Source organism: Anastrepha ludens, chromosome 2, assembly GCF_028408465.1.
Source record: "Anastrepha ludens isolate Willacy chromosome 2, idAnaLude1.1, whole genome shotgun sequence".
Taxonomy (NCBI): domain Eukaryota; kingdom Metazoa; phylum Arthropoda; class Insecta; order Diptera; family Tephritidae; genus Anastrepha; species Anastrepha ludens.
In genome coordinates, this window is record NC_071498.1 from 64,901,671 (window position 1) to 64,962,618 (window position 60,948).

The 60,948-nt window shown below is 36.8% G+C and overlaps 3 protein-coding genes and 1 non-coding gene across 11 annotated transcripts; 2 read left to right on the forward strand and 2 right to left on the reverse strand.

Moving 5' to 3' along the window:
* The first annotated feature begins 9,043 nt into the window (after positions 1–9,043).
* LOC128871652 (extended synaptotagmin-2) lies at positions 9,044–59,853 on the forward strand. Of its 8 annotated transcripts, XM_054113567.1 has the most exons (13): positions 9,044–9,288; positions 9,401–9,510; positions 13,459–13,579; positions 33,382–33,853; positions 39,716–39,757; positions 39,841–40,392; positions 40,472–40,642; positions 45,118–45,215; positions 56,753–56,801; positions 56,888–57,064; positions 57,140–57,568; positions 57,646–58,134; positions 58,203–59,853. In XM_054113567.1, exons 3-13 carry the CDS (start codon positions 13,575–13,577, stop codon positions 58,287–58,289), a joined length of 2,571 nt encoding a protein of 856 aa, XP_053969542.1. In that variant the 5' UTR covers positions 9,044–9,288; positions 9,401–9,510; positions 13,459–13,574; the 3' UTR covers positions 58,290–59,853. The 8 variants fall into 8 exon arrangements, with proteins under 8 accessions (XP_053969542.1, XP_053969541.1, XP_053969544.1 ...); XM_054113566.1 differs by lacking the exon at positions 9,401–9,510; XM_054113569.1 differs by lacking the exon at positions 9,401–9,510 and having other exon boundaries at positions 9,044–9,182.
* On the reverse strand, positions 37,520–38,558 carry LOC128871653 (uncharacterized). Its single transcript, XM_054113572.1, has 2 exons — positions 38,436–38,558; positions 37,520–38,353 (listed from the first exon to the last, which is right to left on the reverse strand). The coding sequence occupies exons 1-2, from the start codon at positions 38,481–38,483 to the stop codon at positions 37,637–37,639; spliced, it is 765 nt and encodes a 254-aa protein (XP_053969547.1). The 5' UTR covers positions 38,484–38,558; the 3' UTR covers positions 37,520–37,636.
* LOC128860997 (uncharacterized) lies at positions 50,563–53,104 on the reverse strand. Its single transcript, XM_054098838.1, has 3 exons — positions 52,836–53,104; positions 52,497–52,683; positions 50,563–50,712 (listed from the first exon to the last, which is right to left on the reverse strand). The coding sequence occupies exons 1-3, from the start codon at positions 53,102–53,104 to the stop codon at positions 50,563–50,565; spliced, it is 606 nt and encodes a 201-aa protein (XP_053954813.1).
* On the forward strand, positions 53,888–53,994 carry LOC128856132 (U6 spliceosomal RNA). Its single transcript, XR_008453799.1, has one exon. It is a non-coding gene; the product is annotated as a U6 spliceosomal RNA (small nuclear RNA).
* Positions 59,854–60,948: the final 1,095 nt, after the last annotated feature.

The window sequence follows — 60,948 nt, forward strand, 5'->3', positions numbered from 1 at the left end:
CAATGAAAAATTGGGGCCTAAGTTTTTTTCTGAAAGGTGGCAAATTCGATTCAAATATAGGTCTGAGCGAAATGATAGTTTAAGAAATATGAAGTATAATTTCACGGGAAATATTTTTGTTGAACATTTTAACCCTCTATCTCCCCCCTGAAAATAGAATCTTGGCCCTACTTCAAAGAATCACTTAAAAACACATTTGAAAATTGTTAGAGGATTAAAATATTTTAGAAAATTATTCTTCGGATAATTTTACTAGAGGTCTTCAGAGCAAAAGCTTTAGCGCACCGGAAAAAAATTTTAAGCAATTACTGCCTGCCTACTGAAACCGAAAGCCTTAACTACCGGGCACACTTTGTTAGTTTTCTATCATTTTCTTGGCAGAAAAAGTTTGCCATGGCCTGCCTGAGTTCGGCCTTTATACGAAACAGCTAAGTAGTTGATATTTTTGGAAATAGAAATAGATTTATTGGGTACGTGTAACGCAAAAATAGTAACTGACAACAAAAATAGTAAAAATGTAACTGCAAAACATAGCTCAAATTAATTTGGGAATTGAAAGTTTCCGTATTTAAAAAAAATATATAGTACATACGTATAATATGTATATATGTATATTATGAATATGCATAATAATAGACTATAAATTAATCCTTCGACGCTTCAAATACAATAAAAGGATGTGAAACTTTCGCCTACCAATAAACATATAAATATTTATACACAATTTTAACCCTTCAATTTCCCTTTACTTGCGACAAAAAAAGTAGGCAAGCAAATACAATCTGTCTGTCTTTTTGCACCCAGGCCCCATTCACGGCATACAAACCAACTTCTGGCTGGTGAGCAGTACCGCTGGGCGCCATTGTGAAGGATGTGCTTTTTATATATTTATTCTTATGTTTGTATGTATGTATTGGTGCGATTTTTTCGCATTGTTGCCATGTACAGCTGCCTAACACGCCCGCAGCATTCATTCGCTCGTACTCAACACTGCTTGGCGAAGGATACATGACAAAAGTGTAGGCTTTCGAACGCTTGCTTCTGAAGTGGCAAACAAAAAAATTGAAGAATTAAAGGCGTAAAAAATAAAATCCGAGAAAATGGAAAGAGTAAAGGCTCGAAATTTCGACGGGTGCTCAAGTTTGCTGAAATGCAAATTAAAGTACACAAACATTTCAGAGTATGGGCATAAGGCGTAAAGTGCATGTAATAAATTTCAAAATCAAATTACGTATTCAAATTGAATCATTAATCGCTTAACCCTTAAGTGGTGCTTATTACTCTTTTCTTTTCTTTATTTAATAAAGCTCAAAATGCTGTTATTATTTTGCTGACGTATACGGATGATATTGACATTATCGGTCTTAACAACCGCGCTCTTAGTTCTGACTTTTCCAAACTGGATAAAGAAGCAAAGCGAATGGGTTTGGTAGTGAACGAGGACAAAACGAAGTACCTCCTGTCATCAAACAAAAATTCGGTGCACTCGCGTATCGGCACCCACGTCACTGAAGACAGTTATAATTTCGAGGTTGTAAAAGACTTCGTCTATTTAGGAATCAGCATTAACACCGATAACAATGTCTGCCTTGAAATCCAACGTAGAATCTCTCTCGCCAACAAATACTACTTTGTATTACGTAGGCAATTGAGTAGTAAATTCCTCTCCCGGCGAACAACCCCAACATTTTAAAAGGCTCTCATCAAGCCCGTCCCAATACCCGATGAGACATCCCTTGGAATATTTGAGAGAAAGATTCTGCGGAAGATTTTTGGCCCTTTGCTTGTTGCCGACGACGGCTACCGTAGGCGATGGAATGATGAGCTGTATGAGTTTTACGACGACATAGACACAGTGCACCGAATAAAGGTCCAGCGGCTCGCTGACGAAGTCATGTCGTCCGTATGGGGAAAAACGCTCCGGCGCTAAAAGTATTCGATGCGGTGGTAGCAGAGGAAGAGGAAGGCCTCCTCTGCGTTGGAAAGATCAGATGGAGAAGGACTTGGCTTCACTTGGAGTGTTCAACTGGCACCGGTTAGCACGAGAAAGAAACGATTGGGCGTTTTGTTAAACTCGGCCAAAATTGCTTAAGCGGTTGTTGTGATAAAGTCCTCGAATACCCCAAGAGCTGCCGCATCAGTCTGCTACACAAGCCATGCTTCAGCGCCATAGAGTAGCACAAGTAAGATGAGCGCCTTGTAGAATGTTAGTTTTCTCGGGCAAGAGAGGTCTTTGCTTACTAACACCATAGTAACACCTATTAGCAATTTGTCGGTTTATCTCTAGGCTGGCATCCCCTGTTGTTGTGGCAGCGATGCCAAGATATATAAATTCTTTGACAATTTCAAACGCCGTTCATAAGCTATGTAGTGGACAGCATATACTTCGTCTTGCCTTCGTTAACCGCCAGACCCTCTTTAGTCGACTCTCTTTCGATAGTAGAAAATGCTGCGGTAGCACCTCACTTTAAGTGTCCTATGATATCAATGTCATCAGCAGATCCAAGGAGCTGGACATTTTTGGTGAAAATAGTGTCATTTCGATGAACACCGGCCCTCCGCAGTACCCCTTCTGTGAGGATGTTGAAGAAGTCGCACGATAGGGGATCGCCTTGTCTAAAACCTCGCTCGGTATTGAGAGGTCTTTTCCTACCTTGACAGAGCTGGACGTGTTGCTCAATGGCATTTTGCAAACTCGAATCAGTTTTGCGGGAATACCGAACTCCGATATTGTGGCGTTTACGAATCCTTTATCGATCTATCGAATGCATCCTTATAATCAACAAATGTACTAAAACCATAAATCTAGGAAGAGTGAAATAAATAGATGTTGTAGCAGCCCAAACATCGAGCGGTGAATCCCAGCGGATGGACTACTAAGGCAAATCCGTCGAAGGAGGATTCTGATGTGTCTATGGGCTACTGCTTATTGGTAATTCAGGCCGTATTGATTGATGAGAGAGGATCCCACCCGGGGTCAACTATATTAGCCTTTAGCCCGCTTAGTGTCACCAGTTAGCGTGCATGGATTCCTTAAAATTTGATGCTCCAAATTATGCTAAGGTCGGCGCACTGACCTTCTGATTAAATTTACTGCCAAAGAAGCACCAACAATGCCTCCAAAGTATGAAATAAATAAATTGTATTTCAGATTAATGAAGCATATTCCAATTTCGATCGGACTCAAGCATTAAAAAATATTTTTCTAATATAGGAATTGAAACAAAACGGCCAGCCTTAATGCATACACGCCTATACGGATTTTTAAAATTGTTTAGAACTTCAAACTTCATTTCACATTTGACCCATAAACAAGGATTTTAATAATCTACTGTGAATGTGCTTCACTTTCATATAAATTGAGATTTTGCTTTCATTTTTGTACGGAGCATTGGGTCCTAGTACAACTAAGTACTTCTACCTGCACAAATGTATGTATCGGTTTATGATGACATTTGCACCAGCCACGCACAAACAAATCTATGTACACACCTGTTTATAGTTAGTATATGCAACTCATGTATTGGAGCGTCAGCATGTCGCCCTACTTCTGATTACTAGCCACTTTGTCCCAAATGATGCAAACTGGAAATTGACCGCAGGACAAGATCCTATAAAAGATAGTGCGAACATAAAAACTACAGTAGCCGCTCGATTATTGGAAACAATTCGGACAAGCTCTCGAAATAATAAATCATTACTCCGATGATTTTTTGGATGTATGTGAAAATAAATGCACTCCAAGAGTAAAGGATGGTTGACTGTCCCATTTATAATATCGAAAGCAAAGTAGAGTGAAAGTGCACTTCTTCTACTTTGTAACTATATTAAATTTAGTAATGCACACCTTGCACTATATGCAGTATAAGTGAAGTTTAAAGATCTGAGTGCAAAAAGAGGAAATTTCTTTTCAATGTATTTAAGTCTATTGATGTGGTACTGATGATATGGCCTCCAAATAAATACGGCAAACTCCAACTTAAATCGTACGAGCGAAGTAAATACTGACTTTAAAGTGTATGGGTCCGTGAAATCGCAAGCAAAACGCCGAATCAAGGTAATTGGAGAATGCGTTTTGACGATGACAAAATTCAAATGACTTAGAAATTAAGAAGATTACTCCCAAATCAGTAATTTCATTAAGAGTATTTAGACGCGGGCTCTTTATAAACTATGGTGTTGAGATTAAATCGCTTAGACTTATAAAATGGCACATGAAAAGATTTCCTAATATTTATTGGAAGAGATTCCTACCACAGTCACGACTTTGTTGAGGTCTGATTATGAATAGTTTAAATCAGGCAGGTTTAATAGAGTTTTAAAAATTTATATTTCGTCTGCATATAAAAGAAACTCAGGCAAACTTAAAACAAAGTACAAAGAACAAAGGGCCCAGAATGCTGTCTTGAGGGGTACCGGAAGAAGCAATAAAAGAATAAAAAGACTGACATTCACGATTGAAAAGGTACGACTTTATCCATTTAAGGAAAATAGAGTAAAAATAAAAACTTATTAGTTTGGAGGTTAAAGTTGAGTGACGGACTTTATCAAAAAAGAAAAAAGTCTTAATTTATAATTTTTTTTTTATAATATACACAAAGAACTTTGGAACCGTTGCGATGTAAAATCGGTCGCTGAATCTGTGTTATATCGTTTCCGAGATATCGCTAAATAACATAACTGTTTTAGATTAAGGAAAACTAATAGATAGATTCCAAAAATCTGTGGGTCGATCAAAAAAAGTGTTATGTCAAATTAAAGTTAACGAAATTTGTAATTTTCATTTCGGCTTTGTTTTTCACTAAAACTGAACGCTTTACAAAGTTTAATCCTCCGGGTTAAAAAACTAGTTCTTGCTGAAACCATAACTGTTTGCCGAAGAAAGGATGATCTCTCATTATGGCAGAAAAAACTCGTTCAGCATGACTCGTTAAGAGACATGGTCCACAGAAATTGCCCTCGACGATTTCCAAAAAAATATTGCCCAATTTTTCCACTGCTTGTCAACGCAAACCAAACCATCACTTTGAGACTATGAAGTAGCTGTTGATGTTTTAATAGTGGGTTCTGTCCTTTAGATGGCCAATAATGGCAATTTCGTTTATTTAGACTTTCATTTAAACTTGCATGTAAATCTACCTTACGAAATCGCTCCAATATTGTCTCGCAGAGATAAACGTTAGACTTAAGCGCTTGCAGGGCTTGACTTTTGTTGGGGTGAAGTCTAAGATCCTTCTTCAAACTTTCATGCACAATAGTTTCATACAAACTTGAAGCGATAAGTTCTATATTTTAATTTGTTTTCGATGTCCGGCTGGGCCGCAGCCTTGGGCTATTAAATACCGAACTTGGAACCTGCGACATCGTGACTAAATAATACGCTTAAATAACGAAGCTAAGTCTGTCCGCTCAGCGGTTAGGGAGAAACTCTAAACTTAAAATCTAGTTCTGCCACTGGATACACTGACACTTCATTGGCGTGCTCGTTTTCATTTAAATGAAGGTTCATATAAGCGAGTGTCTACTTTATTTGTAATACCTCTATTACAACCACTTGTATACACAATTTGAATTCTCAGTTTGCTTGACTAATAGCTGACAAATAACCATCCTCCTTCTCCGTTGTGGTAAATTCAACCAAGAAGAAACCAGAGAAACCTACAATTTAAATACCGCACAAGCCGAGTAAACACAAAAGCATGAAAATTACAAAAGTGGCAAAACCAAATTAAAAGAAACAAACAATGGCAAACAAATGCAATATTAGAACAATGCTAAAGTAGCAGCAAAGCATACTCGGAAAACTATTTGTAAATAATTTTATCTGCACTGAGCGTCGAATTGGCATTGGCCTATCTCCCGCCGCTGCGTAGCACTGCATCATCTTCCAAACGAGGGAGGCGGCAGCGAATTGGCGCCAAGAAGCCACATTTACATACACACATGCATGCATAAAACAGCAGCATGTATGCCTAAGTATTTTCTAAAAATAGCTAAAACAAAAGAGCTTAAACCAGCTGCATGTTTCATGGCAGCAGATACGAATATGCAAAGCAAAACAAGGAAAATGCAAAAACTGCATAGCCTTCATAAATGAATACAAAAATATATCGGAGAAACACTCAAATCTCACTCACAAAAAGTGGCTCTCAAACATAGCCAATCAAGCCACATGCATTAGCAAACAACCCTGGAGAAATATCTGAGTCAGCGCGCTTGTAGTTAATATGGAACTTCTACTGGTTCGCATTGCTTTTATTTTATTTATGAAACTTCCGAGTTTTGCGCACCGACATAACAAAAAGCGTCAATTATATGAGAAAGGGCACGCAATTTCAATGCCCCAATCTACAAGGTAGCGCAAAATTAATCATCATGCTTTTAAATAACTTTTTTACTAATAAAACAAAATTATTTTCAGTCATGAAAATCTGCATGTTGACCTTTGCGCGCTCCACTGCTTGTCTGTTCGTATACTACAGCTGTCCAATTCATAAGTGTCTAATATTATCGACGTACGATGCCAATTTCAAAAATTATAAATCTTCCGATAGGTTGATTAATTTTGCGCCACCTTGTGTAATGTAACGTAAATACGAAAACAGTAACACAAGTTTTATGGAAGCAGCGTTGCCCATTTTTTCGTTTTGAAACAACTTCCAACAACGAATTCTAAAAAAAAAATGTATTTTCTAGCAAAAAGCTGTAAATTCCAAAAGACGAGATGTTAATTTTAATTCACCCTCTGTTAGGCACACGGATCTGGCCGACTGGCTTTTTAATTTTTAAAATTAAATAAATAAACGACAAGCGAACTGACGTATCGAATGACGGGGCTGCAATGCTATATCAGAGTTACTGTAAGATAGCTTATGTTTAAATATTAAGATTTTTTATTATAATATAATTACAAAACAAATTATTTAAAACATTGTGTGAAAAACCTCGCATATTCATTGAATTCAAACCGTAGAACAAAAAAAAAAACAGAAATTTCAGTCAACTAGCAATTCTCAAGTGAAACTATCAAAATAAAGTTTACCGAAAGAGTTGACCTTAATCTCCCAGCATGCCGAGCAGATGCATAGGATATTCTCTTCCGCTCTCCCCGCTTCAATTCAAATGTGGCTTCATTACAATTCCAATGATACGCAAAGTGTCATGGGGAAATAAAGTTGTTATTCATTACTCTCTATTTTAATGATAAGCATTGTTAAAATGATGACTAAATTGGGCAGATGAGATCTAGTAAGTTTCGTTTTGCTTTTTCAATATTGTAAACTAGATAGTGTTACTATTGATTTTTGTCAATTTTTTCTACTGACGGTATTGGGTGTGAAGTACCTAAGTGTTAAATGTAGAAAATACACAAGACCGCTATCGAAAACAATTCTCAAAACCTAGAGTGACTTTATACTTACTTGAAGCTGGCATTTTATTCTAACAAAATTCAGTGATCTACAAAACTACATCCTCAAAATTTTTCTAAAAACTCTAAGTAAAAAGTTCGAGATTTTGATGAGAATTTACCAAATTTTAAACAAAGCTCGAAAATTTTGCTTTATTTGGGTCTTATTGTACTATGAACTATTTTTTTTTTTTTAAATAATTGAAATAACAAAATAAATAATCAAAACTTACTAATATGAGAGACTTTCTTTTGACACTGACGGTATAATCGAATCGTACATCGACCGCTAGATGTTTAGCCTAACTCCTCCTCCTATTTATGTTGTGCGTGTTGAGGTTATTGCTCCACAAATGGAGAGACCTACAGGTTTATGCCACCTCCGAACTGCAAATGGTCTTTTTATGAGATCTTTTTCATGGCCGAAAAACACTCGGAGGTCTGGCATTACCTGCTAAGAGACGGCTACTCATTTTGCGAGTTTGGCCGAGTCTTTCTCATGCTAACCGGTGCCAGTTGCAAACACCAAGTGAAGTCAAGATCATCTCCACCTGGTATTTCCAACGCAGAGGATGACTTCCTCTTATTCTGTTATAACCAGCTGGTATCGCATCGAAACCGCTGGATGTTTATTCGCTGGGCTATGTTTATTCGTCATAAAGCTCATACAGCTAATTATTCCATCGCCTACGATACTCGTCGCCGCCAACGGGTCGACTGCTATTGGAAAAAAACCTCTTCTATCATTTTGTGTTTCATGTCTGGTGTTACGAACACGAACTCTACCGAATGGTAGTCCCGCTTAAAATCATTCGGCTACAACTGCCGCCTAGATTTAGAGTGACAATTTTGACGATGTACGAGTAATTGAAATTAACTATTTATTACGTGCGAATAAACTATCGACTAATCGAATATTTCTTTGCTGGATTGCATGGGACTGATAGTAATCGATAATTCGAAAATAAAAGTGGCAAATCACTTGAAACATCAGCTACGTCTAAAAAGCTAGAAATCATTTTGAATATTTTCGTTAATTTTGGTCACTGATATGTTTGATATGTACAGATTCTATTGTCCACAGTTTTACTGCTTGGTACATATTTTTTCTTTTCATATTAGCGCATGTATTATAAATTTCAACAACTGATATAAAGTATCAGTAAATTTCTCATCATTAAAATTCTTTAGCCACATAATAATCTATATTTTGTCAAACTCAAGAAACTACATCGTCTCTCAATTGTAACTCGAAGCAGCAACTTGTCAACGAACAATACCACGGCCCTTAGATTTAACAGGGGTAATTTTGGTACATTTGTCTTTGAAGCCGTCACACTCTAAAGACAAAATCGATTCATAAACCATATTCTGTGCTAGTTCTGAACTAAAAACTTGTTTCACTAGCTCAAGTTTTTCCTGCAGGGAATGAGCTTTTCGCCAAGCTTTCACTCAAAAAAGCCACTTGCTGTGATGCTAACTCCAAAACGAGTCATTTTGAGCTTTTCTCACGTTCTACCACAACTTGGTACCCATGTGCCTGTGTGCCTGCTTGTATGCTCAGAGTAAAGCTTAGCGCCAACTTATGGTACTTCCTATAGAATTCTTTCAGTTTTCTTCAGTTTGAATTCGGCCGATGAATTGTATGTTTTGTCTTTTGTTCGCTCGCTCGCTCGGTTGTTAAAACTTTGATCCTTTGTTCGTTCATTGTTTGCGTCGCGTCAAGTTAAAATCCAAGCTAAATACAACCGCACACACGAGTATATACGTCAATGTATAATTTTTATATAATATAAAGCCAAAATCGTGTTTGCTATTGGCGTTTGTTTAGTGGCCTATTCACTTTTCGTGGTGCATTGTGCGTCTTTTTGAACGGGCAGGTAACCAGCAGAAGAAACGAAATCAAGAACAAATAAAATTCTAGTAGCCGGTTTTGTTTTAATTTTTGTTCTGTTCGTTTTTGTTTTTGATGGTTTTGTGCGCCGCTTTTAGAATTTTAATGAAGACGAAAATGCTTTTGTTTGGAAAGCAAAAACAATAAAATCATTACTCATCTGCATGTGCCATTATAATAATAAACATAAAAAAGTGTTTTATTAAAGGTAGAAAAAAGAGTTGAAAGAGTCCAACGAAATGTGAAATTACTTTTGGCAGAAATCGCGTTGATGAAACTCGTAGGCGGCAAAGTTTGGCAATTCGAAAGGCGATTAAAGCTAAATGGTTGAAATGGCAAATATTTTTTTGATAATTTTATAAGATTCGGAAAAATGTGAAAGTATTTTAAAAATTTCACTTTTTTCATGTGGATTCATTCTTCCAAAGTAGCACAAGTTAAGTAGAGTAAAAATATTAAAGAATATAAAAATTTTCTATCAAATTTGGACGACAGGTGGTTCTATAATTTGAGCCTTAAAGTTGAAAGGCATCTCCGATCTAAAAAGTGGAGATATGAAAGGACATCTAAAGATCTTAGAAGACAGTCGACATACTCCTATTCTCTATAGGGTGGATACATTATCTCCCAAGCCCATTCACTTCAGGCCCTTCCAAGTTCTCATTAAAAACGTACGGCCTGGAAAAAGAATTCTATCACCTTCAAGCCCGGATCCCAGATATGGTACACTGATGGATGGAAATTAGAAGATGGTAGAACAGGGGCAAAAATAAATGGGCCTAAATTCAAAAAATCGATTCCAACAATCTTCCTGGCAGAAAAGTACATGCCATTGAGATATGTGTGAGGGAATGTCTTCGCAGAAAAATAAGAGGAACGCACATTTACATACTTTCAGATAGTCAGGCGGCTTTGAAAGCCCTTCTATCAACCACAATTACCTCAAAAATGGTGCATGACTGGCCGAACCTTCTTAACATGCTAGGGAACTTTAACACATTATTATTGGGTTGTGTTCTTGGACACGAAGGACATGAGAGAAATCAAATAGCGGGCCAACTAGCAAAAAAAGGAGCAAACATGCCTCTAATTGTTCCTGAAACCTTTCTGTGAACTTACAAAGTGCCATATCAATGAACTGTTCAGGAGGTGGGAAATAAAGAAGTTCGTTCAACACTGGCGAAACTCTACCGGTTAGCAACAAGCGAAACAATTCCTAACGCCGGACAGAGGAATACCTGATAAGCTACTTTCACTCAGCAGATTATACTTAAGACTTCTACTGGCTACTTTCCAGACCACTGTAACCTGAGCTACCACTTAAACAGAATTGGTCTCTCTGAGACCATTCTGTGAAAAGGACACTGAAAATTCCGAACACATCTTGTAAATGTCCTGCACTAGGCAGAAAATGGCTACAGCAGCTTGATGGTTCTGCTGTATCTCCATATAAACAAAACTTTTTAAGAAGCCTTAAAATATAAGGCACCTCAGGCTTGGCACAATAGATCTATTTTGGTCGCCGTGCGCAGTAGCCTAATAGTAATAATAAACATAAGTGTGGATAGACAAGAGTTGAAATCACATAGAATCAAGTCCTTAATGCTACTTAAACTAGCCCACGAGCTCGAGCACAAGCGCTCATTGCCCCTTTGCTTCCAAATTTGATTGCTTCTCCCAAACCAGAGTCCAGCTGGTTTGTGGCTCTTCTTCGTCAAAGGAACTTCTACGTACAAAAATTATTTCCGTTGATGGATGACTTCGTATAAGTATGTCTGTGGCCTGTAAGTAGACTTTGTCTATGGATATTCAGCATGAGTAGTAGATCAACTCAAGTCCTTGTATTTAACTACAAAGGCGGTTCAACAAGTACCCATGTTTGATGACAGAGGGCGTCCCTGAGGGAGGTAGGTATTAGCATCAAGTGCTACTAGCTATCAAACGACGGCAAAATAAATTTCAGATTGATTGGTAGGTTATTTGGGATTTGACAGCTATTCGAGTATGACCAGTTTCGTGATTTTCGCTAAGATGGAAAAAGAGCAGCATCGTTCGGTAATTCGCTTTTTGTTTTTGGATGGGAAAAAATGCGAGGAGATAAAAGCAAAGTTGGATGCTGTCTATGGGGACGCTTCGCTATCTATGACCACAGTTACATATTGGTTCAATGAATTTAAACGTGCGCGAACATCCGTTTTTGATGAGGAGCCACCAGGCCGCCCGGCCGACATGGAAACCATTCAAAAAGTCCGCGACATTATTCTCGGTCTTTGGAGCAATTTAAGCGAGATCCGAAGGAATTTTTGCGTCGAGTTGTCATCGTTGACGAAGCCTGGATTCATCATTACACACCAGAAACTAAGCAACAAACAAAGCAATAGATTTCTCCCGGTGAATCTTCTCCAAAGAAGGCGAAGACAGTCCCATCAGCCGGAAAGGTCATGGCGACGATTTTTGGGATGCGGGCAATACTACAGCGAGTTATTGGGCCGCTTTCACAAAAAATTGATGGAGACCCGGCCGCATTTGACGAAAAAGAAGATGCTGTTTCACCACAAAAGCACACCAGCATGGCCATTCAGAGTTGTCGGCCCCCAACTACATTAATTGCATTATGAATTGCTGCCGCACTTTTCTTGTTCCCCAACATAAAGAAATGGCTCGGAGGACAACAATTTCATTCCAACGAGGAAGTCATCACCGAAACACAAGCGTATTTTGGAGAGTTCGAAAAATCATATTTCTTGGAGGGGTTAAAAAATTGGCCGGAGCATTGGAAGAGGTGTATCTTTCTAAAAGGGGACTATGTTGAAAAATAAAAAATGTTCAAGCAATGGTGTCTTCATTTCTTACACGGGTACTTATTGAACCCCCCTTGTATAAAGTGCTGTTGAATTTCTCACACTCAATTGGCCTCATTCCCTGCTGTCCGGACTCTTCATGACTCACTGCATTATTTATGTAAAAATTGTAAAAATTTTATTCAAAAACACACCTTCAAATATTAAAACTCAGTGATTGACAGGAAAAGGAAATTCCTGCCACAATGGCGCCAACGTCACTGCTAATAAAATATGTGGAACCAGTATTGGAATACTTCATTTATTTATAACCCAGAAATAACGCAACTTTGAAATCAATTGGAAAAATCTAAAAAAAAAACGAAACAAGTGCTACTTTGGGTTGAGTGGAAAAAAGTTCTTTCTGGTTAAACCAAAACCAGCCCTCTCTCTCTCCCCATTCAATCACAAATATAAAATATGTAAAATTACTGACATGCTTTTTTTAAATTGATTTAGATTCATGCTACATTTTTCGCCCGTATACGCACACATACATACACACGAATTTAACTTTTCGAATAAATCACGAAAATATTTATTTATTCAATATTTTGCGCATACAAGCAGACAAACATATTACCCATAGAAAAAGTGTACTTCTCTCAAGAATTCAAGTGAAAATTCAATTAATCTTCAAGCGTTTTCGTATGAAATTTCAAGGAGAAATAGAAGAATACGCAACAACGAATTACCATTTGTCCAGAAAGCGTCAGTTTAATTTCATTATGGCCCAATTAAACGCCTATCACTCGCACACATACAATCAGCTTACCTCTCACACATACACTTGTATTAGGGGCACGCAAAGTAAACAAACGTGCGAGTATACCCAAAAAACATGTTGATGCATTAGTGTGAGTGTACGCGTGCGTGTGTCCGTGTTTGTGTGTTGTGTTTAAGCAAAGAGCAACAACAACCACTTGTTGGTCAAATGCTGCCGCAACAATGCTTACCTCCGACACTCGCTTGCCTGCTCGGATAGATGGCCGATGGGTGAGCGGTGTTTGGGTGGATGCAGCAGTGGTGGTTGTAAGTCAGTGTGAGCGTAGAGACAACTTCATTCACGTGTGTCTCAATTTAGGTCTCATTACTCGTATATATTTTAACTGCGTTTTCTTTTGCCACATTGCCTGCCGCTTCTGCGTTCTAGGGACCATCGACACACCAATTTAAGTGTTGCAATTAATTGACTTTAGTTGCGTGCCACTTGTTCATGCCAAATACCTACGCAACGCGCGCGCGCCACAACAATAAAGAAGAAATATTCGATATAATTTGTTATATGTTTTTTGTGTTTAAATCTCTTACAACAGAAACACTCATTTGCAAATTGATACACACACATAGCCACATAGGCCACATTACCGTTAATCGCAATAATTTCTAGCATATAAAAGAACAACAACGAAGCAACGACAACGCAGCGAAAATGAGGTGAGCAGACAAATTGAGTAAATTTCAACAACAACAACCGCAATAAAAACGAAAGCAACGGTCAATACAAAACAAAAACAAAGAAAATACTTGGCCACGACGTGCAGTGACCCGAGTAAAACGAAACAAAATTCTATGTGCGCCAGAATTTTCCAACAAATACCTACTCGCCACCGCCAGCCATTTCCTGCTTTTAAGTAGAAACAAAATTTAACATTTCGAACTCTTTTAGCTAAAACGAAAAAAAAATCTAAAAATCGACAACGCACCAAAAATTGAAGTACGCGCACTTTTGGCAACGACTGTGACTGCGATCGTTGGCGATGCGTTGTCGTCGGCACGCGAAAATTTCGTTAATGTCTTGTTGCCGCGGCTGCTCCGACGATGTGTATGTTCTTTGTTTGACGCCTGTGTCACGCCCACTTTTCTGGCACTTTGGCGAATATTGTTTTAGTTGTTGTTGTTGTTTATCACTAACACAATTGGCAATTGCACTAACACGTTGCGCAGATTTTTTGTTATAAGTTTTTGTTAATGGTTAAGAATTTACTCACAATTAATCTGGTATTTAAGGATATGGTATTTGGGGTCTGGATAAGTAGATATACCTTAAAAAACAAAACTGTAAAAATTATTCAAACGCAATCTTTTATTTATTTTTATTATATTTATATATATTTTATTATTTATTATTATTTATTTTTATTTTTTTTTTTTTTTTTCTAAAAAAATTGGGCTGATGAAAATATTTTTATAAATTTTTTTCCATTCTAATACGTTTTACATAATTCTTATTTTGATTAAAATTTAAAAACAATTTTTTTTTATTTTCATTTCTTTAAAAGAATGGGCAAAATATAGTCAATAGCCAAAAGGTAAACTCGAATAGCCTGTGTAATATACAGTGGCGAGCATAACTGCGCGCATGATGATTTTTTGTTTTTTGTAATATTTAGAATAACAGACAGAATTTTTTTAATTTTATTGTTTTATTTATTTATTTAATATTAATTATTTTTTCTTTAGTTATTTTTCATTATATAACCAAAACCAATAAAATAAATTACAACTTTACACACATTGGGAAAAATGCTAAAAAGTTTCATCTAAATTTCGAACTTTTTAAACTAATTTTTTCTAAAAATTTCGAGTAAGCAGTTTTATGACGCATCTAATCTTAGTATACTAAAGTTTTAAGTAGTTAAAGAATTAAAAAAAAAAATTTTTGGGACGGCTTATTCGTTTTTTTTTTTTCATTTCACAAGTGCAATTTATAAAAATTGGAGTTGATTATTTTTAATTTAGTGTTTGCAAACAATCTTGCACATTTTCTCCCACAAGAAATTCATATTCATATGAAATATAGTACAAAAAGCCATCAGAAGAAAAATTATTAAAATTGCAAACGATTCTCTCGAGACGTAAAACTCAAACTTGATGTACTAGAACTCCATGGGCCACTTTACGCGTACATGGAAATTTTTTAAAAATTGAGAATAAAAGGTTAAAAATTAAAGTTAAAATTTTTGGCATTTTTGTAAATTTTGTAAAAAACGAGCAACATTTTAAAGGAAACCAATAAAAATTTCTAACACGAAAAACATTTTAAATATTAACACATTCACGGTCAATAGGAACAAGTAAATTTCGCAAATTGACACTAAATGTGTTTGTAATTTTTAGAATATTTGAAGTACATGGTAATAGTAATGGTTTTACGGGTTAGGCTAAGCACCTTTATGCACTGTGACCACATTGATCTATTGTGCGCCTCTAAGTGCTTAATTTTAGTTGTTTAGTATACCGAGGAATCGAACCAGCCCCTTAGAAGAGAGCAAGTGTACGTCTTCCTCCTCTAGTAGGTACGCGCCCAGGATTCTGTGTCTCCTGTGGCCTAATGACTCACAGTTGGTGATTAAGTGTTCCACAGACTCCTCTTCATCACAGCAGAACCTGCATGATCTTGTACTACATAATCCTACTGTGTTAAAGTGTCTATTATAGGCAACGCGACCTGTAACTGCTCCACAGAGTCATCTGAGACCCTTTTAATCTAGGGTTAGAACAGATTTCGCTCTGTTGGCATTGGTTCGAAAACTTTTGGAAGTAATTAAGGCCGCTTGTGCCGTTCCAGTGCTCCCTGCTTTTAGTTTGGATCCATTTTTTGGTTTCCTGTTTTATATTATTTTTGTTAAAGCCGAAAAATGGGGTTGGCGCAATAAATAGCCCTTCCTCCCCTTTTTTGGCATAAAAGTCTGCCTTCTCGTTTCCTTCGTGTCCCTCATGTGCTAATACCCAAATCAGTGAGATCTGATTATGAGTGGCCAGTTCGTTGAGTGCATTGTTACGCTCTATTAGGACTTTGGACTTGAATGTGAAGCTATGCAAGGCTTTAAGAACCGATTGGCTGTCCGAAAATTCTAATTTTTACTTTCTCGTACCCTCTTTTCGATATGATTTCCACTATTTCCATTATGGCGAAGAGCTCCGCATGGAAAATTGTGGTATCTGTACTTAGTGTTAGGGATTTGTGTGATCTATGCCCCACTATTCCTGCTCCTACTCCTTGGAGCGTTTTGGAACCATCTGTATACCATTTTTGTGAGTCATAATTTATCCATGTTGGGTTAGTGTTCCACTCTTCCCTAGACGGAAAGATAACCTTGTATCTCTTTATAGAATTGAGTACGGGTTCCGTGTGGTAATTCACCTGGGTTATGCATACTGCATATTGAACCCTGTTCAAGATGTTGAGGTGCCCAGTAAGATCTCCTGGTTTAAGTTTTTCTTTCATATGAGAAGAGAGTGCTTGCATAGTAGCATCCTCTTGTATTGCTAAATGTAGCGGTGGTAAATTTAAAAGCGCTTCTATGACAGCAGTTGGAGTAGTTCTCCTGGTCTCTGATATGCTTAGGCACGCCAGCCTTTGTAGTTTACACAGTTTTGGGGCATCTTGCATTAAGTCCTTTATGGTCCTTTCGATTTGAAGTATATTCTTACTCTATCTGCATAAATAATTTTAATTTTGATTATTTCAGCACCTTTAATAAGGTTACGGCTATAGCCGCCATGGCGCCAGCGGACTCTAGAGACCAAGTAATTCGACGATGGCGGCTATAACAACAAAAATTTAAAAACGTTAACGACAGGTTTAATGACTCAAATAAGCAATTTTTTACGAGCAACGAAGTATTTTTGGGAGTTTTACCCAAAATTTTAGTTCATAATCAAACAAAAATAAATAGATGACACAAAAAATGTATTATAATTTTATAAGTATTAAAATTACACTAATTACATTTCCTTAAGCGAAATATGTCTTTGTTACCTCAATTTGAATTATTATTATTATTTTAGTTTGCTTAAGCGCCGATTATGTGGCGCATAGTGCCAAAGTTAATGATTTCCACTTATTTCTATCGTTATCGTTTTGCCTCAATTGAGTCCAAATAAAATCATTTCGGGTTATTTCGTCATGCAGGCGGTGTCGCCAGAATCCTCTTGGTCTACCCCAGCGTCTATACCCTTGTGGATTTCATAGCCGTCGTTGGTATTTCTTGGGCTGGTTTTCTGAGGGTGTGCCCAATCCATGCCCACTTCCTCCTACGGATTTCGACGACAGTTGTTGCACTGCCCCAATTTCTTCGCTATCTAGAAGGTTCTTGTCCACAGGCCATCATACATAAATTGTAATTTGCTGAAACTTTAATAAATTTCTTTCCCTCATTTTGGCTCCGCAATACAGAACCCAATTAATTAAAAATATTAAAAAATACTTGAGTTTAAGTAGATATACTCGCTTAAAAGAACTCTTCTTTTTCTTAAAAACAAAATTAAATAAATAAAAAAGTACATAATAAATAAAAAACAAAATATAATAATAAAAAAAAATAAAGCACATAAAAGAATATTTTTCGCTCTTTTGACTTTTTTTTATCATTTTGCAAGCATTCACTTTTTAAGGGCGTTGCTTAGCTGAGCTCTTTTCGCGCTCTTTAAATACAGATACATACAACATTAAGACATTTGTTTGGTGTGTAAATACGAGTAGAATTAAATTTTGCTTATCACTAATTTTTTGGTCTTCTAAAATATGAAAACAAGCACACGCACCACCTCGCCTGCTACTCTTCCTCGCATAAAAATTGTATAAATAGAAATACGAGGGTCACTACTTACCAGGGTTGGGCATAGTGCACTAACTATTAAGTGCATTAAGCTGATTTAATGACTTGAAGATTTAGTGATAATGAAACTATTATTTTAACTACCACTAAAAAATTAGTGGTAGTGCAAAATGCCCAACCCTGCTATTTACATTGTGAGCCAAATAAGGGTAGGTGAAATGTTTGAAGTACCAGTCTGGCACTCCCCAAGTAGCACTGAAGCACCTAATGATGAAAGAAAGTAATTTTTAATAGAAAATGGTTTAATTAGTTTTTTCCAAAATATTCTCCTATCAAAACAATTTTGCAAATTGAGACATGGAGCGCCTAAAAAACATAATTTTTCGACACATCAACCAATACCTTCTATTGACGCCTACATTTTTTTCCACACAATTTTTTTTTTATATGCGGGAGCAAGAAGAAATCATTGAGTGTCAAACGAAAACTACATATACGACAGATGACCTAATAGATCGATTGATTTTGTCAATTGGGTGCTCCAAATTTCGTAATATCATTGCAAAATACTGCTCCCGCCAAGTTCCATAATAGTAATGATTATGGAATTTAGCACTGCAATCAGAAAGATCTATTGTACCCCCTCATGGATTCAGAGTATTTCTCTGAGCCTAACTTCCTCAATAAATTTTTAGTATTTTTCCTATTTTATTGAGTTTTATTTCCTCCTCTGGTTTCATTTTCCTTCCTGTAGAACCTGCGAGCTTCATTGAATTATATTCCCTAGTTATATATATATATATATATTGGCGCGTACACCCTTTTTGGGTGTTTGGCCGAACTCCTCCTTCTATTTGTGGTGTGCGTCTTGATGTTGTTCCACAAATGGAGGGACCAACAGTTTCAAGCCGACTCCGAACGGCAGATATTTTTATGAAAAGCTTTTTCATGGCAGAAATACACTCAGAGGTTTGCCATTGCCTGCCGAGGGGCGACCGCTATTAGAAAAATGTTTTTCTTAATTTTAGTGTTTCACCGAGATTCGAACCCACGTTCTCTCTGTGAATTCCGAATGGTAGTCACACACCAACCCATTCGGCTACGGCGGTCCTAGTTAGTAAGATTCAATTCAATCTACAATGGCCTCCAGAACTCCTGTGATAATTCTAAAACTATTCTTATCGATTATTAATGCAGTAAACAGGGTAAATTGCCCTAATAAAATCTTCTTTGTCCTCCTTCTGCTTCTTGAATAAGAGAAGAGAAGTTATCCTATCCTAGGCTACAAACTGGACCTGGGCCTATTAATGGGGAGATCGCTCTTTCTTGGCTAATTTATCTACTATTAAAAGCGTACCCAATTATTCTGACCTAAGATAGTCAGGTTCTCAAGCCATTCCAGCACCAGTTTTAATGTAACCTGGACGAGTTGAGCGCTAGCTTACGTACGTACTCGAGTATAACGTCAATTTGAAAATCAAACGGTATATTTGAGCAGTCTTCTTTAAAATTAATGAGAGCCTTTTTCACAAAAATTAGTTAATAAAAAAAAAAAATTTGCTAAATTTTAATTGTTTTTATCATTAAAAATTTTCGTAGCTGATGAAGTTACAAATTTAATTAACTTGGAAATGGTGAATATCCACTTTCATCAAAGATATACTACTATTCAGTTCAAAATTGTACTACATAATTTCTTTAGCGCACTTTTATATGTGTGAAAACATTTCCGGAATTTCGGTCTCTCACCGTTTATTATAGAATATAAAGTCATCAAGAGATGCCCAAGAAATTCCTTCTAGTTGCTTGAAGCAGTTAGAAATTGTAACCACGCAACAACGTGTAACAGCCTGCAGCGGTATGTGCACTGACAAAATAGAAATTTGAAATTGGCTTAAAGTTGTTCAGTCCCCCAAGAGCAGCGTAGAAATTATCGAACGATACCGATTTTGGAACTACCGAAAGTACTACAAGAAAAAACGATTTATTGTATGTCTCTAAATTCGATAATATAAAAATTGTATTTTGGAACAAATGAACAAAGCTAATTTTGTTTGTATAAAACCCTCAGAAGATGCGATTCTAAGAAGCCAATAGAATATCCACGGAGAAGAAGTAAATTGGTTGAAGGCCCTCGCCTCATTTGAAATGCTGTTTTTTGGGTGTTTCTTGAAAAGCGTGTAAAACGGAAATAATTTTTTTTATGTTTTGAGTATTTTATCTTTTGATCCATTGTTAAAAAATAAAAAAATTTTTTTCGCCATACGAGTTTCGTTCAAAAAGTTGTCAGCCTTCAAAAAATGGACTTCATATGGACAATGGACACATATATAGCCGGTTCTACTGAACCGATTTTGATGAAATAAAATTTACATGACGTAGAATTAGTGTCGTTATCGTGTGAACTACGATCATTCGGAAAAAAAAGTTTAAGTATTTCTTTTCGAGTCTTTAAAGTCCAAAAAGGGGTCAAAAACGGGTTTTCATCTTTGAACGTCCGCCATTTTGTAAATTTTTTTTTAAGATCATAGTTTACACGATAACGACATTCGTACTGAACAAGAATCTTTTTGTCTTTTTGGTTTAAGACACCTGTGAGACCCGAAAGTCATGTCGCCAGCGACATACCTCTGTTTTGGAAGACCAGTTTTTGAAGTTAGCCAACTTTTTGAACGAACCTCGTATGGCAAAAAAAAAATTTATATTTCAACAATGGATCAAAAAATAAAATGCTGGAAACAAAAAAAAATTAATTTCCATTTCACACGCTTTTAAAGAAACAAACAAAAACCCCCATTTCTAATGAGGCGAGGGCCTGAATATATGAATAAGGGTTTTAAAAGCAAACCATAAACATTGTTCTATAAAACTGAGAATGAGGATTGCTTGCTCTCACGGCGAAGGCCACAGAATTTAGGAAATATGGTACACTATATTTATACCATCTTTCCAGACCCGTCACATTCGAAAAACTTACTTATATGTATAATTAATTGAATATTTTCGAAAACTTGATCATAATAAAAAAATATATTTTATATTATTGCTAAGAGCGCAAATAATTTTGTTTGAATAGCAAATGTTGAAATAAAGTATTTTTATTTTGTTATTATTATTTTTTATTGCTGAAGTATTTAAAAAAATTCATAATAAATTGATTTGTTTCATTTGAGTCGCGTACATGTTGTGTAAGGTTTTTACTTTTTGCTGTCTTCGAAAGTGTTGTAAGTGCTTTCCAAGTCATGAAAAGTATACAGTTTTTTAATCAGATTAAAACAATTATTACATTATAAATTTAAATAAATTTAATGTTGCAAAAATTCAAAACCAATTTATTGTTCTATATCAATAAATACTATATTATAAAATAAAATACACTTGCACCACAGTCAGGTGGTTTTGGCTCGTTTCACTGAATCGCTGTACGCATTTTGAATATATAACTCGAAAAATGTATAGAATCCTTCTGTGAAATTTCAGAAGTGACTATGCATGGTCTTAGCCATTAACGAAAAAATGAGTTTTTTCTAAATACCAAAAAAAAAAATTATCGAAAAATTTTCTTTTCAAGTAGTAGAATGTAATAAATAAATAGCAAAAAGTTCTAAAAAATATAAGAAATAATCAAAAGTATTGAACTTTCCATTGGATAGGTTCGCTAGTACCTAATCACACTTCAGGCCGCCACAGCTCACAATACAAATAGTGACCCTCGTACATCATACATTTTTCATGTACGCAATTATTTGCGCCAGTGAAACATTTTTTTTTTACATTTCCATCCGCATCTTCTCGAAAACCATGTTTTGTTTGTTCTGCTGCTTTACTTTCCTATTCGCAGTGAGTTGTATGCTGCCAAATGAGCAACAGGTGCGTAGATTCCACAGCAACACTTCAGCGCCAGTTGGCTTACATTGCACAGCTCGATGAAAGCAATAACTTGTTGCTTCACCTTTAAAGGGAATTTATGTCGATTTCAATAGGTGTATGAGTGTGTGTGTGTGTGTAAAAGAATGTGCAAATAGAAGTGTGAATATAAATGTATATAAGTAAATATATGTAGGCACATACATACATATTTATATTGCCTGCTGCGTTTGTGTTTGCATTGCAGATTAGTCATTCAAAATTTAAATACAAAAATTATCACGTTTAGCTTGCGTTTTGTGTTTGTTTATGCCTTTTATAAAGGAAATTGTTTTTTGTTTACTCATTTTAAATTTATAGCTTTGCTATTATGACACATTAAGATATTTTTCACGCAAAAAAACTTGATATTTATATCGTTTATGGCTTACAAATATACATACATACATATGTATATATAATTTAAATCTATACAAGGAGCAAATATTTTCAACGGAAAGCATTTTAATCTTTCAAATAGAATTAATTTCTTTGTAAATTTCTTGTTTTCCTAAATCTTTTAATAGCAAATCTTCTCAACTATCTCACTACTCGTAAAGTTGGATTAAGAAACCACTTAAAACTAAAAAAAAAATATGGCAAGGATGGTACATAGTTTACCATCAGCTATGGTGAAACACGAAACTTTTTTATTTATTGATTTACTCATTTACTTTCTTATTTATTCAATTAATAGCCTAAAAAATAAAGCATTTCTTACAGACTTTGAAAAACAGATTAATGCTAAAAATTTCAGTCAAAAATAAATTAAACTTATAATTTACTTGTTACATTGTAATGAATGAAAGAAAAGGGTACAATTTCTTATAATTTACAGAGAAAGATTATTCGATAATACTAAGAATTCAGTTCTACAATTCATTTAGCACCAATTTGAAGTGGTTTTTTGTCGAAGAAAAATCTAGGCCAAAATGATTTGAATGCAAATTAAATTCTCCCAATGTTCTAGAAATTAAACTAATGGAGGCCTAATTAGTTCTTACCATCCCTAACCAGAAAATAGTATGATTTCGTAAACTTGCTGAGAAATATTAAAATTAATTTTCTCAAGTACCAATGTGGAGTCGATCTCCCCACCCATCTTTGCTTGTGACTTGTGACTTGTTGAAGTATGAAAGAAGACGATTTTGAAGAAGATTTTGGAAGAGGATTTTGGAGTTGAACCACACGATGTTGCCCTGATAGAAGCTATACTCGTCAAAAAAAGGTAACGGCTAAATAAGGCAGCACTACTCTAAGTAGACAGAGGCCTACAGAAGGACACCTCAAGGTAGGGTCCTCTCCCCTCTTCTTTGGATTTTTGCTTACGTGGCCGCCGCCTCAGCGCTTAGACTTAAAAGTATGGCGCTATAGAAAGACCGGTGTTTGGCCACGCCTCTATTCTGCACACTCTAAATAGACACAAACAAGAACTAGAGTATTCTATTTCTAGACTCATCTTCAACAGATTCTTCAAAACGAGCATACCGTCAAGAAGAGAGTGGCAGACACGAAGACCATGGAGAAGGGGGAATTAAATTTCTACCCAGATGATTCCAAGCTAGAAGACAAGGTTGGCTATGGTGTATTTTCGAAGGAATTACGACTTGAACTATCAGTTCGACAACCAGACTATTGCAGCGTCTATCAGGCAGAGGTTCTAGCTATAAAAGAAGTGACTACACCTTTAAACTCATTTAAATTCACATGTCGTGACAAAAACTACAAAACATACTCGTATATTCTTGGATAGCTCAGCGGCCATTAAATCAATGACAGGAATACCGGGCAGCCCTAAATGATATTAGTGCCATATTCAAGGTCTGCCCTATTTTGCTTCCGGGACTTTGAGATATTGAGGGAAATTGCAAAGCCGATGAGCTAGTCAGGAAAGGTACTACTCCTCAACTGCTCAGTGATAGAAATACCATTGGGGTACCTATGGCCATGAGCAAATTAATAATCGAAAATAGGAGCATCCAAGAGGCCAATAGGGCATGGAGAGATGAAGGCACATGCGTAACAGCTAGGCTACTTTGACCGCAAATTAATAAAAAAAGACAAAATAACTGCTTAGCCTTTCAAGAGAGGATACCTAAAACCCGTGGAGTTGGAATGTAGAGTTTGTAGAATTCTTCTAGTTTTGGTACAAGGTTTGACTCTTGGATTTATATGTTTTTTTAGTCATTGAGTTATATTTTTATGAAAAAAAATATGAAAACAAATATAGTCAAAACTCGTCAAAATGTTAATGTGTCTAACATTTGTCCTTGGCTCTATTTACATATAGAAAAAGAAGACAATCCGCCCCTCATCTAAGTCAATGCGGCAGTATCAATGGCAAATTCTTCAAAGGTTACCTGTTATTCCGAAAATGTTTCCCTAATCATTTTAATTGATTGCAACTTTTGATGTCAGACAGACTCACATTTTCTTACAAATTTTCATATTAATTAAATTAAGTACAAAAGGTCGCTAATAAAAAATAATCGAATAAATTCATTACAGCCACTCTAAAATCGCTAGATAGCATCACGTTCCAATCAAGGTTGGTCCGGGAATGTTTTAAAATGCTCGATATTCTAGCACCAGGAAACTTTGTTACTCAGGGAGTACCGGGGCCCGAAGGGAATAAAATTGCGAGCACTTTAATGAAAATGGATGCCAACACTCCTTTCATAGGTCCTGCACCTTTCTGCAGGGCAAATAACAGCTTCAAAAGTGCCTTTCCACATGAGCGTATTAAAAGTAAATATTCGTAAGAATTTGAGCTAATTCCGTGACACTTATAATCATCATTTGTGGTTTTGTTGTGCTTAGGACTCACACGCAGGTACTCGTACGGTTGCATGCCTGTACACTTCTACTTGCCTATGTGCCATATTTCCCATCATGCACATTAGGGATGTTGTTAATTACAAAAAATATTTATAATTAAAGGTTTTCCAATAACAGGTGTTTTTTAGAACAGCCCGCTATTTCGGTAGATGTCACTTTCGAAGCTGTCATGTTTTTATATTTGACAAGTAAAGGGTTTTCAAATAACAGGTGTTATTGGTGAACGTGTTACGCTATCAAGAAATGATAAACGATTTTTTATGGTCGGAATTGGATGGTATCGATCTGGACAACGTTTATTTTCAACAAGACACAAGCAACGAAACCATTGATCTTTTACGGGAATAACACCTCTTATTGGAAAGCCCTTTAGAAGTTTAGATATTCTCAATCTAAATTGTTTGGATATAACTCCTGAACTGTAACGTCCTGCAAGGTGGCGCAAAATCAGTCAACAGTTTTGTTTTTGAATACCTTTTTTATTAATTAAAAATAATTGTGAATGATGGAAAACTTTATTTTGGCCTTTAGGCGCTCCATTTTTTGTCTGCTCGCATAGTGTATGGACGCTGAAAACAAATGATATTCATCAGTTGTTGTGCTTCGAAAGGCGTGATCAAATGAAAAATATTATATGAAGTACGGTTTAAACAATAGACGTCACCTACCGCATTCGCTATGAGATAAAAGAAATTCTTCAAAGACAAACTGTACTACGTTTTATCAAAGTCCAGTCCAACGGATTAGATGCACGGATGTCTCACGCATGCCGAAGAGCGAAATGCTAAGAAAGCTTTTATTTTAACACCCATTTTAGGCAGAAAAAGAAGGCCCCCACGAATCAGATCTGAACAAAATGAACTTACACATGAAGCCATGGATAGAACAAAGTAAACAAAAATTGTTGATGAAGCTATGATCCACCACGGACTAAGAAGCTAAGAAGAAGAACCAACCTAAAAGTGACGCTACTTTTGTTATTTTCTAAACAATGGATAAAAAGGAAGTGCGGATTTTAATTGTACACTGTTCCTGATGAAATATCAGCTCTCTAATCTAGTGGGTTCTCTCACAGGACACAATGCGCGAGGAATGCATGCTGGGAGACTTGGAATCACCTCGAGTCCTTTTTGCGCTGGATGTATGGAGAATGAGATGGAATCACCTCAGCACCTTCTCTTTAGCTACCCTGCTCTGGCGGGGCTAAGATCCAGGTATCTTGGCTCTTACTTCTTTGCCACGCCTGCTGATATAGCAAAGTAAGGTGAATTTATTTGTCAAACATCGCGGGATTAAAATTTCGCTCTAGTTTTTTTCATGAGTTGGCAGCACTGTTAATAACATCTGGGCCAATTTCATGTGAATGCCATTATCAGTAATATATTTACGCTTGTGTTTACCAAACGACCAAGAGTGCATTTTTCGATTTTTACAATGTCTGATTTGATTGAGCAGAGAAGTGCCATCAAATTTTGTTTGCGGAATGAAATTTCGGCTGCGGAAACGTTTAGCATGTTGCAGAAGGCATTTGGTGATTCGACCATGTCGCAGAAAAATGTTTATAAGTGGTACAAAGACTTCAAAGAGGGTCGAGAACGTGTTGATGACTTGGAGCGCTCCGAACGACCATCGACGTCAACAGATGACCAACACGTCAATAAAGTGAAGGAGTTAGTGCTCAAAAATCGTCGGGTGACTGTTAAAGACCTTACTGATATGATCGGAATATCAGAAGGATCTGTGAAAACCATTTTGAAAAACCATTTGGGCCTACGAAAAGTCAAATCTCGTTTGGTACCGAAAACTCTCAATTTCTTTGAAAAAAGTCGTCGCGTTGATGTGTGTGAAACAATGCTTTCGGACTATCTGGACGAGCTCAAATGCATCATTACGGGAGATGAGACTTGGATTTATGCTTACGACCCTGAAACAACCGATCAATCAGGCGAATATCGTGCTAAAGGCGAGGCCAGACCGAAAAGAGCACGTCAAAGTCGTTCAAAAATAAAGGTCATGATGACAGTTTTTTTCGATTTTCGGGGTGTGGTGCACTATGAATTCCTTCCACCTGGCCAAACTGTTAATAAGGAATATTATTTGAGCGTTATGCGTCGTTTACGTGAAGCAATTCGTCTAAAAAGACCAGAATTATGGGTCAACAACTCTTGGTTTTTGCATCACGATAATGCACCGTCTTACACTGCACTCGTTCTTCGGGACCATTTCGCCAAAAATTCCACGCATATCGTTCCGCAACCACCGTATTCGCCTGATTTGGCTCCGTGTGACTTCTGGTTATTCCCAAAACTCAAGAGACCACTCCGGGGAACGCGTTTCGGCGAAGGTGCTGATGGCTATACCGGAAATGGACTATTTGGCATGTTTCGGGGATTGGAAAAGTCGTTGGCATAAGTGTATTTCATCGAGAGGGGATTATTTTGAAGGGGATGAAATAAATTTACAAGAATAAATAAAGATTTTTCATTTTACAACCAAATTCACCTTACTTTTTGCCCACAGTAGTAGCTGGCGCTGACATTAAAAATCTGATGAATTTCATCAGCAGCACAAAGCGGTTGACGCAAACAACGTACGTAATCCGCACGCTCCTAACCATCCCAGCACCACCTCTCTCCGCCCTCTCCCTGCATCCCATCGGTCTTTCCCTTTCACCTCACCTCCTTCATAATGGTATCACAAAGGATGAATCTTTCTTCGTCCAAGTGTGCCCATTCCCTGGGCAACCATACCAACCTAACCTAACCTAACCTGTTTCTGATGGAAAAAGACCGTTCAAGCTTAAAAACGGTTTAAAAAGTGTTATGGGGACTCCGAACCATCAGAAACGATAATAAAACGTTGGTTTGCTCACTTCAAACGAGATCGCGTAGGCGGTAACACCAGAAAACACCAAAAAAATTCACAAAATCATTTCGAATGATCGAAAAGTGAAGTTTCGTAAGTTAGCTGATATCGCAAAGATATCAAAAGAACGTGTTGAGTTGGCTTTATATTGTATGAGCATTTGACTATGAGAAAGTTCTGCTCAAAGTGGGTGCCGCGTTTGCTCACTATTTTGTTTCATCAAAACGACGCACCGTGTTACAAGTCAATCAAAACAATGGCAAAACTCCATGAATTGAACTTCGAGTTGGTCGCACATCCGCCGTATCCGCCAGATTTAGTTCCCAGCGACTACTAGACTAGTGGCTGTTCGCAGACCTAAAAAAATGCTCGTCGGTAAGAAATTTCGCCCGAATGAAAAAGTTAAATCGGTCTACAAAAGTGGTATTGAAATGGCAGAGCAGCGCTGGAATGAGTGCGTTGTTCTTGATTGAAATTACGTTGATAAATAAAGCTAATTTTGAACAAAAAAAACGTGTTTTCTTTGTTAGCCCCGGGACTTTCAGTCCATATATTATTAACAACTTTGGACTATAGGTATATATTTTTTAGTTAAATTTTAAATTTTTTTATTTTTTTAAGTGAAACTTCTTAGGCCTCGATGGACGAGCGAGAATGGAGAGTAAAATTTCAAGGCCTTGCAACGTTTTGGGCATTTTCGTTCCGCAAGAGAGAAAAAAGATATAACGTAGGGGAAAAGGAGAGAGAGAGCTGTACCTTATATAAATCTTAGATACACTTTAGGCTATTTTTCCTGAGTTTTTCCTTGTGGTTGCTAATTTCTAATGAGAAATAACACTGCATACTTTTTGGCGCTTGTTTGTGGTGCAAACTTGTACGAAATATTTTTTGGGGCCTACTTTTTGGCGTTATATTTCCTTGGTGCCTACTTTTTGGCGCTTATTTCCGTTTCCTGGCTAGTGCTTGTGCGTACTGTAAAGTGCTATCCATTCCGGCGTTGGATTTATTGGTATTGCCTTGCGGTAATGTGTGCCGTTGCTGCGGTCCTGGAATCGCTGCGTTTGGGCGGATGATAAACGCTGGGAGTAATGCGCGTTGTTGCCACGGTTTATGTCCGGTGTTTGGCTACACCGGTCGACCCATCTCCGTTTTTTGTAAATTTTGTTTATTTGTATTCTCTGCAAATGTTGTGAATTTATTTAGATATATATTCTTTCTCTCTCTGCCCTCTCTCTCTCTCATTCTCTCTCGGGTCTCTCCCTCTTTCTTTGACTGCCTTGAAAGTTTCACTTCTGTTATGTGTACTACGCTACACGCACTTTTTTTTAGTAAAATATGGTTTACGCTAGAAGAAAAACAATAAAACGCAAGGTTTCAAACAAAATATGTAGAAATTTTCATAAAAATTTTAAACTTTTTAGGGCGAAGGAAACGCAAATCAAAAATAATTGGCGCGTACACTTCTGTTAGGTGTTTGGCCCAGATCCTCCTTCTATTTGTGGTGATAGTCTTGACATTGTTCCCCAGATGGAGGAACGGACCTGCAGTTTTATGCTGCCTTTGAATAGCTGATGGTTTTTATGACAAGTTTTTTCATGGTAGAGATGGTAATGGGTTAGGGGCTAAGGCCTTTTTGCACTGCGACCACATTGATCTATTGTGCGCCCCTAATTACTTAATTATAATTATTTAGTATACCGAGGAATCGAACCAACTCCTAGGAGGAAGCAATTGTAAGTCTTTCTCCTTTAGTAGGTATGAGCCCAGGTGATTAGGTCTTCCAGTTGGTGACTAAGTGTTCCATACACAACTCTTCATCACAGCAGAACCTGCATGATCTTTTACTAGATAACCTTGTTGTGTTAAAGGGTTTATTACAGGCAAAGAGAACTGTAAGTGCTCCATAGAGTAATCGGAAGCCCTTTTTATCCTGGGTTAGAGCAGATTTAGCTCTGTTGACATTTTGCTCTCATGGCAGAGATGCACTGGGAGGTTTGCCATTGCCTGCCAAGGGGCGACCGCTATTAGAAAAAACTTGTTCTACCCTTTGATATTTCATACGCGGAGATTGGAACCTACGCACTTGGTAGTCATACACCAACCCATTGTCTAAAGCGGCTGAAATACAACACCTCGATGAAAACAGGGGAAATCTCCGCGAACTCGAGCCACTTGAAACTTGCTCTTTATCACACTGAAATGAAATGAACTATAAAACTGCATGCACAAAATTCTGAACAACAATTTTAAAATTTTGTACAACGCTTGAAACTTTGAGTTATATGGTTTTTGTTGAAGTATGAACTATATTTTTATAAAAAAACAGAAACTCAAAAAATAAATTATCAATTATTGTAAATATGTGGAGGGCACTTTTCTTACGCTGGGGATATGTATAAGTATATGTTATTTAATGTCAATTAGGACATCCCTAATTTATTTACGTATGTATACTCTTACGGATTTTTATGCATGGCTATAGTAAGCAACATTTTCACAATTAATAGCCAAAGCTACATAGTAACATCTGCTGAAGGCGTACACTCTGATGGAATTCCACAATACTGAGTCAGCGATACCGGCGCCGAAAATCTAAGCTTCATTCCAGCTGTTGGGGGAAATATAGTAATTCTGTATATAAAAATATTTACATTCCCTTCTACTTAAATTAAAGTTATTATTATTTTTATTTTTACTTTGAAACCCACGTACATAAATGAAACATTTTGTATAAACATCGCGTGCACTGACTGTTCGCTTTATAATGATATTTTTTGTTTGCTCTCATCTGTGTGTGTGTGTGGCCACGAGCAGAGGTGTGGGTGTAAGCTGGCGCTGGTTTGGTTAAGCATTTCTGCACTAATACATTCATAAATGCATGCGTTATAATACTCGATGCTTGCATGTGTATGTGTTCATATGAAAATTTTAAGCTGCCTGCAAGTATACACACGCATAACCCACTTTCGTTTGCAGTTGTGTTCGTGAAGCTTGCCGGCTGGTGTTATGTTTTAGCCAAAATAAAACATGTAAACATTGGCGTTTTACGATTATCTTATTGCCGCAAGCGAAAAAATAGCTTTCGTTACAATTTCACTCAACTTGATTTAATGTTGATATGCACTACCACTTCCTCACTGCTTTGCTTCATAATTTATTGCGATAATTCGTTTTATTTGCCGCAGCAGATAAACATAAAAAAACTAATGATTATATGAGACGATAAAACATTTGTACAAGTAGAAGTGATAAAGATGAATGGGACAAAATGTATGTAAATTTTTTGAAGAGAATGCCTGAACTTGAAATTTACAGGGAAGGGTTCTTACAAGAGAAAATTTAAAAAATAAAATTTTATATTTATTATGTTCCTATATTTTTTTTAATATATTTACTTACTACAAGGTGGCTCAAAGTAATCATTCAATTTCTTTTTAAATACCTTTTTTACTAAATAAAAAAAAAATAGTTTTGAGTGGTGGAAATCTTTATTTTGACCATCACGCGCTTGTATGTTCGTATATTGCAACTGTTTTGTTCAGAAGTATCAAATATGATTGACGTACGACGCCATTTGCAAAACCTATAAATCTTCCAATAGAGTGATTAATTTTACGCCACCTTGTATATGTACCTATTGCAAAGAGTCCGGCAATGACTATTTTCTTTTTCTGCATAAAATACACAAGAAAATCGGTCACCGAGGCTCATGCTTAATTCCCCAGTTGAGTATCTCGAAAATTACGAAATTATAAAATTTTCAGGCAGGCAAAGGCAAAGTTCCAAGTGTATTTCTGCAATATAAAAGCTTCTCATGAAACGCTATATGCCGTTCGGTGGCGACATTAAAGTGTAAGTCCCACCATTTGTGTCACAAATCACGTCTCACACTATGGCACAACTAAAGAAGCAGCTCAACCAAACATCCAACAAAGGTTGCCCGCACCAGAGATACTTAACTAGGAGATATCTGAAAAAATCAGCCAAAATGATGTTTTTACAATGATCGAAATTTCATTTCAACATTTTTGACACACATTTTTCGAATTTCTTTACTTACTAACATCAACCAAGTAAAAAAATACTACACAAAATGTTTTTGAAGTGAAGCTTCTTAGGCGTCGGTGGACGAGCGAGAATGGAGAGTAAAATTTCAAGGCCAAACAACGTGTTGGGCATTTTCGTTCGCGAGAGAGAAAAAAAATATAACGTAGAGGAAAAGGAGAGAGAGAGCTATACCTTATATATATCTTAGATACACTTTAGGCTATTTTTCCTGAGTTTTTCCTTGTGTTTTCTAATTTCTAATGAGAAATAATACTGCCTATTTTTTGGCGCTTGTTTGTTGGTGCAAGCTTGTTGGAAATACTTTTTGGCGTTATTGGTGCCCACTGTGTGGGGCGTTTTTTGGTCCCAATTTTTTTGGGATTTTTTTGGTACCTACTTTTTGGCGCTTATTTCCGTTTCCTGGCTAGTGCTTGTGCGTACTCTAAAGTGCTATCCATTCTGGCGTCGGATTTATTGGTATTGCCTTGTGGTAATTCGTGCCGTTGCTGCGGTCCTGGAATCGCTGCGTTTGTGCGGACGATAAACGCTCGAAGTAGTGCGCGTTATTACCACGGTTTGTGTCCGGCGTTTACCTACACCGGTCGACCCTTCTCCGTTTTTTGTAAATTATGTCTATAGGTATTCTCTGCAAATGTCGTCAATTTATTTAGATATATATTCTTTCTCTCTCCTCTCTCTCTTTCTCATTCTCTCTCGGGTCTCTCCCTCTTTCTTTGTCTGGCTTGAAAATTTCACTTCTGCTATGTGTACTACGCTAAACGCACTTTTTTTATTAATTTTTAATCCATACCGAGCAGACAAAAAACTTTTTCGGCCTTCTCATTTGGCCCTTCTATGACCAATTTAGAGTACCAAGCCTATTTAACCATTTAATCCCCTTTGCCAAAGCTATGAGAGGAGGGTTTTTTTTAAAAAGTTTTCGTGACAAAAGTGCAGTCTTAGCTTTTTTTATTGCCTGTCAAGGCGATTTGGCTAATATAAAATAAATTTTCTTCAGATTACTAATCAGTTCAGCTCAAAAAAATGCTCGCTCCTTTTAAATTTAAGGTATTTTTTCTTATCGGCAGTTTAAAGCCGATTGTTTTTATTCCTCTTCTTTTTATTGCTTTCTTAGTATTTTATTTTATATTAGCCAACCCATTTTCCAAGTTCACCAAAGGCATTTGCGTTGTGCTAGGCATTGGAAGATGACATCATCATAAACACTCTACACACAAGAAACTATAAATGTGTGCGCATTTTATTCAATATAAATGTTTCGCCGTTGTAGTGCTAATTTATCCGCATGAAATATATCTTATTTTTCTTTCGCTTATGTGTAGCCTAAACAACACACTTGGGATGCTTGTCGTTTTGCACCATTTTTATTGTATTATTTTGCGTAGCGAATTTCTTGAAAGCTCCTCCGCTCAAGAATTCACATCGCCCTCATATATGTACGTACAAACAGTATATACATATATGTGTATGTGTGTATGCACATATGGGTTTACTTATAAATAAAATAAATGTGTGTATATTCGGTGCCGCACAGCCAACGGCTTCTAATCACCGCCACACGATCCCATAAGCAACAGCAGCTGGCCTCCAGTAACCGGCAGCTAATCATTCAGTCAGTCGCTCAGCTGTTCAGTCAGCCGGTCGGTCGCAACTTTCCTCAGTTCGCAAGCAGTCTTTAGTGCTATCTTGTCTTACATTAAAACTCAGTGACTCAATGCGAGCGAGGTAACATTCCCATTTTTAAAAGCACAAAGCAACGTAGAGGCAGAAGGCAACAAAAAAACTGCTCAACAGCTTAGGCGACAGTTTCTGTTTTTATTGTGTAAACAACAATACTAAATCGTGACGTTTAAGAGTAATACAAGTTAAGAATTAAAAATCACTAATCGCACTTGAAAAGCACGACGCAAGCTTGTCCATTTCATAAACTATAGAAAATAAAAAATAAAATACAATATATTCTTATTTCCTCTCTTTCGTTCTCTCATCTTTCTTTAGCACCATCGAAGAGATTCCTGAAACCCAGGAGGTCACCTCCACCTCCGCCGCCACCGCCACTGCCCAACAAGAACCTGTAACGTCTGCGGAAAAGGAAGAGCACGATCCCAATATAGCCGTTCCTCGCCCACCTCTCGCCGAATTTACCACACCCCCACCATCACCCATCGATGAGAGTGAAATGGCTGCAGTTAGCAAAGAAGTGAATCCCGAAAGGGCAGTCGCCTCTAGCAGCGACGGCATCTTCTCGGTCCTTTATACGGTTTTCAAGAAAGTCGCCATTGTCGGTTCCATTTACTTGGTTGGCTATATGGGTTGGAGTGTCGCGTGGCTTATAGCGCCCGTTATTCTATCTGTGGCGCGCGATGAATTCCGTAAAACCACCGAACACAAGCGCAACATTGCTAAGGCGTCAGCCATGGCTTCCGAGAAGGATGTCATACTTGCGCGCATCGATGAGTTGCCAGCGTGGGTAAGTAGAGAAAATGTCTTAAACAAATATAATCTTAGGTGTATGAGTTCGCTCAATTCGACTATATTCGCAAAGCCCCTCAAAAGATTGGCCAAAAGAAGGTCCATTGTGAAAGATTGCAACGATATTTCACAATCAGTCCACACAGAGCTATCAAGCAGAGTTTCGCCTACACACTTGCCGTGAAATAATGTGTCTGTCCAGTCAAATCCGAAATGACTTCTCAATAAAGTCATTGTTTCACGAGCTGTATGGCAAGTGGCTCCGTCTTGTTGAAACCAAATGTCGTAGAGATCATTAGATTCAATTTCAGGTAGCAAAAAATCCGATATCATGGTACGGTAGCGAGCACCATTCACAGTTACGTTGCGGCCATCATCATTTTTGAAAAAATATGAACCGATGATTCCACCAGCCCATAAACCACACCAGACCGTTGTTTTCTCTGGGTGTAAAGGTATTTAGCTCTTGAACCTGTTCTGGTTGCTCTTCATCCCAAATACGGCAATTTTGCTTATTGACGTAACCATTGAGCCAGAAATGCGCCTCATCGCTGAACAAAATTTTGCTCGAAAACAGCGGATCTTCTTCAATCTTTTCAAGAGCCCAATCAGCAAAACGGTGACGTGCAGGAAGGTCATTTGGCTTTAATTCTTGTACGAGCTGCATTTTGTATGCTTTTAAATGAAGATCCTTCCGTAAAATTGACCAAGTTGTTCCATACGACAGTCCAAGTTGCTGAGAACGGTGCCGAATCGATTCATCGCGGTTTTCACGTACACTCTCTGCTACTGCCGCTATATTCTCAATGCTTCTTGCTGGACGTGGTCTATTCGGTCGAGAATTATCCACCAATGAATATTCGGATTCAAATTTGTTGATGGTATGTCGAATAGTGTTTAAGGCAGGCCGATTATGTTGACCATAATGCGGTCTAAGCGCACGAAAAACATTTGTCACAGAACGCTGATTTTCATAACACAATTGAACAATTTGTAGACGTTGTTGCGGTGTGAGTCTTTCCATGATGAAATGCCAAACGCTGTTCAACAAATCCACGATGACAGTTTGCCACAACTCGCGCGCGATCTGTAAAAAACGCAAATGAAAAAAACTCCTCTTAATTGATCACCCTTTACTATGTACCACCAACAAACTAAGCGCTCACATTTATTAATGGCTCATTTGTTGAAGATACTAATTTAGGCCTTCAATTATCTTCCACTTATTTTCAATTTTCGCTTGCAGTAGAGCTCAATGTCTCTATGTCAATGTCTCAAGATCTTCTCACTTTCCAATTCCTTACAATCCTGGTGCATTCAGTAATGCACTGCGGGAGCTGCTCTTTCTGTCGCAAGCATCTACGTGTCTAATCCTTTTATTGAACATCTCGATGCAATTTACTAAAACTTACTTACTCGCGAAAGAGTGCATGACAAGTTATAAGATCTACAGAGTATGTCTCCATACTATCTCAAATCATACAATCCTAACATTACTTCAACATCCCGACAAAAAAAACTCCAGATGTGCAAAAAGCTTGTGACGAAAATAATAGTTGTTTAAGGAAGTTTGGAAATCGATTGCGGATATTCTCAGTGTATTTTCCAGCATCTGCGCAGCCTGATCTTGGCAAGTGATCCGAGTTTAGGGTTCTCAAATTAAAAGGGTCGAGGTTTTCGTAGCTGTATGCTTTTTATAAGGAAAGGAGCAGCTTTTTAGTGAAAACCAATTGATGTTTGGTGTACGTCTTTCAAATCGCGGAAGAATTGTCACACCGTTTTTTAGAACCATCAACTCGAGCACTGTCAAGACCTGACATTTTGAAAAAATATATTCCAATGATTCATCAATTTCTTGCAATAACGAAGCCTTCAATAAACGGTAGAAAGAATTTGAATTTGAAAACCTATGTAACCATTGACCATCCTGGTAGTCACTATGGAAAATGGCACGCCGAATGCGATTATTATTTTTTTGATTTTAGAGTTTCGTAGCCGAATGGGACACGGAAACCGAATGGCTTGGTACGTGACTACCATTCTGTAAAGGGTAGGTTCGAATCTTCGTGCGAGAAACAGCGAAATGAAAAAGTTCTTTCCAATAGCGGTCGCCGCCGGGCAGGCAATGGCAAACCTCCGAGTGTATTTCTGCCATGAAAAAGCTCCCCATAAAAATATGTGCCGTTCGGAGTCGGCTTGAAACTCTAGGTCCCTCCCTTTGTGGAACAACATCAAGCGTCATGCCACAAACAGGAGAAGAAGCTCGGAGAAACACCCAAAAGAGGTATACTTGTCCAAACGGAAATTTTTGCCATTCTGAAAGTAGCAGTGAGAGGAGATGTAGCGGGAAACAGATTGGAGTCTTTAATAACAGTCAGGCTGCACCGAAAGCTCTGGAGAAGCCAAAGCAAACCTCAAAGATTGTTCAAGAATGTAAGAAGAAGCTTAATTCTGTTGCAGAATAAGTCTGAACTTATATGGGTTCCTGTACACTTTGGTGCTCATGGGAATGAAATTACCTATGAATTGACCAACTGTGAATCAGCGGTTAGCCCACAAGAACTAGAGCCTATAATTAGAATCAGTTCTGCAGGAATCATGAATTCGATAAGCGATTGTACATGCGATTTACATAAAGTGTGATGGTCCAGTCTAGAACGCGGGAGAACTGCAAAGTGTTTTCTGACAATCCCGAACATTGTCGAACATTCTTCTAAAACTTATTATTATACCGGGCACAACTCATGGGGTCAGCATATGACCAACATTGGAATAACTGAGCACCCGGTTTGCCTGGCTTGCTTAGAGGAGGCGTATAGCAATTAACATTTTCTGAGTGAGTGTCCTGCTTTTGCTAGAGCAAGGCTGCGAATTTTGGTTTCATGAGAAAATTTATTCTCTCAAACTGGAGGATATTTTCAGATTTACCAAAGAATATGAAAAATTCTCAGAAGTCTAGTTAGCAATATTTCTTTATTCTATCCTATATTTTTGACTTCTCTTGTTTCTCTCCTTTCCTCCGTTACTATCTACTCTTTCACTTTCCAATGCTTCAAATACATTGGGTTTTTAGCTTAAGTGTTTTATGAGTTACCAAATTTCTCAGTGCTTCTTGGCTCGACTTTTCAAATTTCAAAAAAAAAAACAAATCGCTCATGTCTAAACATAGTATAAGGGATTAAATATGGCTTTGTTATATGAGCTTTTCATTTCTATTTCTCTTTTCTCTCTCTCTCTCTTGTCTAAAATTCTCTTGGAAACATTTCTAGTATTTTTACTGGGATGTTCGCATTTAGTTTGACATCCCTCACCTTGCACTTTTGATAGCCTGCACTTCACTGTGACATTGACCAGAGGCGCCTCTGCTAATAAGCACTATTTGGACATATTTTAGAAGACCAATTTTTTGGCAGCATAATTCTATGAGCTTTTGACAGAATAATTTAAGCCGACTTAGCACTTTTTTCCTGTCAGGCACTAAATTACCAGCTTTTTACTCAAAACTTAGTCAATTAATCATTTGCAGCCGCAGCTGAGGTAACCAAATCAGTAGAAGTTGAGGAAAACTAATATTTTCTATGATAGATTAAAATTTATTAACCAATAAAGTCTCATAAGTTGTTTTGTTAAAAGTCTACTCGAAAAAATCATAAAAGAAAAACGACCAAATAAAAATTTAGGCGTATACATTTTTTATATTTATATAAATTATATCGTAAACCTGCATACATTTCATCGATTTAAAAGTACGTTTAAATGCGAATCTAATAAATTTTGTTAACTATTTATATATTTTCCCCGCTTCATGAAAGACCACATCGAAAATTTTAATGCCAAATTCTTTTTTGGAAAAGCGCTCAGGATGTTGTGTGTACATATCGTAGCCAGGCATTAAGATCTCATCCTTTTCCCGGTCAGCGGGAAAAAGAGATTTCACATATTTTTCCAGATCATCCACAAAACTTTCGAAAAGTTCTACGCCACGTTTTTCCAACTCCACCAGGTACTCTTGATAGCCATGACGCTGCAGTGCTGCCCAAAGCAAGTTCTCAACGGGTGTCCTATCCTGTTCGCTTGTAGCGTTTAACTCACGTGCGACACCGTCAAAGTGTCCAAGCACAAAAATAGTTCCAATAGCTAAGTAATATCTGTTTGGTATTGCTGCAGGCGGTACTTTTTTTAATCCTTCTAAATCTGATTGTGTCACATATTTGCGTAGTATCTCGATTTTTCCACGCATCTGCTCGCTGCCTATCGCTGCAATTGTAGGGTCGGCGAGCACATCTTTGGCAATTTGGTGGGTGCGCCTGAGTTGGAAAAATAGTAGGTTGGCGTATCTTTTGAAGGCCGAAACTATGAAAAGCTCGGTGCCGCTCAAACTCTCTGATTCCGTAGCTGCAGGTGATACGGCACTTATAGATGCATCTGCACCATGCTCGATTTCATTGACTTCGTCAGCGGGTGTAGTTTCGGCAATAGTGGGCAAGCTAAGCGCATCCTGTTGGAGGAATAAATATTGGTTTTAATCAAAACAAAAAAAAAACAAATTTTAATGCGCACTGGTTTTAATTACTACCAACCTTTATCAGCAACGTGATGGCTAATGTGAGGAGCAGAAATCGTTTCATTCCGTTGTGCTTTTGCTTCTACTATATACAGATGAAATTTGCAAATGAACTGTTTGACTTTGTGGACTAAACTGAGCGAAACTGATGTTGCTTACGCTATATATGCAAATGCATATATATATGTTTATATATATACATCAATAAGACGTATCAACATTGGGATTGTTGTTTTGTTTGGGTGCTTTAGAGGTTGACTACCCCAGCAACTTGATTACTGATACTACACAGACGCCTCCCACCTCCGATTACCAGTTTTTTTATTCCCACTTGCGACCACGGCATTATTGACTCCAATTCGTTTGAAAAAGAACATACGATTGCGGTATGAAAACAAAACGGGAGAAAGTAAATGTGAAATAATTTTGCTTTTTCAATATATTCTCATGTATCCGCTTACTAATGTACATAGTAAGATTTTACACTGGCTCGCTGTGCCTATTTGACTATGACTCGAAAGTCATGGAAATGTCACCATGAAGCATTCAAGTATCACTGAGCACAGTCGCAGCTATTAACCCCTTGTCTTATGAGTCGAGGGACGATTGTGTGTCCCAGCTTTCATTGTAATGTTAAAAGATCTCGAGGATACGACTTTTGGCCAGAAAAAGCTATCACGAAAAATCTCAGGGAGAGTGTTTTTCAAAACTTACGGAAAACATTTTTTTCTTAAACTATTTTTCATAATAAGAAAACCAAAAATTATGTAACAAAAATGAAAATTAAAATAAATGAAAAAAAAGATTTTAAATAAAAATTTAAATAAAATAGATTTAAATAAAATATATAAATCAAAAATATTTAAATTTTTCAATCAAAATTTGTTTTTGTTAAAGTAATTAAAAAATGTGTTGAAAATGTTTGTTATTGTAAAATTAAAAATGTTCAAATAAGAAAAAAATTTGTTTGTTATAGTAAGAGAAATTTGTTAAAAAGAATATTAAAAGAAACAATTTTTTGATCTTAAAACTTTAAGCAAATGTTTTTTTTTAATTCAAATGTATTTTTTTATAGTTTTTTCGCAATATTTTTAACACATTTTTTGTTAGAAATATAATACTTCTCAGTCAGTTCAAGAAATTGTATTTCATGGATTCGTGGGTACGATTTGAAATCATGGGCATACAAGTATTCTTCTTTAGACCTTCTTTTAGGTATAGTCAATAGGCATCTTAGATCAAACAAAGACAGCCTTGGATGTATTTAATAAAATTGTATGATTTCCCTTGTTACAGGTCTACTTTCCCGATGTTGAACGCTGTGAATGGGTCAACAAGGTAAGTAATTAAATTCTAAACAAAACAAAAAAAAACTTTTTAAGATATATTAAAAATTCTTAAATAAAAATCTTTCCCAACAGATCCTCAAACAAGTGTGGCCCAATGCCAACCACTTCGCCCGCACACTCGTCAAAGAGACAATCGAGCCAAATGTTGCATTCGCACTTTCCAATTACAAAATGAATGGCTTCCGCTTCGATCGCATCATACTCGGCACAATACCGCCACGCATTGGTGGCGTAAAGATCTACGATAAAAATGTCGATCGCAATGAGATCATTATGGATTTGGATCTGTTTTATGCGAGTGATTGCGACATCAACTTCTATTTGGGCAGCATCAAGGGTGGCATCAAAGACTTCCAAATACATGGCTGGGTGCGCGTGGTTATGAAGCCACTCATACGTTCCATGCCACTGGTGGGTGGTCTGCAGATCTTCTTCTTGAACAACCCCAATATCGATTTCAATTTGGTGGGCGTCATTGATTTTATGGATATGCCCGGATTGAGTGATTTGTTGCGTAGGATAATTGTAGAGCAAATCGGCGCGGTTATGGTGCTGCCGAATAAGTTGCCGATCACATTGAGTGATGAGGTGCCAGCGATCAGTTTAAAAATGCCAGAACCGGAGGTAGAGAAGAGAAAGAAATTCGTTGGAAGTAGAAGGGATAAATTAAATGATATTTGCTTTCGATTTTCTTTCTGTGCAGGGTATTTTACGCATACACGTCGTTGAGGCCAAAGATCTTATGAAGAAGGATATCGGTGTATTGGGTAAAGGCAAATCCGATCCCTATGCGGTGATCAATGTGGGCGCACAAGAATTCAAAACGCAAATTATTGAAAATAATGTGAACCCCAAGTGGGACTACTGGTGCGAGGTAAGTGTTTACAAATGAGGTTACTGTATTATGTTTATATGTTTTTACTAAAAAACACACACTAAAATATTTTTGAATAAATTGTTAAAAAATTTTATATGAAAGCATTGAAACAGGAAGTGGAATGTAAAAATCCAAATGTACTGCATTTTACGACTAATTCATTTTTCTACATCAAATTGGATGAACTTTGTGTTGAACTTTTGAAAAATTAAGAATTTTATTTTTGATTTGAGGAAAATAACTCATAAACGCTTTATTTTTGATTGAGTTATATTTATAGAAACAATCAGGGAAAGATACCTACATAAAATTGTTAAAAATGTATTTAAAAATTTTATTTTAAATTTTTCTAAATTAAAAAAAAAATTATTATTTGAAAAATGAATGCATAATTATAATAAATGATTTTTCAATTTTTCGCTATTGGTATGAATATCTGGCAAAATTTTTTACGCACATACCAATCCTTAGTTTGTGAAAAGAACTATACATAAGAATTTCATGCTGCAAGCATTTTTGATTTTGACGTTTTGCATGCCTCACGAATTTTCGTTTGAAAGTTTTTAAATGCCTCTCAATTTTTTTCATACCCGAATTGAGTGTTTTATGCCACCTTTTTTGCAAACTGTCACACTTTACCCTATCAACTTTATTTTCTTTCTGTGCGTGCAATTATCCTCTTTCCCTAATACTAATTTTTACTTTGTTTTGTTTTTGGTTGTTTACTTTGCATTTTAACAACCCAAAAAAATGCACGAAACCCCACAAAAAAAATCCTCTAAAATTACTACTAAACACAAAAATGCCACAACTCTCACAAAAAGGCAAAAGTACATGTTGAACTGGGCCAATCGGTTGATATAACGGTGTTCGACTTCGACAAGAGCGGTGATGACGAGAAATTAGGCAGGTAAGTTTATCAGTGAAAAAGAAATAAAATTAAAAAAACGAAATATAATAAAGTAAAATAATAAAAAGTAATCTAAAATATAAAATGAAATGAAAAAATAAAATATTAAAAAATACAAAAACAAGATGAAATGATCTGGAAAAACGAAAACTAATAAAAAATAGTCTAAAGTATAAAATAAAATAATTTTAAGTAATAAGTATAACAAAATATTAAATTAAAAAGTAAAAAAAAAAATAAAACCAAATAAAACAAACGACAAAATAAAATGAACTGGAATATAATAAGGAAAACTAAGAAATAAAGCAAAATATAAAATAACATAAAATATTAAAAAATAGAAAATAAAATAATATAAACTTACATAAAATATAATAAAAGAAAATTAAAAATCCTAAATATAAGTAAAACAAACCAAAACAAGCTAGAATGTAAAATAAGATGAATTAAAATAAAACAATATAAAATGAACAGAAATATAATAAAGTTAAATATTAAAAAAATAATCTAAAGTATAAAAAAAATTTAAATTACATTAAAAAATAATCTAAAAAAAATAAAAACAATCCGATTAAAAAAAATAATAATAAAATAATAAATTTAGTTTAAGTGTTTAAAGCTAAATATCTTCGGTGCTTTTTAAAACTATCATATATTTTTTTGTAAAGTTTAAGGATGAAATAAAACGTTAAACCATTTTTTTTGCTTACTAAACGCTAGAGAACTCGAAAATTTTATGGGAATGTTACTGTGAAACTTTCAGGGATCGCTGAGTGTAGTCTCAGTCTCCATTTATGTAGATTTATTGGAGGTTTCAACTAACACCTCATTGGTGTTGTTGTTGTTTAGCAGTAACTTTGCCCTGTCAGTGTAGTGTAATCACCGGCCGTCTTCGTCTAGCTCATCTATCGGTAAGCCCTGGAAACTAACTATTTCGACAGGTTGGGTCCAGAGGGAGAGGGGTGTTAGATGAGTGGGTTTGATAGGGCATGTGAAAAGGTGGATAGTGTAGTGCCTTCACATGTCGTAGAAGTTTAACCTGCTACAGTATCCAGAACGTAATTGTGCCAAGTTTACGCGCGATTCTCGGAGAAGTTGGAGCTCTTCGTCTGCGACAGGTGGTGGTTGGACTCCGATAAAGGCATTCGGGGGTCGGGAGCTTAGGAAGGTTTTAATAATCTGCCTTTTGACGTGCCTAGGAGGTGGCTCAGGCTCAAGCAGATGTCAGCATGGGTGAGGCCTACGGTAACACCCTAGCAGAAACTCCTTGCCTTCACATGCAGCATATAGGCCTCGTCGTGTAGGTGTTGTGTCGGGGACATCATGAGGCATCCTGTCGCGGTCCTTACTGCAGTGCTTTGGCAGGTCTGAAGCTTCGACCACTGCGAATCACTACTTCCAGGCGACCAGACAGGCGCAGCATAGTTAAGAACCGGTCGGCCTATTGCCTTGAAAGTCAACAGCAACCTTTCCTTGCCTTTTCCTCATGTGCTGCCGGCAAGCGACTTGAGGACCTTGTTGCGATTCTGTACTTTAGTTGCAATAGCGGTTGTATGCGCTGAGAAGGAGAGCAAGCTGTCAAAGGTAACTCCCAATATTTTGGGGTTGTTTACCGTCGGAATTGGTGTGTCATCGACTTTTACTTTAAGTTGCAGCTTAACCTCCTTTGTCCAGGGGATGAAGAGGGTCGCCGTGGATTTAGTGGAGGAAAGTTGCAAGCTCCTCGCAGTGAAGAAGCGAGAAAGGCAGGCGAGGTAGTCGTTTACCTTGAAGCATAGGCCATCAATGTCATTGCCCGACGCCATTATCGTGCAGTCGTCGGCGTAGGAGACCAGGGAGACTCCCTCTGGTGGCTAGGGGAGTTTTGAGGTATAGAAATTGAACCTCATGGTCCTTTTTGCCTACAGCTATTCATAAAGAAGAATAAAAAGGTGACTTTCAAAAATGGCAACAAAAATTTTTTCCGCAAAAATTTCCAACAAAAATTAAAAAAGCTCTCCTAAAAAAATTTTAGTAAGTATATTTGATACATAAACATTAAAAAAAAAATATATATATATATAATTGGCACGTACACCCTTTTTGGGTGTTTGGCCGATCTCCTCCTCCTATTTGTGGTGTGCGTCTTGATGTTGTTCCACAAATGGAGGGACCTACAGTTTCAAGCCGACTCCGAACGGCAGATATTTTTATGCGGAGCTTTTTCATGGCAGAAATACACTCGGAGGTTTGCCATTGCCTGACGAAGGGCGACCGCTATTAGAAAAATGTTTTTCTTAATTTTGATGTTTTCACCGAGATTCGAACCGACGTTCTCTCTGTGAATTCCGAATGGTAGTCACGCACCAACCCATTCGACTACGGCAGCCGCATTAAAAACTATAAACAATTTAAAAAAACCCCATACATATTTGACTTGAAAAAACTTTATACCACTAATTTAAAGATTGAGTAAATCTCACATTCATTACATTTTCCTCCAAATTCTTATAGTTTACTTCAATATGCAATCGCTCAAAATTAAAAAAAAAATTGCAAAATACGAAATGGAAAAAACTTAAATAAAATAAACAAAAGTAAAGAGATAAAGTGGAAAATAGAATCAAAATAAAAATAAATTTAAAGAAATGTAATAAAATAAAAAAGTTAATAACTCCAAATAAAATAGATAAATAATAAAATAAAATAAAATTTAAAAAATTAATGAACGAAAACAAAATTAAATTAAGTTAAGTAAATTCTCGAAGAATAAGTGTACAAAAACAAGAGTTAAAAAAAATTAAATTAAATTAAAAATCTTAAAACCCATATAAAATATTTAACCGCGCAAAATTATAAAAATTAAATAAGAAATAGAATAAACTGAAATAAAATAAACAAAAAGAATAAAAATTAAGTGATATTAACAAAATAAATTAAATAAGCCCATATATTATAGAAAAATATTTAAATAATATAAAAATAAAATTAAAAAATTCATAAGCAAAAATCAAATCAAATTAAATTCATGAAAGTTAAATATACAGAAACACAAATAAAAATATTAAAAGTTTAAATCAAAAGAATATACACATAAACCACAGTAATCATAATTATCCTACCCCATATATATTATATTATATTAACAAAAGTATCACCAACTAATTACAAATTCATACAAGTATACATAAGTACACACATACATACAAGAGTATGTTCATGCGCCTTAGAAATCACCCAATCCCTCCCACTCTCTCAGCAAACACACACTCGGTGTACATGAAAGTTTACCGTAATTAATGTGAGTAGTTCGCTAGTGCAGTAGTTAATGGCCACCCAATTGTTGGTGTATTTAATTTATTTATTTACATTTTCAGTCAACAAAATTTAACCTCAAAATCTCTTTGCATGACTGTCACCCTTCACTATTGTGCAGAACGATGTAAATTTAACCGTTATTAACTGTAATTAACACGAAATATTTACAAACACTATTGTTATGTGCCGTTATGAATAAGCCACTAAAATTTGATAACATCACTTTGCTCCACACAAACATCATTTTTCGTTGTACTTCTTGTAGGCCCCTGCCTTTGCTGACGGCACTTTGGATCTCAAGGCCGTCTTTCATTTGTGGGACTCAGATATTCCTGGTAGTCCGAATGATGATTTTTTGGGAAGGTTTGCTAATGGCATTTAATGGAGTTCTGTTGATTTGTTTGTTTTTGTTGTTACCATTTGAATTTGCTTTGTTTTTTATCGTTTTATTATACTCGTAGCTACGCAGTCCAATCAATATTAACCCGCTTTTACTGCTTATTTGGTTGAATTTCTCCATTTTTCCTGTAAGCTTTAGTCTAGAGAATCTTGAATATTGTTTGTTTCGTTTAATAGTTTATATGCATTTGAGAAATATTTCGATATTTGTTAGTCCAAGCATTAGAACGATGGTATTTTTAAAGCTAAATATAAAATTATTTCGAGGTTTTAGATGCTAGAGTAGTGATGGTATTAAGATGAGTTTGGCAAAGATTGTAGTAGTTTAAGAATTATCAATGCAGATTTCGCATTTATATACTGATCTCTGAACAAGTCTTTTTTTTTACCAAAAATATATCAAAGCTTCTCAAAAATTATATGATGTTCAAAGAAGGCAAGTAAATTCTTCATATTCGACTTTCTTACACTCCAATATTCTCAGCCGCTTCAAGAATCCTTATCATAAATAAAATACTATTAGACTTAAACGCTTCTTAGCTAACTTCCTTTTCTCTATTGGCGCAATAAACCGCCGAGCATTTTTAGTCGAGTTCAAACAGCGTCCTAGGACGACTAAGTGAAGTCCTTTTCCACCCGGCCTTTCTTCCACTCGGTTGCCACCAGCAGGTATCCCACCGAATAATTTGAGGGTTGGCGTATTTGTCTCAGCTTTTCCTTGAACACCTCAAAGGTGGCCTTATCGGATGTTGCCATCATTTAACCTTATACTTCTTCCAACAGGACGTGCATGATGAAGGACTTATAAAGTGTGGCTTTCGTTCATTTATAGTAGCGTGGCCATTTGCATCCCGCCTTTGGTTTGATCAAGCATAAGCACATCGAAACTACTTCTCAAATATCGACACAAGTTTTCAACCAATTTTCTCATGCGACGGAATCCATAACAAAAGAAAGAAACTTGGAATGGAGCAGGGTTCAGTGTAACAAATATGTTTTGAAAAATGACACACGCTTCTCTTTCACGATGGGAACTCTCATTGAATATCCTCTACCAGGGCATTAGCAACAGTGGCTTTGGTCTCGAAAGGCGTGCACACTGAAAGTTTTTTGGTCAGAAGAGAAACTTCGTCTTACCCATGTTCACCTCCAGATCCCTTCGCTTCAATTCTGTATTCTATCAATCGCTATATCCGGAATGGTTGCTGAGGCCAATGATATTAACACTTTTGTCATACGCCAGCAATCATACGCTCTTATAAAATAGGTGCCTGAACAATTTAGTCCTTGAAATAAGTCTTCTAAATACCGCATATAAGGTTCTAGCGTATTGAGTGAAAGGCTGAAGCCCACCATCATCAATACGCCAAGTGTTGGAAAATAAAAGAATAAAGATGTTGTGTGCCGATTATCTTTTGGGTCCATTTTAAAAGATTCTGCGGAAGATTTTTAGACCTTTGCACGTTGACGACGGCAAGTATCGCAGACGATGGATCAAAGAGTCTCATACAACTCGACGACATAGACGTAGCGCAGTGAATTAAAATCCACCGGCTTCGTTGGCTGAGTCATTCGAATGGATACAAACGCTCCGGCTCTGAAAGTATTCGATGCGGCACCAACTGGTGGCAGAACATTACCTTCATGTTCAAGCGAAGAGGTTTCCCACTATACATATCGACGTATATGAAATTAGTAAAATTACAAATAATTGAAAAATTTTCAAGGAATTACTAATATTGTAACCAGACAAAATGGACCAGTCAGCTTAGATACTTACCCCGTCAACTATAAACTCAATGGCAGAGAGATATGGAAACTTTGTTTAGGGTAGTAGTCCGGTGTATCGACCGAAATTTCGACGTTTTTTCATGAATCTTTTTTAAAAAGAAAATAAAATGCGATCGTGTTAAAGTTTTGACATATTTTTATTGATGTTTTGAAGTATATAAAAAAAATTGTTTAAAGTTAATTTTATATTAATTTGTTTAAAATTTTTCAAGTCATAGTGGAGTCCTTAAAAAAACGATGAGTTGGTTCGGGGAAACACACAGCCTTCCAAAGTCATCTGAAATAAAAAATTCAAAGAGATTATTATTCTGTAGACTTTATTTTAGGTTCCGAACATAAAATATACATAAAAATAAAAAAACAAAAACAAAACGGCAGACTTGTGAAAAAAGTTCTCAAAATCTAATTTTTTGTCTTCATAAATTGTTTAAATTAAATAGTTTATTATTAAAAAACTGAATGTTTTAAAGGTCCGGGATCTAGATATGTGTGTTTAGAATAACGGGTTAAATTTTTAGCCAAATCGGTTGACTAGTTTTGAGTCAGTGATACCCCGAAATTTCGAAAACATGGTTTTGAGAAAAACGCGCTTAAAGTTTCTGCTGGCGTGTCACACGCTTTCATACACGCTACGACGCGCTCTCTTATTTTAGCTATAACCCTAAAAATAATTAAAATTTCTGTCTGAAATTTTTATAGTATATTTTTAAGATGTTTTTCTTCCGAAAAATATAAAAAAAAACATCGAATTTTTGAACCCGTCACACCAGGCTACTACCTTAGGCATACGATAGTTCCTTAATATTAATTGGTTTGATTCACAAGCCGCCATATAGGCATCAATCAAGAGACATCTCAATTTTCTAGGTCACCTAGGTGGCTAAATTAGTTCATATAGTTGCCCCCCAAGGATGAAAAGGCTCACTTGGACAGGAAGTGATACCACTACAAGAGTGAAGGGGAAAGAGGAATAGCTAAGGGGGTAAATATCGAATGACAAATATTTATGTTCTGAAATTCTGCTAATGAAATTCAACAGACGGGTGATGACCAAGCCCGCTATTTCCACAATCAAGCTAGAGAGAGACTTGTTGCCTGTCTGCCTTTATATTAGTCTCGCGAAAGTAAGACAGTACAGTAGACGGACTCCAAGTATTTACATCTGACAATGCCCGATCAGAATACCCACAATAATCGAGAGTAAATTTTTGTGACCCCTGGTCCGTGTCCGTTTCACGCGTAGCTAAGAGGATCTCGGGACCTTACAAGTGATGCGTTTACCCAGCGCTCACTAAATGTGAATTAAACCCAACGTCTCGGACGCAGAATACGGGTAGCCAAGGGAGCCCCAATCTTATTCATACAAATGGCATTTGCAAAATTGTCAAATGGATTTGGTACAACTACGATAAACCAAAAACAGAAGACCGTCGAAGAAATTGATTAAGATTTTTAGACTAAAAACCACAAATATTATGGATCATTGGCTCTTGATGAATGAACGGTTGAAATGGATCCCTCAACAAATACTGGTGGAAAGTACATGAAATAGCTCTGGGCTATCTTTGCGAGTGTTCAGCTTTTGCTCACAGTTAACATGTAACATTACGCTGCCCCTCAAGACAAGATGCTAATCTCTAAGTCCACTTTGGCTAGCATAAGTAAGTAATTCGACAAGTTCAAGTGGCTTGAAGGTAACAATGAAAATGTACAGAAAATTAAATCAGAAGTTCCAGGAAAATGTATATCAACATAGCACTGCGCGTCCAACCAGAATAGCCACGGAGGCGACAGAAAAAATGGGGAGCGAGTAGATTCCTTGAATTCCTGGTTTGTAGAAGCAGATTTTTTAAATCCTCTGGTGAGATCCTAAGACTGAGGTTTGTTAGAAAATCTGAAAGCGCACCAGTCGTTTCTTTCTCGTGCCAACCGCCACCAGTTGATCACACCAAGCGAAGCCAAGATCTTATGCACCTGATGTTTCCAACGAAGGCCTTCCTCTTCCTCCTCTACCACCAGCTGGTGCCGCATCGAATACTTTCAGAGCTGGAGCGTTTGTTTCCATTCGGATGATTTCACCCAGCCAACGTAGCCGCTGGGTCTTTATTGGCTGCACTATGTCTATGTCGTCGTAAAACTCATATAACTCATTGTTCAATCACCTACGATACTCGCCGTCGCGAACGTGCAAAGGTCCAAAAATCTTCCGCAGAATCTTTTTCTCAAGCACTGCAAGATACACTTCATCGGATGTTGTCATCGTCCAAGCTTCTGCGACGGGCATGATGAGGGCCTTAATTGGTCAAAATTTTACTAACTGATCTAACAGAAGTTTATCTCTAGAACTCTGAGTATAATAAAATATGCTATTCTACCCTCCACACGCAGCCTGAATTGAAAAATACACATTTCGCATGTCACCCCACACAGACTTCTCTGTCTGCGCTACACCTTGAAATTGCATGCATTTGCATACTTAAATACTTAGACACAAACGTAGCTACTTACTCTGGTACATGTCACTGAAAGAAAAACAAGTACACTTTTTAATTAGGAAGGCTTCGCTTGCTGGAATTTATTACGAGTATTTGTTGTATGCTGATTTAATTATGTATCATACATGCACAAGTAGTGAAAGTTGGTAGAGCGGCTAAGTAAATATTTATTATAAAATTAGTAGTAAAAAGGCTTATATGCTCACCCAAATGGGTATATATAAATGTATTTAAGATATTGCGTTGTTATGTACTTAAGTAAGTTATATGAAAAGGAGGCGTAGATTTAAAAGTTGTTATTTTTTGCTTTTTTCTTGTGTTCCCCTTATTTCTCCCTCTTTCTCTCTCTTATATATAATGCAACCGCACTCATAATGACGTGAAAATAATGCTACTAATATCGCTTGCTTGTGTGTTGATATGCCACGCCCACACGCACAAAATACAGGCAGTGGTTGAGGTGACGCAACATACTTTGTTGGTGTTTAGACTGTATGATTGGGATCGCACTGGTGACGATGAATCGCTTGGCAGGTTGGCAATTGCGTTTTAGTCCTGGCATTTCGTACATCATCGACTTATGAACAAATAATGGGTGGTTTATGAGTTATAGATGTTGGATTTTGAAATTGAAAAAATTAAAAAAGAAAATAATTTATTACTTATAAATTTAAAAATTGATTTAACTGTTATAGGGGCCTTCAAATACTAAGTTTTCGTAGTAGCTGACTTTTAATTGAGTTCAAAATATCGACAAATAAATAAAAGCAATAATTTAAATTTTATTTAATTGTTAAACCGGCCAGAAGCTTTCAAAGTAAAAATACTAATATAAAATTATGCTTGCTAAAATTTAATCCTAGGATTTTGTTACGTTTAGACTCAACTATATTTTTGGGACTCAAAAATTTTCGTCCACAACTCATAGATCACACACTTATTATTTCATACCATCTTTCAAAGCCCCTCTCCCAAAGTATATTTTTCACTTTTATTTACTTTGCATATTTTTTTTAATCTGAATATTAGTTTTCTGCATTTGAGTTTTTTCTCATTTCATGCGTCTTCTTGGGATGTCCACAATCCGAACATATTTTCATCTCACAAATTTTCTTGATTTGTACGTTGTGTGAAATACGCGGTTGCTCCCAGGGAATACGATTTTCGGGAATAGCCTGAAATTAAAGTTGAAATTATTTCTTGTTCCCATAGTCTAAAATATTTTAAAAAGTTTATGCAGAGCTCAAAAAAGCGCTTATTCTAGAGTTGAAAAATGATTGGTATTATCAGGAGCTCACACTTTGTAAGGCAATTTAATTTTTTGTCAGAGTTGAAACTATTATAACTAATCGGAATGCACATTCTCGACTGATCTTCTAACAAATAAACTTTCCGAGTGTTGTTCGGTTTATACCGCCTCCGAACTGCTGATAGTTTTTATGGAAAGTAATCGCGACCGGTCAAGCCGAGTGAGTAAATGAGTAACCATTGGGTGAGTCCCGGATTCGATACACACTGGTGATATGTAAAAATATTTGCTGTTCAGAAGGGGCGTAAAACTATTGGTATCCCCATTGGCAGAACGATTTGTTATTTGATAAAATTTACCATTTTGGAGTGCAGGTAACATTTCTCTGATCTCGGTTCCACGACATGGGAACATAGAGGCAATTTTGCAAAATTACTGATTAACTTGCCGGGAAGAGGGCTGAATTGGTTGTTGTTGCTGTTGTTGTAACATAAACATTCCCCATTCATATACTGGAATGCTGCTGAAGTTACAGCCCTTGGTCGGTTATAAATCCGGCTCGTTCCGGTTACGTAGAACCGACTGTCGTGAGAACGAGGACTGAATTCGGTTCAGTGAACTCCTGCCCGGTCATCGGCATCGCCCTGACTGTTGTTAAAGGGGAATTCGCATAACTTATTTTTCAGGAAAGCGCAGAAAAGATGGAGCTTCATTTCTTCATGTGCTATTTCGAAAACCCTTTGAACCCTGCATAGTAGATGGAGGTCTCAGAAAGTTTTGAGGACTCCACGCCATTCAATTTCCAAACTCGTAGCTGTGTTTACCGGCCATTGGACTATCGGGACACATGCGGAAAACTATGTTTACCATTTTATTCCCATTCCACGAGCTGTGGGGACTTTTCATGGAAGGAGACTGCCGAGCACTTTCTATATATTTTCTATAAATTTCCAGGCTTGGCGTTGTCTCAGGGTTATGAGTTGCCTAAACCTTTTTTGGAGCCAGCAAACCTCCTTAGCCCTGGCTCTTCACTCCTAAGCTTCTCCGTGATGGTGTGTTGTCCCATGGCAAGGAAGAGCTTGGGTCCTATTAACGACGAAGCCACAGCCTCTTTTGCAAAGGGGTCCGCTATTTCGCTCCCAATTATACTCCTATGTCCTGGAACGTAAATTAGCCAGATGCGATTGTGCGTTCCTAGTAGATTGATTTTCTCGATACACTCAAGGACAAGTGTGGACTTGATATCTCAGGACGATATGGCCTTCAGTGCTGCCTGACTGTCGCTCACAATGGCGATTCGCTCATTTCGGACATTTCTGTCTAAGTTTATCTCTGTACATAGATAGATTGCATACGTCTCCACTTGGAAAATTACACATTGGCACAGAGCGCTTGGTTCTTGCACCGTAAATTCCAGCGCCTATGCCTTCTGGGGTCTTCGATCCATCTGTGTACCAGTGCAAGGTACACTCCTGGAGTTTCCTTTCAAATGCGGGTTTCTCCAGTTTCACTTATTATGCACTTCAATTCTGAACTTCTTTTCGAAGTTTATTACTCCAGTGATATCATCTCTGGGTAGCTGGGTAAGTGGGAGCTTAACCTAAACACCTTGCAAGACTGTGCTGTATGTGGGAATCTATCTGTTTATATCGTTTTGTAGAAATTCTAAAATTCCCTTAAAAATAAATGTTTCTTAGATTTTTCACTTACCACTTGAGTACGCTCGGGTTTTCCACTACAAGTCGGACATCTGTGCACCATTAGCGAGTTCGGCGATTTCAAAGTTCTTTGCAAACTCATCTCGTGTTCCACTGATGATTTCGGTCCATAAATCGTTATCAATTTGGGTAGGCTCGAGTACGGACGTGTTTCGAATAATTTTTCGCGATGTAGAAAACTGCAGAAGAGATTGGAAAGATTAGATATAATTGAGCAGTGAAATAAAAGCATGGAAGCATTCAACATTTAATAAGCAGAAAATTACATTATTTTTATTCTTAAATGTATCTCCTTCCCATCTACCTTATACGCCCTATATCTTATACTCACTTTGGTCTTGGTGCCAACCACAAATCCGACATTCGTTTCGTCTTCATGATATCGCCCAATTTCTGCAACAGTCGCACATTTTCTACTTCGATGCGATGCAAACGTTCCTTCTCCTTTTGCATCTTCTTCGGCTTGAGAATGACATGCGAGTAGAAGGGTGGGCAGCGCATATCGATGGCCGGTTTGGCGGAATGCAGATTGGCACGATGATGTTCGTAGCGTTGTTGCGCCCAAGGTAGATTCAAGAGCTTGTCACGACGTGAAATCATTACACGTTAAAGACGTACGTTAAAGCGTTAATGAAGATGGATAAATGAGAAAACGAGCTGATGTTGACACAAAGGATCAAGAGCTCCTCCACACTGAACTTATTAACTACAACAAAATACTTGTAGTAACTGCACAGGCGTTTGATGAATGAGCGGTTAGTGATTAGGGGAAGGGCATTGTTTGTTTGCGCTGTTGCTTTGGTTGCTTCGTCTCTGCGGCCAGGTAGCTAGTTGTTATGCTATGTTTCATGTTTGTGCATCTAAGCAGCGGTGTATGAGTGTTTGATTAAGTGTGCGCATGAAAATTTACAGCCGGCCGCTTTGATGCTTGGAAACCAGTGTCAAGGACACCACCTTTGTGTTTGTTTGTTTATTAGTTGAACGCTAAATTTTTAGGGAAATATTTATATATAATAATTTTAATAAATTTCCGTATTCGAATATAAAATTATTCCAAGTAAAACGTCTGCGTATATGACAGCTTTAGTTTGCTAAATTTATTTATTAACCGATGACCCACGAAAGTCAGTAAATCTATGCCTTGGCGTAGGAAATGAATTCCTTTTTGCATTATACCACTTTTACCACTCTGTACAAATGGGCCTTGTATATGTAAAATGCCCATTCAACCCTCAAAGGTCAGCCTTTGACTTTGCAGAAATTGCAGCTGTGCCTGCATTTTGCAATGCATTTTTCATTCACTTCATATTTTTCATGCTATGATTCTCGGCTGCTTTTTCGTTAAATGTACAGTATAAATATTAACTAAACACTCCTGCGTTTGTTCTTGCTTCGGCAGAACATATACTAAAATTGGAACGATACAGAGAAGATTAGCATGGCCCCTGCGCAAGGATGACACGCAAAATCGTGAAGCGTTCCACATTTTTTTGTCAATTTTTTCACATGAGAAAAGAAGAATTTTACAAATGCAATGAACCAAGCAAATTTTGGTTTTTGAGGCCTTTACTACAAGACTCAGTAAATGTACGAGTACATACATACATACGTACAAGTATGTCTCCCTGATTATCAATGGAACACTTCTTCCAACGAGATTCCAATTTATGAATTCCATCCCTAAAGTGGGAATCTGAAAGGGCTGCAAAATACGCTGTTATGACCTCAAAATGCGGTTCTTCGGCGTGTTTTTCAAGAGTTCAACTACTGAAATGATGACGCTTTGGATGATCGCGCGGCTTCAAATCTGGGACTAGCTGTATTTAATATGCTTTCATATCCTGATCTTTGTGTAAAATTGCCCAAGTAACGCCATAAGATGCGCCAAGTTGTTGAGATCGGCACCGAATCGATTACTCCGAGTCTTCACTTCGGGCTGTACGTAGTCTAGTCGGTGAAGTATCATCCAATAATGTAAAATTATTCTCAATTTTGTCGATGGTTTGCCGAATAGTGCGTTCGGTAGAACGGTTATGTACACCATAAGTTGGCCTGAGCGCACGATGAAAACTTTTCACAGAGCTTCGATTTTCGTAATTTTGTTAAGTACGAATTGTGAACGTTTCTGAGGCCTAAGTCTCCATGACGAAATGTCAATAAATACTGAAAAAATTACGGATTTTTATTTTAACAGTCGTCCTGCGTGATCTGTCAAAAACACCGTATTAGAAAAAGTGCCTCCAATCCAATAACCCTGATATATGTACATAATAACAGTTTCATCGAGTTTTAGGAGCTAATAGCGTATTATAAACTTGAAAAAACTGATGCTGTCCGCATCTTAAAGAAATTCTGCATAGCTTAGAAAAAGTTTGTAATTCTGAGAAAAAAAAGTATAGCGTTGTTCACTGCCGGTTTTATACGCAGAGGTCAAAGTCAGCACGAAAACTTATACAATTAAGACTTTCGGCAGTTAATTTTTGTACGATTCTGCTTTCATAGGTATAGTAATTTCTTTGCTCGTCCAAGCGCTTTGCAAATAATTACAGACTTAGGCTTATATCTGATTCGTTAGAACGGAATTAATCATCAACGTTCTGTTGAAGCTTTGCGCAACAAATTACACAAACTGCCTTTGAAATATTACTAACAAGTTTTAAAAATATTACAAAGGGTTGAATTAAGATTTCATCTTCGGAAAGTCAACTAAATGAAATACAAAAATTGTTCTAACTAAAAGTACTCTGATTCGTATAAGAATTACGTTGGGGAATAAGTTCGTAGCGTTTTTACTTTTATTTAAACAAAAAACAACAAGCATAAGTTAATCAATTATATGTATATTCGCCGTTGCTGTTTACAACCTCGTCCCATCTCTTGACCAATTTGTTGATGGCCTTCCGCCAAAAATCGCCTGGCCCGGTGTCAAAGAAGTAGTTGAGCCAGTTTTTAAGGGCCTCTTTGTTATCGAAGATAATGCCCCGCATATGGTTTGACAGGAAGCGGAAAAGATGATAATCGGTCGGTGCAAGGTCCGAATAATGCGGCGGATGCCGCAATACCCCCCATTCGAGCTCTTAGAGCACGGTTTTGACGACTTGTGCAACATGGGAACCGGCGTTGTCATGAAAGAGTATGGTTTGACCATGTCCATCAGGTCATCACGGGGTCTAGCTGGGCAATGTAGAGCTCCTTGACCGTGGCATTATTTTCAAGCATTTCTTTGGATGAAGATTCAGCTTGATTCTCGGCTTTGGCGTATCTCCTGGAGCGACCCACTCTTTCCTTTGCTTCATATTGATGTATAGGCACCATTTCTCATTTCCCGGGACAATTCGTGCTGTTTATGATCGCTTGTTGCTCGATGGCGGGCGAGTTGCTGAGAAGCAGTTTAAAGCTGACTTTCTTTGTTTTTTTGTTTTTTTGTTGAACTCGTGAGACACCCAGGCTCCCAATTTTTCGGTAAATCCCATTGAATGAGGGTGACTGAGACTTGTTTTATGGTCGCAGCCAATTCACGACTGGTTTTACGACCGTTCCCCTTCAAAAGTGAGACGTTCTTCATTGAATTCAGAAGGCAGCCCTCCGTTGCGGGACGAGTCACCGACGTCAAAGTCGCCATTTTTGAATTTCACAAAACATTTCCGCGCTGTAGACTCACCTATGACACCTTCTCCATACACGTCGCAAATGTCCCGGTCTTCTTCGGCAGCTTTTTGACCTCGATGAAAAGCAAAGAAGAGCAGGTGTCGAAAATGTTGATTTTTGATTCCTGGGTATCCCATTGCTAAATCTCAAAACTAATAAAAAATTAAATAACTCAAAAATACAATTAACATACAATAGTTTTGTTAGTTTTAGAGCAGAAAGAGTTCTATACTCGTAGAATAAATACTTACCCTTTGCCAAACAGCAAACAAATCGTTGTAAAATAAAAGAAAATATAAACACGCTATGAACTTATTCCCCAATCCTTTAAATAAGCATTAGAATTTTTTTTTTAATTCTTTAACATTTTCTAATCGTTAAACCCACTGCTAATTTGAATTAACATGAATAGTTGCTTTGCCTACGCCAGAGCTTACTAACCGCAGCAAGTTCAAACGCCTTTTTTAAGCATTTTAATCATCTTCATTCAAGTTCTATTGTTTTCTAATAATTCTTTACTCATTTCTTCAGTTCACTCGAAGTCCAAATTAATTCTAAAAACAATCTTGAAACGACACTAAAAATTTTTGTATCTTCTAGAGCTACCATCGAAATATTCAATGTGATCAAGCGAGGCATTGTGGACACGGTAAATACAGTTACAGTTACACCCAATATTTGCTATTTTATATTTATACTCGTATATTTTTATAATATATTTTTTACTGAACGCAGTGGCTAACCTTGGAGGACGCCAAGCATGGGCTCTTACACGTACGCATGCAGTGGTATAAGTTGACTGCCGATCCTACCGACCTGCAAGCGGCACTACTGGAGACGCAACTGCTGCGAGTAACTTCCATGAGCACATCACTACTCACTGTCTTCGTCGATTCGGCGAAGAATTTGAAGGTTACTATTTACTAAATAATGATTTCAATGAAGTGCTTTCGATAAAACTTTTTTCTTCGTCTCAACGCTGCTTAGCAAGCGCGCACCAGCTCCAAACCCGATCCCTACTTAATTGCCATGGTTGGCAAACACAAGGAGCAGACTGCAATGATTATGCGCGATGATTCGCCCGTGTGGGAGCAAGGTTTCACCTTCCTGGTGGGCAATCCGGAAAATGAGTCACTGCAAATACGTATTGTGGACCAGAAGACAGGCAACGACATCGGACAGTATACGTACCCGTTGAATTTACTGCTACCTAAGAAAAATATGGAATTGGTCTCACAGCCATTCCAGCTACAAAAATCTGGTCCCGAATCCAAATTGATTATGTCTCTTTCATTGCGCATTCTCAAGCCTGCCGAGGTGTTAGAAGAGACCGAGCCCAATGCGGGCTCCTCAGAGTCTTCAGCAGCGCTAACACGATCGAGCTCGGTGAAAACGCCCACGCAGGAGAGCAGCAAGGTACGCTAGAAACTTGCAATAAAATTGAGATAAAACTTATGAAACTCTAACATTTTGCGATGCCTTACTTTTCGCAGGATCTACAATCACAAACGAGCCGCATTTCAGTTGAATCTCCCATTGCCGAGGAACATGTTGAAACAATGAAAGCTTCACCAACTTCTACACCCTACTCTGCTGCTCTGGAGTCTGGCGAAGCGGTGCTCACCCATCGTATGCCCGATTTGAGCAGTTCGTCCGGGGAGTTCGGTCTCGGTCGCATACAACTTTCTGTGCGCTATAGCGTACAGCGTCAGAAACTCACTGTTACCGTACACAAAATCATCTATCTCCCACTACGTGATCCCTCCAACATACCGGATCCCTATGTTAAACTCTATCTACTGCCAGGACGTAGCAAAGAATCAAAGCGTAAGACAATGGTAATCAAGGACAACTGCAATCCCGTTTATGAGGCGACATTTGAGTATCTCATATCGACTGCCGAGCTGGCACAAACTGAGCTAGAGGTGACTGTGTGCTCACAAAAGGGCTTCCTCTATGGCGGCAGTCCCATCATGGGCATGGTAAGTGGGCGGGCGGGCGCCTAAAAAGTGATTTTTGTCTAATAGAAGTTTTCTATTTTTTTTATTAGCTGAGAATCCCTCTAAATGATCCAGAAATCTCTAGTAATGGTTTGAATTCCTGGCTGGATCTACAACCGGAAATGAAGCATGATTAAGTGTGGAGAAAGCATAAAATTGTTCACTCAGTGGTGCTTGTTGCTGGAATGGGCACAGAGTATAGGCCGCCGCTGAGCTGCAATGTGCTTCATATTATATAACATTATCGTAATATTAACGGGAATGTAGTCAGAGTACTTCATTTTCCCAAACCTTTTATGTCAATTTTTTACTTAAACCGCTTTTCAATCAAAAAATAAAAATAACAAAAAAACACGACAAACACAATTCACAAACTAACGTGCAATACTATCTACAGTGCCTACCACATAAAACTTAGATTCCATTATTTTTACTTTAATCGACCTAAATATCGCATGCCAAAAACTACCTACAAACTTAAATATTTTTTACACATAAAATTTGTTTTCCTAAAAGGCTCATTAGAATTTATATACGAGTGATTATTAACTTTTTATAATATTTTAGGTGTTCTAACAAGCGTAAAATTTTCGTATGAAAATGTCTATGGAATCGTAAATTAATTTTTATTATTTTCGTTTAGAGGCCGTTTTCTCAACTAGCCTGTAATTTGTAGCCTTTGTACAGATTCATAAGTAAAAACACTCTCAGCTGGTTATCAAAAAATGCCCACAGCTGAGATCAGCTGATTCCAAACACAATTTTATTTAAGATGGCTGCATGAGTCTGAGTGAGTTGGTATAAATGAGTTGGCTATTTTCGAAACCGACTGCCACAAAAACCTCACCTAACCTAAAATGGTTGCATAAGAAATGAATAAATTTCAAAGAAAATCGTATCAAAAAGTAAAGAAAATTACGTAAAAATTCAGATATTTCTGAATAAAAAGCACGTACGAGTATAAATTTCCCACGTCAAAGATATTATTTTGCAGTTTTTTTCTATTAATTTTTAGTTTTATTTTTTTAAGTATTTTTTATTATAAATTTTCCAAGTCAAAGGTATTATTTTGCATTTTTTTTTTAATTTTTAATATTACTTTTAAATATATTTTTAATTATAAATTTTCCAGGTCAAAGATATTATTTTGCATTTTTTTATCTAATTTTTAATGTTATTTTTTTAAATATTTTTTATTATAAATTTTCCAAGTCATAAGTATTGTTTTGCTTTTTTTGTATTATTTTTAATGTTACTATAAAAATACTAATTTGACATAGCAACCCCGCCAATACACGCAAGCAAAGAGGCCAAGCACTCACACCATCACACACTTGACTACCTGTCAAACTCACACCAAGGGTGCCTGTCAAAAAATAGGAAGAAGAAAAGTATTTTTACTTGTATTTTTGTACAATGATCCAAGGCGAATCTATTAAAGGTGGTGTTGGTAAATCAGCTGATTTGTTTGTTTTTTCTTTTTCGCCGTGTGCATATGGCTGTCAGATCAGAATGAAACAAGGCGAGTTCATTATTTGTTTCCTAGTTTCCCAATACTTTGCTTTGACAATCAAACGTACAGAACATTGATGTTGGTATAGTGCCACCACCTTTAATGAATGCGCCTTGCAATGATCACAGCTCACTTTTTCATGCCGATAGACACTTTTTGTTCTCTCAAAAGCTTATTAAGCTCTCGAGCTGACGCACTTAGTTAACGGTTAGTTGCTGTGCTCTTTCAAATTTCAACTGAGGTTCGAAGTGTAGTGAAATGAATTAAGGCAATGCAAGTAAAGAACAGCTAATTTTGCTCATCAGCATAACCAGTCTCGAAAAATTGCGAATTCTCACTATCCAGCCACAGTTTTTGGAACTGACAAATTTTTCTCTGTCAGCCAGTTAAGAAATCAAAAAAAATTGAAGAGCACTTCAAAGCTGAGACTAATTTATCGGTTCGCTTAGTAAAGCGCAGTTTATTGGTTAGATGAGGAAAAGGCTCTCAGATTTACTACATTTGTTAAAGAGATAAGTGTTTTGCGTATTTCATCATAATAATTTTCCTGTAGATGTTTTAACAATAATAAATTTTTGGAAAAAATAATGCTTCTATTTATAGTATAATAAGTGAATTTAAATGTGTTCCTTTTCCATGAAAAAATTGTTTTTATTTTAAAGAAATCTCATATTTGTTATACGTAAAAGCCAACACTTCCTCTATATAATATTTTTATATGTTTGTAATAAGTTTAAAAATTTATCCAAATTTATCCAAAAAATTTATGAAAAAACGTATGCATTTCATTGTACGTAAATCAAACTTTTCCTATTAGTTTTTATAATTTTTTATAAAGTATAAATACTTCTCAAATATTTTTCATTGTCCCATTGTCAGAGTCTCTAATTATCACTTTTTACTATAATTCTTTTTTAGAAGAAAACACTGCTATGTGCCTTTTCCACCACTGCGTGTGTAGAGTGCACAATCTTTACGATAAAAAAAACGAAACTTTATAAAGTGTATGTACGCCAATACATAGTTACAGAACTTTCATAAAAAGTGTAATGTTTTAAATGTTTGTTACTGAAATAATTAAAAACTAGAAATACATAAAACAGATGTTTGTAAGTTTAAACCAGAAAGTTGTGTTTAAAAAATATAATAAACAAATAGTAAAGTGTATTAATTAATAAAACAAAATAAGTTTTTCTTTAATTCCTTCTCGACGAAATTTTTTTGTTTTTTTCTGCACATTCTTGCCATCAAAAAGTTTTTATATAAAACGAAAACTCTCATCA

Bases quoted from the DNA above. Each gene is read 5' to 3' on its own strand.
- LOC128871652 (XM_054113563.1), top strand. From the start codon at position 13,903: ATGCGTTGTCGTCGGCACGCGAAAATTTCGTTAATGTCTTGTTGCCGC. The intron at 33,854-39,715 runs GTAAGTAGAGAA...CCCTTGTTACAG, and splicing joins TCGATGAGTTGCCAGCGTGG to GTCTACTTTCCCGATGTTGA. The intron at 40,393-40,471 runs GTAGAGAAGAGA...CTTTCTGTGCAG, and splicing joins TAAAAATGCCAGAACCGGAG to GGTATTTTACGCATACACGT.
- LOC128871653 (XM_054113572.1), bottom strand. From the start codon at position 38,483: ATGAAACGATTTCTGCTCCTCACATTAGCCATCACGTTGCTGATAAAG. The intron at 38,354-38,435 runs GTTGGTAGTAAT...TTCCTCCAACAG, and splicing joins CCATCACGTTGCTGATAAAG to GATGCGCTTAGCTTGCCCAC.
- LOC128860997 (XM_054098838.1), bottom strand. From the start codon at position 53,104: ATGATTTCACGTCGTGACAAGCTCTTGAATCTACCTTGGGCGCAACAA. The intron at 52,684-52,835 runs GTGAGTATAAGA...TCTCTTCTGCAG, and splicing joins TGGTTGGCACCAAGACCAAA to TTTTCTACATCGCGAAAAAT. The intron at 50,713-52,496 runs GTAAGTGAAAAA...CTTTAATTTCAG, and splicing joins AACCCGAGCGTACTCAAGTG to GCTATTCCCGAAAATCGTAT.